Source organism: Triturus cristatus, chromosome 2_2 (assembly GCF_964204655.1).
Source record: "Triturus cristatus chromosome 2_2, aTriCri1.1, whole genome shotgun sequence".
Lineage (NCBI taxonomy): Eukaryota > Metazoa > Chordata > Amphibia > Caudata > Salamandridae > Triturus > Triturus cristatus.
This window is the reverse complement of record NC_140582.1, coordinates 582,271,831-582,343,919: the sequence shown is the minus strand read 5'-3', so window position 1 is coordinate 582,343,919 and position 72,089 is coordinate 582,271,831.

Sequence of the window (72,089 nt, the reverse complement as noted above, 5' to 3'; positions counted from 1 at the left end):
AATCTTTGCGAAATTTTCAAAACGAATGGGGCGCTCCGCTCCGCTCCTACCCTGAAAGTCTCGGGGTGATTCGTCAAGCGGGGGCCGAGAAAAAGGGGGGGTCCCAAAACACGTTTTCCCCATGGATTTTTCCATAGGGACTTTAGTCGCAGCTACAGCCCGAACGGCTGAACAGAATTACGTGAAATTTGGCAGAGAGGTAGACATAAGGTCCGTTTGGTGCCTTTTGCAGGTTTGGTGTAAATCTGTTCAGTATTTTCTGAGAAAATAGCATTTAAATCAATATATATATCTATACGCGCGCAGCGTGCGCGCAGGGTGCGCGCACTCGGCCGCCCGCGAGCGTACTTCTGATTGGTTGTTACATCTTAGTAAACATTCAAATCGGTCGAAACCAGGAAGTGTCTGCCGCCATTTTGTCTCTCGCACTGAGAGGGGGGTGAAACACAAAGGAGAAAAACATGTAAAGGGGGCACGCTGGACAGTTCCTGACCCCCTAGCAGGGGTAAGGGGTCCCAGGAGGTCCCCCAAGGGCAATTAAAAAAATTTAATTTTTTTCTGTAAATCGCCGAGTGCGCGAAGCGTGCGCGCACTATAGGAATGAAAAAAATTCCGGGAGGTTCGCGCAGCGTGCGCGCACGGTGTAAATGTTTTTAAAAATAATTCCAATGTCAGTCCCCTCGTGTGCGCACGCTGCGCGCAGCGCAGTGTGCGTGCATGTCTTATCAGCACTGAACAGTTTATGCCTAAACCCTTAACAACAAAGCGTATCATGTGTCCTCCTTGTGCGGACGGTGCGCGAAGCGCACCGTGCGTACATGGCCCATTAAGCGTAACGTGGGCGCGCGGTGCGCATAGCGCACTGCGTGCCCACCGTGCGTGCACGGTGCGCAAAGTGCACCGTGCGTGCACGGCACTAACTGCATAAAGTGGGCGCGCGGTAAGCACGGCACGAACAGTGTAAAGTAACTTAGCATTTAAAAAACCGTACAAATTCACTGAAAAAACCATAGGTTTCACACACGTTATAGTTAGGAATTAGCATTTAAAAAACCTTGCAAATTCACTTAAAAAACCATAGGTTTCACACATGTTATAGTTAGCTGGGCATTTTCCTCGTGAAAAACCAATGAAATTCCCCCGTTATAGTTAGTGCAGGCAACTATAACTCACACGACCGTAATCCGCTGCTGATGACGTCAGATATTACATCACTGATGACATATGTGTCTTTCTGAAAATAAATAAATAAATATATGTATAGCTAAAAAAAAAAGGAAGAAGACATGGGTATATAAATGTGTAAATACGGATTACGGTCGCGTGAGTTATAGTTGCCTGCACTAACTATAACGGGGGAATTTCATTGGTTTTTCACTAGGAAAATGCCCAGCTAACTATAACATGTGTGAAACCTATGGTTTTTTAAGTGAATATATATATATATATATATATTCACTGAAAAAACCATGGGTTTCACACACGTTATAGTTAGGAATTAGCATTTAAAAAACCTTAGAAATTCAATGAAAAAACCAAAGGTTTCACACATCTTATAGTTAGCTGTACATTTCACTCGTAAAAAACCATTGAAATTCCCCCGTTATAGTTAGTTCAGCTAACTATAACTCGCGCGCCCGCAATCCACTACTGATGACGTCACATATTACATCACTCATGACATGGTCAGTGACATCACTCATGACATCACTGATGACATCTCAAATGACATCACTGATGACATCATCCAGTGAATGTGTGTTTTTCTGAAAATTAAATATGTTTAATATATGTATATCTCAAGGTCGATGGAAGAATAAATGAGTATATAAGTGTCTAAATTGATGATTTGTTTTTGAAAAATTGATTGTATTACTGACTGATTAAGTGTATCTTTTTGAATACATGGCTAAGTGAGTAATGTTTAAATGTGTAAATACCTGTATCAGTCTCTCACTTTGTGTATAAGTGGCTGCATGGGTTGGTGAGTAGGTACATGAGTGTCTATATGGGTTATTAGTTGGTTTTTTGAGTATCAGTATGAGTGTCTGAGTGTCTTCATGGTGCGGTGGGGGGTATTACGTAGTGCATAGATGCATGAATGAGTGACTCACTGTTTGTATGTGTTGAAGACAGCATGTGTGCAGGACTGTATGGGTGGATGAGTGTGTGCATGGGTGTGTTAGTGAGTGAATGACTGTCTCAATAGTGTCTTCATAAGTATCTACATATGTTTTAAACTAGTATATGTGACTATTGGTGTTTATAAGTGAGTATATGTGAGAGTGAGAGATTGGTAGAGTTCCTGTATGAATAAGTATGTGTTTCTATAAGTGATTGTTTAAAAGACTAAGTATGTGTAAGTTTCTGTAAAAGTAAGTGTGGTGGTGTGTGTATAACCGTATATGCAAGTAAATGGATGTTTGATTCTTTATTAGAATGAGTGACTATGTGTGTGAGTAAGTCTATGGATGAGTGGCATTGTGTTACAGGATGTTTAGGTGTATGAGTACATATGATGTGTGAGTACATGTATGAGTGACTGTATAGGACTGTTGGTGGATGAGTGGATGTGTATGTGGATCTTACAATTACTGAATAGGTTGTTGTAACTGGTATTGGTATGTCCATTTTTTTGAAAATGTCAGTCTCTATTTTTGAATGTTTGTATCAAAGGTTATATTAGGGTGAGAGGAGGTCTACCACTCTGTCACAAGGATAATGTCATCAGTGATGTCATTTGAGATGTCATCAGTGATGTCATGAGTGTTGTCACTGACCATGTCATGAGTGATGTAATATGTGACGTCATCAATAGTGGATTGCGGGCGCGCGAGTTATAGTTAGCTGAACTAACTATAACGGGGGAATTTCAATGGTTTTTTACGAGTGAAATGTCCAGCTAACTATAACATGTGTGAAACCTTTGGTTTTTTCATTGAATTTCTAAGGATTTTTAAATGCTAATTCCTAACTATAACGTGTGTGAAACCCATGGTTTTTGCAGTGAATTTGCAAGGTTTTTTAAATGCTAATTCCTAACTAGAACGTGAGTGAAACCCATGGTTTTTTCAGTGAATTTGCAAGGTTTTTTAAATGCAATTTTTTTTTTTTTTCTTCTTTTTTTTTTTACATATTTTTATTTTAATTGTCTATCCTTTTTTAAAGACTATGGTTAAATTTTAAAAATTCTACAATGTTTTTATTTTACAATTTTTTTAAAATAAACAGGTAAAATTTATTAGCAATACAAATTTTTTTTTTTTTTTTTTTTTTTTTTTTTTAGTGCGCGTACGGTAAGCGTACGGTTTACGCAATGTCCGTAAGCTATCTACGCTGTTTGCGTATAGTTACGCAATTTGCGTAGCCACGCACGCGTGTACGCTACACGCACACGTTACGCGGAAGTGTTGGGGAGTGACTGTTATGCGCATGCGCGCGAGCGCGTGTCTTTTTTACGCGCATGCGTACTTTTGCCGTAAGCGCACCGTAAGCGCACCGTAAGCGTACGGTTGGTCATGTGATCATGAAACACAACTTTTGATTGGTTGAAACTACTTTCAGTTCTAGAACTCTCCTACACCACACCCATTCCCCTCATTTCTGCTTGTGATCCCTTAGGAGAAGGAGCTGGGTTGTCTTTGTGATACGATGGCAGAACAGCAGAGCCCTTCTGAGAGTGAGGCTAGCAGCACTACCTTGAGGCAGAGAGCGAGGAAACAAAAGACCTCTTACATATGGGAGTATTTTTCTTTTCCAGAGGGCCAGCAAAAGGTAAATGCACCCTTAGTGACTTGTAAGCTGTGTGGCCGTGTACTTTCAAGAGGGAATCCCGACAGGAAGTATTCCTTTGGGAATCACACCATGATGAGACACCTTAAGGATGTACACAGAAGGACACATGCTCGACTTACTGAAGGTAACCCTTCAGTAAATCAACCAAGCACATCCACAGCAGCTCAGCCTGGACCATCATCTGCAGTGCCGAGTCCTTCTTCTGCAGGTCAGGTGAGCCCTTCATCTGTGGGGGGAGCATCTCCTTTTTCTGGTCCTCTGGAAACTAACCCTCGGTTTCTGAGGGTTGAAATACGGTGCACCACTTGTCATGATCTAATTTGTTATAGGGAGACCAGTATTTCCCTAGTGAACAATTTAATAGATCAGCACACTTGTCGTACCGTCTAATATTCCCATTCTTTCTTTCCTCTGTCCCTGCATGAACACAACGGCTCTTTTAAGAGCCAACCTTACCTTTCATCTATTTTTTATATATGTTTTTAAAACTTTTTTTTTTTTTTTACCGTACGCGTACGGTACGCGTAATTTTTTTTTTTTTTTTTAAAAAAACACTAAAAATCATTTATCACATTACAAGGTCCTTGAGAGACTACAATGAAAAACTGAAAATGTGATTGTAGAGAAGTGGAAAAAATGGACCATGATATTTTTGACTTACCATACCCACTCAAAAAAATATTTATTCATGTAAATTTTTTTTAAATTGTTTTAAAAATGGTTCTAGTTTTCGAAAATGTTCTATCTCAATCTGAAAAAAAAGAAAAAAGTATTAGTATTTAATAAAACATTTTATAATACAGTACACATATTTACATATTTTTCCCCAAAAAATGTTTGCCTTTTTTTTGCTGTTTTCAGAATATATTGCATTTCACTATAAATTGTGAAAGCAATTGCATTCATCATTTAACAGCGGGCAAAAAAAAAATTAACAATCTCAAAGATTGTTTTAAAAAAGCCCACAATCTCTTTTTGCATAAACATAACTTTATAGAAATGCATAATATTCTTAAAAAATATCAACTAATATCAATACTTATTTCTTTAAAATACCGTCTGATATTTTTTTTTCAGAAGTATAATCACAATAATATACCTCACATAACTCCACAATACATCTGGTTCCATTTCCTTTAGGCCAAATAGTAATTTTAAAAATTCTTTTTTGATTAAATTTCCAATGGTAATCCAATAAAAATCTAAAGTTTAAATTGTACAGATCTCACCGATTCTCTGTAACATTTTGGTTTCCGAAAGATTTATTAATAATTAAATAAGTCCACAATAGAATTGTTTACCTTTCCGCATGGCCAAATAGTAATTTTAAAAATCTTTTTTGAATAAATTTCCAATGGCAATCCAATAACATTCCAAAATTTAAATTGTGCAGATGTTACCGATTTTTTCTAAATTTTAGGTTTTCCAAAGTTTCATTAAAAATTGAAAAAGTCCACATTACAATTGGTTACCTTTCCATTAGGCCAAATGATAATTTGTAAAATCATTTTTTTTTAAAATTCCAATGGTAATCCAATAAAATGGTAAAATTGTTTTGTACAGATCTTGCCAAATCTCTCTAAAATTTAGGTTTCAGGAAGATTAGATAGGAATTTGCTAAATCAAAAGGCAAATGTTGCTTAAAAATCAATTGGGAATCATTACACAGTGTCCAGCCTTTTTCACATTTAAGATAAACAGTGTAATGTCCAGAAGTTACAGTAGGTCCATCATGGAAAATTATTGCAACTGTTACAAAAGTTTTCCCTGAAATTGATAATTGCTGTCCTGTAAACTTCTTTATTAAAGTATCTAATTTTGAACCATCAGCTTTACAGCGTTGCATCATTAAAATTACATACTGTCCGTATTCCTTTAAAATTAACGTTGAAAACATGTCAGATTGACACTCACTGCATTCCATGCTATGATTAGCATCTTTAACTAATTTAGCAAAAGTGACTGTTTTACTTTCTGGCAATGTTAAATAAATAAACCTTTCAGAATCAACATTAGAGCCACAAATATTATAACAGTTTTCACAACTATGTTCCCATTTATAAGAGAGACCAAATACATTTTCAATGGGAACCCCTTCTTCTTCCAGTACCTGAAGAAAAAACATCAAGAATTCCTGTGCGTCTTGCTGTACATTTTGAGAAAACTGTGTTCGTCCTGAACATACATCTAAAAGTTGTGAACTAGTGAATCCAATTTATTTTTCAGTGTGCCTGTTAATGTGACAGTAATTCTTCCATCCTCAATTTTGTCCACTGCTTCCAATTTCCTGATATCTTCCTTTTCCAATTTCAAAAGCTCCTCATTGAATATTGAGCATTCACGTAGAGTTGGCATTAAGCAGATGACACTTTTCTTTTCTGCAATGTTCTTGTATATCTTCTCTGCAACTATTTCTTCCTTTGGAAATAAATTATGTAGCAGACGACTCTGTAATGCTTTTTTGCCAGCTTCAGTGAGTAGTCCAATTCTGATATCTTTCAGAATACTTCCATATTCTTCATCGTTTGCTTGCCTCATATTAGTAGTAAGTTCCTTGTACTCAAAGAAGGACCAAATATTTGTATTACCGATGCTTCCCAATGACTTCTTCGTGTCTTCATGTGTCACAGTATTAAACACTGGTTGTCCTTTAACTGGAGTAAGTTGCAAAAGATCTCCAAAAACTATGACGTGTTTTCCTCCAAATAACACGTCATAGTCTGTCTTCAGAATTTGCTGCATTCTTAAATGCACAAAGGCAAGCATTAAGTTTGATACCATGCTCACCTCATCAATAATGAGAACTTGCATCTTCTTCAATACTCTTGAAACTTCCAAGCATGCTTCTCCAGTTAGCTTGTTGTATTGTATTTTGTTCTCATGCTCCACTGGTAACATTAGCAAACGATGTAAAGTGATTCCTTTTATGTTATATGCTGCTAACCCAGTTGGAGCAGTAACCACACAAGACAAAGTAGAATCCGTTTTTTGCTGTAGATAGCTTCTGATGACTTTTATAAGGAAACTTTTTCCAGTTCCAGCTTGTCCGCTTACATACATCCTGATTGGATGAAATGATGTGCATGAGCACTCTTTTTCTTCATGTAGAAATCCGTGATCAATTTTGTTTCTGATCTCTTCATAAATTTGTTGCTGCTCTTCGTTCAGTTGTCTTTCCAAATTTTGTAAGTCTATAAATTCTTCTTGAGCTTGATTCATAGCCGTTTCCACTTCATTCATGGCTATTGATGCTTCATTTTCAACGATTGGTTGTCCTAGGGGATCTTGACTGAGTGTTCCTGAACTTTGGCTGTCCTGAGAACTGTCTCTAGCTATTTCTGCTGCAATTGTAGTTTCCTGTTCAATTTCTTCATTTAACATTTGCAGATAAGTTGAGAATGTACTGCATTGTATGCTGTCTTTGCAAGCATTAAAAGAATCTTCATAGCTTTGAAATTCTCCCAGTAGTTCATCCTCTGTACGCCATGGTTTAAACAGCTGTAAAAGAGCCAAGTAGTAAAATTCCTTTTTGTCAGTAGTGTCGCAACTCAGCTTCCTGTGATTTATCAAACTTCCTTTTGTTTGCTTCACCAAACATCCTTCCTCACCAATGACTTTATATTTTCCATTGTTGATGTCTTCTGCGGCTTTCCGTGAATAAATGTACTTCTGCAGCACTTCATAGAGACACATGTTCTCCAGATGATGACTTCTCTTGGGATAATATGTGTCCAACATGTTTGATTTAAAAATATCTGTACTTTCTGGGTCATTCTCGGCCAAATATTCAATTTCTCCAACAGATTTCAGTACCCGATTTCTCATTGCTGCAAGGCCTAAACTTGCCCAAATTATTCTTCTTGATTTCGAGTAGAGACTTGCAGAAGATAACCTATCTAAACATTCGTAGGATCCAATTTCTCGATGCGATAACATCTTCAAACTGAAACTGTACAGCTTCTTACTGACAGTTTTCTCGTGAGAAATCTCTTCCCACATTTCCTTCAATTCAGTTTTTTCTGATTTCGTAATGTAAGACGTTACATATCAGCAACAGCAATGGAATTGTCAGCTACATACTGTATATCCATGTTAGCGTTCCACATGGATAAAATGACTGGGTTGTAGTCATTTATATTTTTTGATTCTTCTTTTCTTTTAAGGTTGTAGGTATTCTTAGGTGATTTTCTTGTGATAGTATGTCTCACAGATGACATAAAACTGTTTACTCTTCCATTTGAAAGAACAGGTCTAGGAAATCCAAATCGAAATTTAGTGTAGTATTTATCTTTGCTCTTGTATTTCCGTCGACAGTATTTTCCACACCGATGACTTTGGAAATGTAAAACTTGCTCCTTTAACTTTTTCTCTTCTGTGCTTTTTGGTACAGCACATGTTGCATATTCTTCAATGTAAGATAACACTGCTTCATCAGCATCTGTTCCAAACTTTGGGGCATCCCTGATCCACAACAGCATATGAATATGAGGAGCACCTCTTGCCTGGTACTCTTTTCTCCAAAAGAAATCCACTACTTCTCCTAGAGGTGGATTTTTTTTATTGCAGATGAACGACATCATAGCCTCAAATCTATGATTGAAATATCTGCAAACATTAACCGGATCCAATGAGCACAGTTCTCCTGCTGTCTTGTATTCGATGTTTTTAATGTTTGAATTTGCCTCTCGTAGAAAATCCAGTAAATCATCCCAAGCGTACTCCGCACAGCTTAGGGTAACGAACCATGTTGGTGTTCCTAAATTCCGTAACATGCATTTTAATTCACCATGGCGTCGGTACCAATATTCATTTGTCCCACGCTGACAAGCCATCAGATTGATCAGTTGTGTTTCCAAATGATCATCTCGGTGCTGCACTTTCTCCATAAAATCCTTAGCAGACACATTTTGTAAATGTACTCCACTTTTTAAAATGTGATTTACTGCATAAGACAATGCAGACAAGTCGCTTTCAAATAAAAGATGGAACAAATAAGGAATACTTTGTCGAAATCTGGGATCTTCAGCATATAGTCTTGTAGTCCGATACTCAGAAGCTGGAATCTGTTCCGGACGTTCATCGTATCGTCCTCCTTTTCCTTTAGGAAACAGCTGGGGAAAACATCGAGCTTCCAAGCTCTCCTCCCATACACTCACGGGAGTTCCTTTTGCTTTCTTCATCTGAAATAGATCAATATTGTCTCCCATAACTTCTTTTGAATGAAGAGGATGTATGCTAAAATGTTCATAAGTTTCTTCTTCCTTTGACTTGTCCACTTTTTCAATTTGTCCAGTTGGTGTTTCTGTGTCTTCTTGTAAATCTTCTTCTTCTTCTATATAAATTGATTCATACCATTTGTTATTCCTTTTCAAATACAAATTTGCTCTTTGTACTTTCCGTACATCTACCAGCTCCTGCCAAATCTTCTTATTCTTTGTAGGTACACCATTAACCAGAATAATTAATGGTTCAGTTTCCAAAGTATCCGCATCAATAGTTTCCATATTTTTTTTCAAATCCAAGGGCAAATACACCACTCTACCTTTTAAACCTCTCAGTAAATCTGAAGGAGGTAATTTACCAGTTTTGGGCTCCATACGTACTATGGTCTGGAACGGATGAACACATTGAATGAGTATAGACTCATATGTATTTAATTCAGAAAGTTCAGCAGGAATAGCATCCAATTCTAAATTATTATGTACAGCTCTGGTCGGCATTCTATTTTCCTCTAACTTGTTGTAACAGTATTTACAAATACGCTGATCTTCACCCAATTCAAAACAATTTTCAAGAAATATATATGTGGCAAAATCCTTCCACTTATAATTATCTTCATTTTCACTTTTTCTGTAGAGATCAACATTCCTAGTTTGTTTTCTATAATGAGTTCTGCGGCAACAAATACAAGTAATATTTGGTCTTTCATTAGAGATTATTGCAAATTTTGTTATGTGATCATTAAATGTCTTACTTACAGAGGGTTCTACATTCTCTTCCACTTCTTCATTTACTGTGTCCTTTTCTGCACTGTTTTGTTCAGGACCAAAGTAACAAAACTGAATTTCATCAACAACCTTCTCTACATCTGATACTGACCCACGGAACAGAGCCCTATTCAATTCATCTAACTTTATTGCTGGACTTTTAGCAAAATACAACCGTCTCACAAACTTTCTCATTTCAGTATGATGAACAGCCAGCATCCTAAAATGATGGAAAACACTATTACACACTTTTCTAGATAGACAAGCCAGAGAATGACCCTGCAAACCAGTATTCGCTCTCACTCTGCATGGATCCAGACTTTGAAGCACCTTAATCTTCTGTTTTACACTTTTTTTACTATATTCTCTTAGAAACTCACGAAATTTATCAATAGATTCCTGACGCACAGTGCAAATACTACTACAATTCCAAGTGTACACTGGGGCTTTAGGACGTCTCCCCATAGCCTCATCCGCCATCACTTGTACCTCATCTCTTGGAACCATTATCTCCTTCTCCATTATGCAACCATTTTTCACTTCGTAAGCACGACCTCTGGTGTCAACTGCATGCAGCAAACTATTACTTTGAAAATAGCTCTCTTCATTAAAAAAAGGTTCACTACTTGAACTATGCATCCATTTTCCTAAAAACACTTTACAAAAGTTTGTTCTGTTCCCTACTCTTTTCCTTTTGCTTTGTGATTTCAGTACATTAACCATTTTATCTAATGTACGCATCCTATTCAAAATTAAAATGAATAGTTTCCTTTTTAATTCTAATGCCTTTGCTGCAATGGCTTCAATTTCTTTTTTTCTCTTATAAAACTTAGCCTTTTGCTTATATTTCTTCACATCCTTTATCAAATTTTTCTACGTATCTCTTTAAACGCTGTTTTTCTGTTTAAGTTTATCTTTTTAGTTGCAGAAGGTATATTTGCATTAACTAAATGCTCAATTTTTTCCTCTCCTTTTCTATTGAAAACATTTTTTCCAGTACAGACATTTTGTACATTTTTCCTTTTTTTGAATATGTTCTTTAAAAAATCTTTTGTTTGCTTACCAGAAGATTTTTTCTTTTTCCCAACATGAGCATCTCCAACTAACTTAGGTCCTCCAGTTGTCTTCAAATATAGGTTTTTTTTGTGGTCTTTCTTTACTCTGGATTTTGTAGGCATCTTAAATTTTGTTCACTGCTCTTCAGCAATACCTGAAAAAAACTAAAAAAAAATTCCTTTATTTTATTTAAATATATTACTACATTTTCGACTTACTGAAGGTAACCCTTCAGTAAATCAACCAAGCACATCCACAGCAGCTCAGCCTGGACCATCATCTGCAGTGCCGAGTCCTTCTTCTGCAGGTCAGGTGAGCCCTTCATCTGTGGGGGGAGCATCTCCTTTTTCTGGTCCTCTGGAAACTAACCCTCGGTTTCTGAGGGTTGAAATACGGTGCACCACTTGTCATGATCTAATTTGTTATAGGGAGACCAGTATTTCCCTAGTGAACAATTTAATAGATCAGCACACTTGTTGTACCGTCTAATATTCCCATTCTTTCTTTCCTCTGTCCCTGTTTGAACACAACGGCTCTTTTAAGAGCCAACCTTACCTTTCATCTATTTTTTATATATGTTTTTAAAACTTTTTTTTTTTTTTTTTTACCGTACGCGTACGGTACGCGTAATTTATTTTTTTTTTTTTTAAAAAACACTAAAAATCAATTATCACATTACAAGGTCCTTGAGAGACTACAATGAAAAACTGAAAATGTGATTGTAGAGAAGTGGAAAAAATGGACCATGATATTTTTGACTCACCATACCCACTCAAAAAAATATTTATTCATGTAAATTTTTTTAAAATTGTTTTAAAAATGGTTCTAGTTTTCGAAAATGTTCTATCTCAATCTGAAAAAAAAGAAAAAAGTATTAATATTTAATAAAACATTTTATAATACAGTACACATATTTACATATTTTTCCCCCAAAAATGTTTGCCTTTTTTTTGCTGTTTTCAGAATATATTGCATTTCACTATAAATTGTGAAAGCAATTGCATTCATCATTTAACAGCGGGCAAAAAAAAAATTAACAATCTCAAAGATTGTTTTAAAAAAGCCCACAATTTCTTTTTGCATAAACATAACTTTATAGAAATGCATAATATTCTTAAAAAATATCATCTAATATCAATACTTATTTCTTTAAAATACCGTCTGATATTTTTTTTTCAGAAGTATAATCACAATAATATATCTCACATAACTCCACAATACATCTGGTTCCATTTCCTTTAGGCCAAATAGTAATTTAAAAATTCTTTTTTGATTAAATTTCCAATGGTAATCCAATAAAAATCTAAAGTTTAAATTGTACAGATCTCACCGATTCTCTGTAACATTTTGGTTTCTGAAAGATTTATTAATAATTAAATAAGTCCACAATAGAATTGTTTACCTTTCCGCATGGCCAAATAGTAATTTTAAAAATCTTTTTTGAATAAATTTCCAATGGCAATCCAATAACATTCCAAAATTTAAATTGTGCAGATGTTACCGATTTTTTCTAAATTTTTGGTTTTCCAAAGTTTCATTAAAAATTGAAAAAGTCCACATTACAATTGGTTACCTTTCCATTAGGCCAAATGATAATTTGTAAAATCATTTTTTTTGAAATTCCAATGGTAATCCAATAAAATGGTAAAATTGTTTTGTACAGATCTTGCCAAATCTCTCTAAAATTTAGGTTTCAGGAAGATTAGATAGGAATTTGCTAAATCAAAAGGCAAATGTTGCTTAAAAATCAATTGGGAATCATTACACAGTGTCCAGCCTTTTTCACATTTAAGATAAACAGTGTAATGTCCAGAAGTTACAGTAGGTCCATCATGGAAAATTATTGCAACTGTTACAAAAGTTTTCCCTGAAATTGATAATTGCTGTCCTGTAAACTTCTTTATTAAAGTATCTAATTTTGAACCATCAGCTTTACAGCGTTGCATCATTAAAATTACATACTGTCAGTATTCCTTTAAAATTAACGTTGAAAACATGTCAGATTGACACTCACTGCATTCCATGCTATGATTAGCATCTTTAACTAATTTAGCAAAAGTGACTGTTTTACTTTCTGGCAATGTTAAATAAATAAACCTTTCAGAATCAACATTAGAGCCACAAATATTATAACAGTTTTCACAACTATGTTCCCATTTATAAGAGAGACCAAATACATTTTCAATAGGAACCCCTTCTTCTTCCAGTACCTGAAGAAAAAACATCAAGAATTCCTGTGCGTCTTGCTGTACATTTTGAGAAAACTGTGTTCGTCCTGAACATACATCTAAAAGTTGTGAACTAGTGAATCCAATTTATTTTTCAGTGTGCCTGTTAATGTGACAGTAATTCTTCCATCCTCAATTTTGTCCACTGCTTCCAATTTCCTGATATCTTCCTTTTCCAATTTCAAAAGCTCCTCATTGAATATTGAGCATTCACGTAGAGTTGGCATTAAGCAGATGACACTTTTCTTTTCTGCAATGTTCTTGTATATCTTCTCTGCAACTATTTCTTCCTTTGGAAATAAATTATGTAGCAGACGACTCTGTAATGCTTTTTTGCCAGCTTCAGTGAGTAGTCCAATTCTGATATCTTTCAGAATACTTCCATATTCTTCATCGTTTGCTTGCCTCATATTAGTAGTAAGTTCCTTGTACTCAAAGAAGGACCAAATATTTGTATTACCGATGCTTCCCAATGACTTCTTCGTGTCTTCATGTGTCACAGTATTAAACACTGGTTGTCCTTTAACTGGAGTAAGTTGCAAAAGATCTCCAAAAACTATGACGTGTTTTCCTCCAAATAACACGTCATAGTCTGTCTTCAGAATTTGCTGCATTCTTAAATGCACAAAGGCAAGCATTAAGTTTGATACCATGCTCACCTCATCAATAATGAGAACTTGCATCTTCTTCAATACTCTTGAAACTTCCAAGCATGCTTCTCCAGTTAGCTTGTTGTATTGTATTTTGTTCTCATGCTCCACTGGTAACATTAGCAAACGATGTAAAGTGATTCCTTTTATGTTATATGCTGCTAACCCAGTTGGAGCAGTAACCACACAAGACAAAGTAGAATCCGTTTTTTGCTGTAGATAGCTTCTGATGACTTTTATAAGGAAACTTTTTCCAGTTCCAGCTTGTCCGCTTACATACATCCTGATTGGATGAAATGATGTGCATGAGCACTCTTTTTCTTCATGTAGAAATCCGTGATCAATTTTGTTTCTGATCTCTTCATAAATTTGTTGCTGCTCTTCGTTCAGTTGTCTTTCCAAATTTTGTAAGTCTATAAATTCTTCTTGAGCTTGATTCATAGCCGTTTCCACTTCATTCATGGCTATTGATGCTTCATTTTCAACGATTGGTTGTCCTAGGGGATCTTGACTGAGTGTTCCTGAACTTTGGCTGTCCTGAGAACTGTCTCTAGCTATTTCTGCTGCAATTGTAGTTTCCTGTTCAATTTCTTCATTTAACATTTGCAGATAAGTTGAGAATGTACTGCATTGTATGCTGTCTTTGCAAGCATTAAAAGAATCTTCATAGCTTTGAAATTCTCCCAGTAGTTCATCCTCTGTACGCCATGGTTTAAACAGCTGTAAAAGAGCCAAGTAGTAAAATTCCTTTTTGTCAGTAGTGTCGCAACTCAGCTTCCTGTGATTTATCAAACTTCCTTTTGTTTGCTTCACCAAACATCCTTCCTCACCAATGACTTTATATTTTCCATTGTTGATGTCTTCTGCGGCTTTCCGTGAATAAATGTACTTCTGCAGCACTTCATAGAGACACATGTTCTCCAGATGATGACTTCTCTTGGGATAATATGTGTCCAACATGTTTGATTTAAAAATATCTGTACTTTCTGGGTCATTCTCGGCCAAATATTCAATTTCTCCAACAGATTTCAGTACCCGATTTCTCATTGCTGCAAGGCCTAAACTTGCCCAAATTATTCTTCTTGATTTCGAGTAGAGACTTGCAGAAGATAACCTATCTAAACATTCGTAGGATCCAATTTCTCGATGCGATAACATCTTCAAACTGAAACTGTACAGCTTCTTACTGACAGTTTTCTCGTGAGAAATCTCTTCCCACATTTCCTTCAATTCAGTTTTTTCTGATTTCGTAATGTAAGACGTTACATATCAGCAACAGCAATGGAATTGTCAGCTACATACTGTATATCCATGTTAGCGTTCCACATGGATAAAATGACTGGGTTGTAGTCATTTATATTTTTTGATTCTTCTTTTCTTTTAAGGTTGTAGGTATTCTTAGGTGATTTTCTTGTGATAGTATGTCTCACAGATGACATAAAACTGTTTACTCTTCCATTTGAAAGAACAGGTCTAGGAAATCCAAATCGAAATTTAGTGTAGTATTTATCTTTGCTCTTGTATTTCCGTCGACAGTATTTTCCACACCGATGACTTTGGAAATGTAAAACTTGCTCCTTTAACTTTTTCTCTTCTGTGCTTTTTGGTACAGCACATGTTGCATATTCTTCAATGTAAGATAACACTGCTTCATCAGCATCTGTTCCAAACTTTGGGGCATCCCTGATCCACAACAGCATATGAATATGAGGAGCACCTCTTGCCTGGTACTCTTTTCTCCAAAAGAAATCCACTACTTCTCCTAGAGGTGGATTTTTTTTATTGCAGATGAACGACATCATAGCCTCAAATCTATGATTGAAATATCTGCAAACATTAACCGGATCCAATGAGCACAGTTCTCCTGCTGTCTTGTATTCGATGTTTTTAATGTTTGAATTTGCCTCTCGTAGAAAATCCAGTAAATCATCCCAAGCGTACTCCGCACAGCTTAGGGTAACGAACCATGTTGGTGTTCCTAAATTCCGTAACATGCATTTTAATTCACCATGGCGTCGGTACCAATATTCATTTGTCCCACGCTGACAAGCCATCAGATTGATCAGTTGTGTTTCCAAATGATCATCTCGGTGCTGCACTTTCTCCATAAAATCCTTAGCAGACACATTTTGTAAATGTACTCCACTTTTTAAAATGTGATTTACTGCATAAGACAATGCAGACAAGTCGCTTTCAAATAAAAGATGGAACAAATAAGGAATACTTTGTCGAAATCTGGGATCTTCAGCATATAGTCTTGTAGTCCGATACTCAGAAGCTGGAATCTGTTCCGGACGTTCATCGTATCGTCCTCCTTTTCCTTTAGGAAACAGCTGGGGAAAACATCGAGCTTCCAAGCTCTCCTCCCATACACTCACGGGAGTTCCTTTTGCTTTCTTCATCTGAAATAGATCAATATTGTCTCCCATAACTTCTTTTGAATGAAGAGGATGTATGCTAAAATGTTCATAAGTTTCTTCTTCCTTTGACTTGTCCACTTTTTCAATTTGTCCAGTTGGTGTTTCTGTGTCTTCTTGTAAATCTTCTTCTTCTTCTATATAAATTGATTCATACCATTTGTTATTCCTTTTCAAATACAAATTTGCTCTTTGTACTTTCCGTACATCTACCAGCTCCTGCCAAATCTTCTTATTCTTTGTAGGTACACCATTAACCAGAATAATTAATGGTTCAGTTTCCAAAGTATCCGCATCAATAGTTTCCATATTTTTTTTCAAATCCAAGGGCAAATACACCACTCTACCTTTTAAACCTCTCAGTAAATCTGAAGGAGGTAATTTACCAGTTTTGGGCTCCATACGTACTATGGTCTGGAACGGATGAACACATTGAATGAGTATAGACTCATATGTATTTAATTCAGAAAGTTCAGCAGGAATAGCATCCAATTCTAAATTATTATGTACAGCTCTGGTCGGCATTCTATTTTCCTCTAACTTGTTGTAACAGTATTTACAAATACGCTGATCTTCACCCAATTCAAAACAATTTTCAAGAAATATATATGTGGCAAAATCCTTCCACTTATAATTATCTTCATTTTCACTTTTTCTGTAGAGATCAACATTCCTAGTTTGTTTTCTATAATGAGTTCTGCGGCAACAAATACAAGTAATATTTGGTCTTTCATTAGAGATTATTGCAAATTTTGTTATGTGATCATTAAATGTCTTACTTACAGAGGGTTCTACATTCTCTTCCACTTCTTCATTTACTGTGTCCTTTTCTGCACTGTTTTGTTCAGGACCAAAGTAACAAAACTGAATTTCATCAACAACCTTCTCTACATCTGATACTGACCCACGGAACAGAGCCCTATTCAATTCATCTAACTTTATTGCTGGACTTTTAGCAAAATACAACCGTCTCACAAACTTTCTCATTTCAGTATGATGAACAGCCAGCATCCTAAAATGATGGAAAACACTATTACACACTTTTCTAGATAGACAAGCCAGAGAATGACCCTGCAAACCAGTATTCGCTCTCACTCTGCATGGATCCAGACTTTGAAGCACCTTAATCTTCTGTTTTACACTTTTTTTACTATATTCTCTTAGAAACTCACGAAATTTATCAATAGATTCCTGACGCACAGTGCAAATACTACTACAATTCCAAGTGTACACTGGGGCTTTAGGACGTCTCCCCATAGCCTCATCCGCCATCACTTGTACCTCATCTCTTGGAACCATTATCTCCTTCTCCATTATGCAACCATTTTTCACTTCGTAAGCACGACCTCTGGTGTCAACTGCATGCAGCAAACTATTACTTTGAAAATAGCTCTCTTCATTAAAAAAAGGTTCACTACTTGAACTATGCATCCATTTTCCTAAAAACACTTTACAAAAGTTTGTTCTGTTCCCTACTCTTTTCCTTTTGCTTTGTGATTTCAGTACATTAACCATTTTATCTAATGTACGCATCCTATTCAAAATTAAAATGAATAGTTTCCTTTTTAATTCTAATGCCTTTGCTGCAATGGCTTCAATTTCTTTTTTTCTCTTATAAAACTTAGCCTTTTGCTTATATTTCTTCACATCCTTTATCAAATTTTTCTACGTATCTCTTTAAACGCTGTTTTTCTGTTTAAGTTTATCTTTTTAGTTGCAGAAGGTATATTTGCATTAACTAAATGCTCAATTTTTTCCTCTCCTTTTCTATTGAAAACATTTTTTCCAGTACAGACATTTTGTACATTTTTCCTTTTTTTGAATATGTTCTTTAAAAAATCTTTTGTTTGCTTACCAGAAGATTTTTTCTTTTTCCCAACATGAGCATCTCCAACTAACTTAGGTCCTCCAGTTGTCTTCAAATATAGGTTTTTTTTGTGGTCTTTCTTTACTCTGGATTTTGTAGGCATCTTAAATTTTGTTCACTGCTCTTCAGCAATACCTGAAAAAAACTAAAAAAAAATTCCTTTATTTTATTTAAATATATTACTACATTTTCGACTTACTGAAGGTAACCCTTCAGTAAATCAACCAAGCACATCCACAGCAGCTCAGCCTGGACCATCATCTGCAGTGCCGAGTCCTTCTTCTGCAGGTCAGGTGAGCCCTTCATCTGTGGGGGGAGCATCTCCTTTTTCTGGTCCTCTGGAAACTAACCCTCGGTTTCTGAGGGTTGAAATACGGTGCACCACTTGTCATGATCTAATTTGTTATAGGGAGACCAGTATTTCCCTAGTGAACAATTTAATAGATCAGCACACTTGTTGTACCGTCTAATATTCCCATTCTTTCTTTCCTCTGTCCCTGTTTGAACACAACGGCTCTTTTAAGAGCCAACCTTACCTTTCATCTATTTTTTATATATGTTTTTAAAACTTTTTTTTTTTTTTTTTTACCGTACGCGTACGGTACGCGTAATTTATTTTTTTTTTTTTTAAAAAACACTAAAAATCAATTATCACATTACAAGGTCCTTGAGAGACTACAATGAAAAACTGAAAATGTGATTGTAGAGAAGTGGAAAAAATGGACCATGATATTTTTGACTCACCATACCCACTCAAAAAAATATTTATTCATGTAAATTTTTTTAAAATTGTTTTAAAAATGGTTCTAGTTTTCGAAAATGTTCTATCTCAATCTGAAAAAAAAGAAAAAAGTATTAATATTTAATAAAACATTTTATAATACAGTACACATATTTACATATTTTTCCCCCAAAAATGTTTGCCTTTTTTTTGCTGTTTTCAGAATATATTGCATTTCACTATAAATTGTGAAAGCAATTGCATTCATCATTTAACAGCGGGCAAAAAAAAAATTAACAATCTCAAAGATTGTTTTAAAAAAGCCCACAATTTCTTTTTGCATAAACATAACTTTATAGAAATGCATAATATTCTTAAAAAATATCATCTAATATCAATACTTATTTCTTTAAAATACCGTCTGATATTTTTTTTTCAGAAGTATAATCACAATAATATATCTCACATAACTCCACAATACATCTGGTTCCATTTCCTTTAGGCCAAATAGTAATTTAAAAATTCTTTTTTGATTAAATTTCCAATGGTAATCCAATAAAAATCTAAAGTTTAAATTGTACAGATCTCACCGATTCTCTGTAACATTTTGGTTTCTGAAAGATTTATTAATAATTAAATAAGTCCACAATAGAATTGTTTACCTTTCCGCATGGCCAAATAGTAATTTTAAAAATCTTTTTTGAATAAATTTCCAATGGCAATCCAATAACATTCCAAAATTTAAATTGTGCAGATGTTACCGATTTTTTCTAAATTTTTGGTTTTCCAAAGTTTCATTAAAAATTGAAAAAGTCCACATTACAATTGGTTACCTTTCCATTAGGCCAAATGATAATTTGTAAAATCATTTTTTTTGAAATTCCAATGGTAATCCAATAAAATGGTAAAATTGTTTTGTACAGATCTTGCCAAATCTCTCTAAAATTTAGGTTTCAGGAAGATTAGATAGGAATTTGCTAAATCAAAAGGCAAATGTTGCTTAAAAATCAATTGGGAATCATTACACAGTGTCCAGCCTTTTTCACATTTAAGATAAACAGTGTAATGTCCAGAAGTTACAGTAGGTCCATCATGGAAAATTATTGCAACTGTTACAAAAGTTTTCCCTGAAATTGATAATTGCTGTCCTGTAAACTTCTTTATTAAAGTATCTAATTTTGAACCATCAGCTTTACAGCGTTGCATCATTAAAATTACATACTGTCAGTATTCCTTTAAAATTAACGTTGAAAACATGTCAGATTGACACTCACTGCATTCCATGCTATGATTAGCATCTTTAACTAATTTAGCAAAAGTGACTGTTTTACTTTCTGGCAATGTTAAATAAATAAACCTTTCAGAATCAACATTAGAGCCACAAATATTATAACAGTTTTCACAACTATGTTCCCATTTATAAGAGAGACCAAATACATTTTCAATAGGAACCCCTTCTTCTTCCAGTACCTGAAGAAAAAACATCAAGAATTCCTGTGCGTCTTGCTGTACATTTTGAGAAAACTGTGTTCGTCCTGAACATACATCTAAAAGTTGTGAACTAGTGAATCCAATTTATTTTTCAGTGTGCCTGTTAATGTGACAGTAATTCTTCCATCCTCAATTTTGTCCACTGCTTCCAATTTCCTGATATCTTCCTTTTCCAATTTCAAAAGCTCCTCATTGAATATTGAGCATTCACGTAGAGTTGGCATTAAGCAGATGACACTTTTCTTTTCTGCAATGTTCTTGTATATCTTCTCTGCAACTATTTCTTCCTTTGGAAATAAATTATGTAGCAGACGACTCTGTAATGCTTTTTTGCCAGCTTCAGTGAGTAGTCCAATTCTGATATCTTTCAGAATACTTCCATATTCTTCATCGTTTGCTTGCCTCATATTAGTAGTAAGTTCCTTGTACTCAAAGAAGGACCAAATATTTGTATTACCGATGCTTCCCAATGACTTCTTCGTGTCTTCATGTGTCACAGTATTAAACACTGGTTGTCCTTTAATTGGAGTAAGTTGCAAAAGATCTCCAAAAACTATGACGTGTTTTCCTCCAAATAACACGTCATAGTCTGTCTTCAGAATTTGCTGCATTCTTAAATGCACAAAGGCAAGCATTAAGTTTGATACCATGCTCACCTCATCAATAATGAGAACTTGCATCTTCTTCAATACTCTTGAAACTTCCAAGCATGCTTCTCCAGTTAGCTTGTTGTATTGTATTTTGTTCTCATGCTCCACTGGTAACATTAGCAAACAATGTAAAGTGATTCCTTTTATGTTATATGCTGCTAACCCAGTTGGAGCAGTAACCACACAAGACAAAGTAGAATCCGTTTTTTGCTGTAGATAGCTTCTGATGACTTTTATAAGGAAACTTTTTCCAGTTCCAGCTTGTCCGCTTACATACATCCTGATTGGATGAAATGATGTGCATGAGCACTCTTTTTCTTCATGTAGAAATCCGTGATCAATTTTGTTTCTGATCTCTTCATAAATTTGTTGCTGCTCTTTGTTCAGTTGTCTTTCCAAATTTTGTAAGTCTATAAATTCTTCTTGAGCTTGATTCATAGCCGTTTCCACTTCATTCATGGCTATTGATGCTTCATTTTCAACGATTGGTTGTCCTAGGGGATCTTGACTGAGTGTTCCTGAACTTTGGCTGTCCTGAGAACTGTCTCTAGCTATTTCTGCTGCAATTGTAGTTTCCTGTTCAATTTCTTCATTTAACATTTGCAGATAAGTTGAGAATGTACTGCATTGTATGCTGTCTTTGCAAGCATTAAAAGAATCTTCATAGCTTTGAAATTCTCCCAGTAGTTCATCCTCTGTACGCCATGGTTTAAACAGCTGTAAAAGAGCCAAGTAGTAAAATTCCTTTTTGTCAGTAGTGTCGCAACTCAGCTTCCTGTGATTTATCAAACTTCCTTTTGTTTGCTTCACCAAACATCCTTCCTCACCAATGACTTTATATTTTCCATTGTTGATGTCTTCTGCGGCTTTCCGTGAATAAATGTACTTCTGCAGCACTTCATAGAGACACATGTTCTCCAGATGATGACTTCTCTTGGGATAATATGTGTCCAACATGTTTGATTTAAAAATATCTGTACTTTCTGGGTCATTCTCGGCCAAATATTCAATTTCTCCAACAGATTTCAGTACCCGATTTCTCATTGCTGCAAGGCCTAAACTTGCCCAAATTATTCTTCTTGATTTCGAGTAGAGACTTGCAGAAGATAACCTATCTGAACATTCGTAGGATCCAATTTCTCGATGCGATAACATCTTCAAACTGAAACTGTACAGCTTCTTACTGACAGTTTTCTCGTGAGAAATCTCTTCCCACATTTCCTTCAATTCAGTTTTTTCTGATTTCGTAATGTAAGACGTTACATATCAGCAACAGCAATGGAATTGTCAGCTACATACTGTATATCCATGTTAGCGTTCCACATGGATAAAATGACTGGGTTGTAGTCATTTATATTTTTTGATTCTTCTTTTCTTTTAAGGTTGTAGGTATTCTTAGGTGATTTTCTTGTGATAGTATGTCTCACAGATGACATAAAACTGTTTACTCTTCCATTTGAAAGAACAGGTCTAGGAAATCCAAATCGAAATTTAGTGTAGTATTTATCTTTGCTCTTGTATTTCCGTCGACAGTATTTTCCACACCGATGACTTTGGAAACGTAAAACTTGCTCCTTTAACTTTTTCTCTTCTGTGCTTTTTGGTATAGCACATGTTGCATATTCTTCAATGTAAGATAACACTGCTTCATCAGCATCTGTTCCAAACTTTGGGGCATCCTTGATCCACAACAGCATATGAATATGAGGAGCACCTCTTGCCTGGTACTCTTTTCTCCAAAAGAAATCCACTACTTCTCCTAGAGGTGGATTTTTTTATTGCAGATGAACGACATCATAGCCTCAAATCTATGATTGAAATATCTGCAAACATTAACCGGATCCAATGAGCACAGTTCTCCTGCTGTCTTGTATTCGATGTTTTTAATGTTTGAATTTGCCTCTCGTAGAAAATCCAGTAAATCATCCCAAGCGTACTCCGCACAGCTTAGGGTAACGAACCATGTTGGTGTTCCTAAATTCCGTAACATGCATTTTAATTCACCATGGCGTCGGTACCAATATTCATTTGTCCCACGCTGACAAGCCATCAGATTGATCAGTTGTGTTTCCAAATGATCATCTCGGTGCTGCACTTTCTCCATAAAATCCTTAGCAGACACATTTTGTAAATGTACTCCACTTTTTAAAATGTGATTTACTGCATAAGACAATGCAGACAAGTCGCTTTCAAATAAAAGATGGAACAAATAAGGAATACTTTGTCGAAATCTGGGATCTTCAGCATTTGGGTGCCGATCACGATCCGGTAAAAAATTCCCCCGTGCGACTCGTATCGGGTCTTTTTACCGTACGAATCGTACAAGTGCCGTACGAACTGGCAATCACGATTCGCATGGTAAAAAGTCCATACGAACCGCACTGGGAATCATTCCCCACACGTCCCCAGGTCGGAAAATGTGTCCGACACGTCCTCGGACGATTTACCTTACAAACGTGAAAAACCAAGTCCGACCTAGGAATCACGATCCATCCCGTGCGTCCGAGGTTACAACCGTAGGGAAAAAACACCGTCCGCACCGAACTCCTACAGCAACCATGGAGACATGTGCCCGCATACGCGCCCAACACTCCCCCCAGCCCCCGTACGTCCGACACGTACACCCCGTATATGTATACCCCCACCCGTCTAGGTACACCCCAGTACGTTCCAGTCGAACCCCCACCCCAGGACGTGTCATAGCCCCGTCTACCCACACCCCAGTACGTTCCAGTCGTACCCCCACCCCAGTACGTGTCGTACCACCGTCAATGTACACCCCCCCACCCCAGTACGTGTCGTACCATTGTCCATGTACACCCCCCCACCCCTGTACGTGTCGTACCCCGTGTACCTACACCCCAGTACGTGCGAGCCACACCCCCACCCCAGGACGTGTCATAGCCCCGTCTACCCACACCCCAGTACGTTCCAGTCGTACCCCCACCCCAGTACGTGTCGTACCCCCGTGTACCTACACCCCAGTACGTGCGAGCCACACCCCCACCCCAGGACGTGTCATAGCCCCGTCTACCCACACCCCAGTACGTTCCAGTCGTACCCCCACCCCAGTACGTGTCGTACCCCCCGTGTACCTACACCCCAGTATGTGCGAGCCACACCCCCACCCCAGGACGTGTCATAGCCCCGTCTACCCACACCCCAGTACGTTCCAGTTGTACCCCCACCCCAGTACGTGTCGTACCCCCCGTGTACCTACACCCCAGTATGTGCGAGCCACACCCCCACCCCAGGACGTGTCATAGCCCCGTCTACCCACACCCCAGTACGTTCCAGTTGTACCCCCACCCCAGTACGTGTCGTACCACCGTCAATGTACACCCCCCCACCCCAGTACGTGTCGTACCATCGTCCATGGACACCCCCCCACCCCTGTACGTGTCGTACCCCCCGTGTACCTACACCCCAGTACGTGTCGTACCCCCCGTGTACCTACACCCCAGTACGTGCGAGCCACACCCCCACCCCAGGACGTGTCATAGCCCCGTCCACCCACACCCCAGTACGTTCCAGTCGTACCCCCACCCCAGTACGTGTCGTACCACCGTCAATGTACACCCCCCCACCCCAGTACGTGTCGTACCATCGTCCATGGACACCCCCTCACCCCTGTACATGTCGTATCCCCCGTGTACCTACACCCCAGTACGTGCGAGCCACACCCCCACCCCAGGACGTGTCATAGCCCCGTCTACCCACACCCCAGTACGTTCCAGTCGTACCCACACCCCAGTACGTGTCGTACCACCGTCAATGTACACCCCCCCACCCCTGTACGTGTCGTACCCCCGTGTACCTACACCCCAGTACGTGTCGTACCCCCCGTGTACCTACACCCCAGTATGTGCGAGCCACACCCCCACCCCAGGACGTGTCATAGCCCCGTCCACCCACACCCCAGTACGTTCCAGTCGTACCCCCACCCCAGTACGTGTCGTACCACCGTCAATGTACACCCCCCCACCCCAGTATGTGTCGTACCACCGTCAATGTACACCCCCCCACCCCAGTACGTGTCGTACCATCGTCCATGGACACCCCCCCCACCCCTGTACGTGTCGTACCCCCCGTGTACCTACACCCCAGTACGTGTCGTACCCCCGTGTACCTACACCCCAGTACGTGCGAGCCACACCCCCACCCCAGGACGTGTCATAGCCCCGTCCACCCACACCCCAGTACGTTCCAGTCGTACCCCCACCCCAGTACGTGTCGTACCACCGTCAATGTACACCCCCCACCCCAGTACGTGTCGTAACACCGTCCATGTACACCCCCCCACCCCTGTACGTGTCGTACCCCCCGTGTACCTACACCCCAGTACGTGCGAGCCACACCCCCACCCCAGGACTTGTCATAGCCCCGTCTACCCACACCCCAGTACGTTCCAGTCGTACCCCCACCCCAGTACGTGTCGTACCACCGTCAATGTACACCCCCCCACCCCAGTACGTGTCGTACCATCGTCCATGGACACCCCCCCACCCCTGTACGTGTCGTACCCCCCGTGTACCTACACCCCAGTACGTGCGAGCCACACCCCCACCCCAGGACGTGTCATAGCCCCGTCTACCCACACCCCAGTACGTTCCAGTCGTACCCACACCCCAGTACGTTCCAGTCGTACCCCCACCCCAGTACGTTCCTGGCGCACCCCCAACACAACCTCCTAAGTACGGAGCGCACCCCATGCCCCAACATCACAACCGCATGTACGAGTCGTACAAAGCCACACACAAGGACAAAATCGTACAACCAAATGGCCCATGTACACACCGTACACACGCTCAAAACGCACGTACACAACAAGGACAAAACAAAACAACTCAACAATACACCATTCGAAAGGCACACAGCCACTAAACATGGCCAACAACCACTAAAATAACACAATCACTGACCTGCAACTGTCAAAAACAAACAGAGGCCCAATACACCACCACTCCTTATAACACACCCACCCAAAATTCAAACACTGCCACACCCACCCATGGACCAATGAAAAGGGCCCACACACACAAACCATGAGCCTTTGCAACAGACCCACTGCTGCCAGACACCACAGAACCAGACTACAAGCGACACCACATCTTACACTTGCACACCTTCACACGACCACCCTCACAAACACCCTCTCATCACATTCACACACACACACAACCATCCACACCCCCCCCCAACATCCACACCCCCCCCACACCCACACCATCCCCACCCACACCCCTCACCATGCCCACTACCAAGAATCCAAAGTTCAGTCACCGAGAGTTGGAGGTCCTTGTTGATCAAATCCTCAGAGTCGAGCCACAGATCTTTGGAACATTGGTCAGAAGCACCAGCCAGGCAGCCAAAACAGCCATGTGGCAGACCATCGTCGATGCTGTGAATGCTGTTGCGGACACCAGGAGGACCAAGCAGGATTGCCAGAACAGGTGGTACGATCTGCGGAGGAGGGTCAGAGCCAAGAGACAGGAGGAACACGACCAGGCCAACGCCACCGGAGGAGGGCCCTCCCGCAGAGCCGTACAGTACCATCCCTGGGAGGAGAGGGTGATGGCCATACTGCCGGTGGAGGCAGTTGAAGGAGTAGAAGGACTCCGAGACCCGGGTGAGTACACAAACAACGCACCTCACATGGGGGGAACTGCAACCACAACCAAAATTAATAACAGGCACGCAACCACCACAAGCCATCGCATTACTCAACCACACTCCATGAGCAGGCACATGCCACTGCTGCCACCATGCCCCATGCACCCAGCTGGACAATGTCAAGTCACAGGCCACAGAAGACAACAACACATGACACGGTAACCCGGATGGCGGGAGGCTGGGCACCAAGAATCACATAGTGCGACTCCAAAGCAGACAACAATGCCCTCTGCCCATATGGCCTAGGTCACAGCCAGACAAACACTGTGTCCCAACACAGGAATGACTTGCCAGCAAATGGCGGACGCCTTGCATCAACACATGGGGGTGAAGGCACTGTTTTGCACATGCCAGCAGCTAATGAACAGCCAACAGTGTGAAAGAGTGGCAGCACACACCACCACAGCAGCAGCGCACAGACACACAGCAGACAAAATGGGTGCCTGGAGATCAGAAACAAACTCACATCAACAGGCCAAGGGCCACTCAAAGATCTGCTAACAGTGTGTGCCCAGGAAGCTGGGCCAAGGTGACAGAGGGTGACACACGGAGGGAGGGAGAGGGGGACACAGAGGGAGGGAGAGGGGGACTGAGAGGGAGGGAGACGGACAGAGGGAGGAGGCTGACACACAGAGGGAGGGAGAGGGGGACAGAGAGGGAGGGAGAGGGGGACAGAGAGGGAGGGAGACACAGGAAGATGGACAGAGGGAGGAGGCTGACACACAGAGGGAGGGAGAGGGGGACAGAGAGGGAGGGAGAGGGGGACAGAGAGGGAGGGAGACACAGGAAGATGGACACAGGGAGGAGGCTGACACACAGAGGGAGGGAGAGGGGGACAGAGAGGGAGGGAGAGGGGGACAGAGAGGGAGGGAGACACAGGAAGATGGACACAGGGAGGAGGCTGACACACAGAGGGAGGGAGAGGGGGACAGAGAGGGAGGGAGAGGGGGACAGAGAAGGAGGGAGACACAGGGAGAGCAAATCAGTCCTTTGGTGTGTGGGAATGTCTGCTCGTCAGCAGGTGGACTGCGTGCATGTAGACAAGGGTGGCCAGTGCCAGAACCCCCCCTCTTCATCATGGCAAAACGCAGGGCCATGTCACAACCTGTACACGAGCACAAGGACAGCCACCTGCATCATATAAGTGTGTGGATCCACTCCATGTGCACATGTACAGTGCTACAAGGAAGGCGCAAATGCATAGCTCGGCACACATGCACACTCCACTGCTGACTGCAGTCACACTTGACGCAGCAAGTAAGACTGTGCCACACATAGTTAAAGGGGCCAAATTGGTGCCCAAGGGACACACACATGCACAAGTGCACTGTGAGTGGAATGCAAGACAGATCCTAATTCCAAGAGGAAATGTGCCAACTTTGTAACGGATGAAACATGGATGTTGCATGGATCCAAATTAACATTTTCTCTCTCACACACAGGTCAACGTCGTGCTGCACCCCCCAACACTGGGGGGGAACACTCACAGGACCCGGATCTGCAGGAGACCGATCCCACCGGCAGCGACCACTCTCACCACTCTGCGGACGACCCCGACCGACCTGGCCCCTCTGGTGTCCAACCACCTGCAGCACCTGCGTCAGGTACAACCGTGCCAACCACCACCCCCACTCCTGCCACATCCCAGGAGACACCCAGGATCCCTGCCCCAACACCACAATGCAGCCAGGCTCGCCAGGAGGGACACGGTGTCCCGGGCACCCAGGAGGAGGCAGGCGACAACGCCAATGCCACCCCTCAGGGGTCCCGGAGACCCGATGTGCCCACAAGTGCAGGCCAGACGCAAGTGGGCAGGGGTGGTGGGAGTGGAGGACGGCGGAGGCGCGAGCCTGACCAGTTGGCTGGGGATCCGGTATTTTCCCATGTCCGTAACATCCTGGACTCATACCGGCAGGACACCACGGGCATGGCCCAGGTTGTGTCCGTCCTCGAGGGGATCAAGGTCCAGCAGGCCCAGCAACATGCGGAGCTAATAGCCTGTCTACAGGTACACCAACGGAGGATGGAGGACAGACAGGCTGAGCAAGTGACGGCGTCCCAGGGGATTCACGCTGAACTCCGTCGGATGGCCGACACCATGGCCGACCCTCCCTGTGCCAGAAGGCGGAGAACATCACCACCCACAGGGAGGGATCATGAGGAGGAGGAGGAAACATCCGACGGAGCATCCCAGACGTCGTCACGGCCTGCTGCTGAGGTTCCCCGCAGGAAGGCGGGTCGTCCACGGAAAGGACCGTGAGGGTGGCTGCTACATCACCATCTCCCAGGACACCTGGCCTGGCACCTGGCCCACTGGAGCAACAGCATCACAGCATCAAGAGACATTCTCTGCCACATGGCCCTGCTGGTCACTGGCTGACCAATGTTGACAAAGACTGTGGCATGGACTCTGAGGATTTCCAATGGCAAGGACACCAACTCCCCTACTGAACTTTGGATTCCCTAATCCCGGAAAGCCCCTCACTTTGTCCCCCCCCCCCCAATAATAAATCACACTATTAAGAGTAGATGCCTGCTGGTAGCATTATTACCTAACATGTGTCTTGTACAGTCTAAACATGCCTGAGTCATCTGTTCACTTCAACCATCCACACCCTGGGGCCTGAGTCTGGCACAGGACACATGGGTCACAGTTTTTTAGGCAAGACAGACATGGAGCAACATACACACCCGTGATGGTCAGAACCAGCTGAGGGGGTGGCTGAACAACCGTGCTGACAGACACATTGAGTACAGCAACAGTCATGCGCAGAGGTCAGGGATCCTGGCCCGTGTCCTGGGGGGCACCCAGGTACGTGTAGACAGGTGGCAGAACCATGTCCTGCAAGCTTGAGTCCGGTGGATGCAGAGAATGGGGTCATGGACAACGTTGGATGCATGGGGATGGCACATGTCACAATACCCACACAGTCATGGACATCATGCCCAATACACAGTCTCAGCACACACACACAGCTTGCATCTTGCCACTTGACACATTGACACATAGCCACAATCAGGGAATACCATGCCAGACATGCAGGATGCACCGTGCCAACACACCAGCATTGACTGAGAAGAGGCACCTTGGAGGCATAGGGACACCTTTAATAGTCATGTTTTTGGGATTGCAGAGGCAACTTGAAGTACACATGAACACATCATGTGGAGTAACATGTGGCTCCAACACTGGCACCCCCCTTCTGCAGCACAAATGCGTGATAGCCATGGAACTGGCACACAAGTGTCGGCTAACAGCTAAATACCCACAGCTGCTCACGGAGAGACTGCCATACACCATACATCCGCTGATGTGGAAGTCCCACGCCATGTCAAGACAATGTTAACCGTATGTGTCCGAGGGCAGTGTCACACACATTGATGCCTTCATCACAATCCACTATCCCATCACTGATGACTGACAACCAGGCAGCCCATCTATTCAGGTGTACCCAGCTGCATGTCGTGTCCCATGGGGATGCCACATGTCTGCAGAGGAACCAAACCCCGACCGGGGCAGTGTGCACACATCGTGAACAACTGCCACACCCAATACACCCCAGATGCATCCCTTACCCCATGGAGACTTCCAAACGTGTCCGTGCCTGTAATGCTGAGTCAGCCCACGATGCCATGTCCATGAGGAATAGCAGTGCCACAACAATGCAACCAGAAGACGGCATGCGCAGGTACCTGGGGAAGAGAGTCACACAAGAAGTCAGCCACAAAAAGCACAGCCACTTGCATGTGCATTGACTCGACACATGTATGGATGACAACATGCTAGGTCACAATTATGAGTGGGGAAATACTACCATCACTGCCACCATCACTCCAGTGACACACCCACACACACCTCTGACTCACGTGCCATACATGCAGGTGGAGACACGCATCACAACACATGCCACACGGGGACCAAGGCGTGCACACTCAGACACTGGTACTCACCACTAAGCAAAGAAGTCGCGTATGAGCCGAGTCCGGATGTCCTCTTGCGGCTCCACATCCTCCACATCACTAGCCCCATTGCCAAGCCCTTCGTCCTCCACGGGTGGATGGTCCTCGTCATGTTGATTCAGGATGAGTGGCACAGCTCTTTCAACTGCCATGTTGTGCAGCATGCAGCAGACCATGAAGATCTTGCAAACCTTTGCCGGGGCATATGGGAGTGCGCCGCCGGTCTTGTGGAGGCACCGGAATCGGCTCTTCAGCATGCCAAACGTCCTCTCTATCACTCGCCATGTCCGGCCATGGGCGGTGTTGTAGCGGAGCTGGGCCGGCGTGATGGGGTTGCGGAGAGGTGTCAGCAGCCAAGGCATGTTGGGATAGCCAGCGTCCCCTAAATGGAAAGCACATGGATATCGTTAGAACTGGTGAAGCGGTAGTGCTGCTCGGCCAAACAGAATACAGGACAGACAGACTGTACCCACCAACAACACATGCCCGTTCGTTGCGCAGCTGCATCATCATATCAGGCATCCCGCTACGCCTCATGATGTAGGCATCGTGTGCTGATCCTGGGAAACGAGCACAGACATGTGAAATCACCATGTTGGACAGACACACCACAAGGGCATTGATGGAGTGGTAGTGCTTCCGATTGCGGTACGCCACCTCCCGTGCGTGTGGTGGTACCAAACCTACATGTGTCCCATCTATGGACCCAATGACATGGGGCATCCCTCCCAGGGCATAGAAACCACGCTTGACCTCAGTCATCTGTTCAGGGGTTGGGAACTTGATGAAGTCATCCAGGTGAATCAACATGGCCTCCAAGAAATCATGCAGCACACCGCTGAACATGCTCTGGGACATGCCACCAACATGAGCTATGGTATTTTGGAAGGTACCCGTGGCAAGGAAATGTAGGGCAGCCATTACCTTCAGCTGGGGTGTCAGTGCCGTAGGATACCTGTGCTGCGGTTGCAGGTGTGGTGCCAGTCTTGCCGTCAGCTCCAGAATCAACGGTTGGGTGAAGCGGTAGAGCCGGATCCTGTCATTCTCCTGCATGGTGGCCAAGTCTGGAATTCTTCGGGCAACAGGAGGCGCTCTGCAGTAATTTGGAAGTGACAAGGAAGAGTGAGTGCACTGCGAGAACAACTCATGTCTACTGAGCACATGTAAATCTGGCAATACACACATGCCACATAGGGAGTCAGGCATGTGCTACATGCCCAGGACACGTATGGATGCAAGGTGACACTCCTTCCAAGACCCAGCTACACACGGTGATTGAGAACCTCCCCATGCCACGCCATGGAAATAGCTGTGTCCCAGTGCAAGTGCACTGCCCGACGCAAGACAGGAGTGACATACACCCACACATCAGCAGAAGTGTGATGCCGATTGCAGAGACTGGCAGCGGAACACTTGAGCCACAGGTCACATGACATTACACTAGTCCAGCCCACACACCTTGCCATGAAGGTGCACATGTCATGACTCACCACACATTCCTTGTGAGTTTGCTGACATGGCCTTGTCACGCTACTCCGTGTCCCTTGCATACATGTGCACCTCACATCCGATAACACATGTGGCATGGTGTTGGGAACAGTGTGCAATGACAATCTACACACAGCCACATGTTGGTTGCTGCAACGGCTGCAGCTTTTGAGGGTGCTACAACATCAACCTGATGTAAATCCCGGACACATATATGGCATAGTCACATTGTGCACTGTGGGTAGTGATAAGTCATGTGTCATGACCCCTGTACCGGGCATCATGGGACACTTCCGTGTGTTGGTGTCCGTGCCATGCCAGTGACGCTCACCCCAAGTGCGCAGTCCCACATGCACACATGTCAAAGGAGTCAAGGGCATGCCTGGCACACATTGCACCCTCACACAGTACACATGTACACATCTCATCATACATCTGGTGCCTTCTCCACTCAGGAGGCATGTTCCACATCACAGCCTGTGACACCTGTGCCCCACACATGTGGTAATGCACAGACGATGCCTTGATGTCCATTCCTGGACAAGTATGTCCATCCATGGACAAGTATGTCCGCCCTATTCCTACATGTGTGTCGCCTATCACCACAGTGATGTGTAAAATCCGCCGTACTGCTGCTGAGAGGGCCTGTGCATGTTCCCAAATCACTGTGGGAGTGCTGCCGTATGTGTACCCATCGTGATGGCGAGCGTAGATGCGAGTGTACGGTCCGTGCCACTACGGGTACGCATACGCGTGCAGACCCATAGTGATGGAGAGCGTAGATGTGAGTGTACGGTCCGTACCACTACGAGTACGCATACGCGTGCAGACCCATAGTGATGGAGAGCGTAGATGTGAGTGTACGGTCCGTACCACTACGAGTACGCATACGCGTGCAGACCCATAGTGATGGAGAGCGTAGATGTGAGTGTACGGTCCGTACCACTACGAGTACGCATACGCGTGCAGACCCATAGTGATAGAGAGCGTAGATGCGAGTGTACGGCCCTATCACTATGGGTCTGCACGCGTATGCGTACCCGTAGTGGTACGGACCGTACACTCGCATCTACGCTCACTATCACTATGGGTCTGCACGCGTATGCGTACCCGTAGTGGTACGGACCGTACACACGCATCTACGCTCACTATCACTATGGGTCTGCACGCGTATGCGTACTCGTAGTGGTACGGACCGTACACACGCATCTACGCTCACTATCACTATGGGTCTGCACGCGTATGCGTACCCGTAGTGGTACGGACCGTACACTCGCATCTACGCTCACTATCACTATGGGTCTGCACGCCTATGCGTACCCGTAGTGGTACGGACCGTACACTCGCATCTACGCTCACTATCACTATGGGTCTGCACGCGTATGCGTACCCGTAGTGGTACGGACCGTACACTCACATCTACGCTCTCTATCACTATGGGTCTGCACGCGTATGCGTACCCGTAGTGGTACGGACCATACACTCGCATCTACGCTCACTATCACTATGGGTCTGCACGCGTATGCGTACCCGTAGTGGTACGGACCGTACACTCACATCTACGCTCTCTATCACTATGGGTCTGCACGCGTATGCGTACCCGTAGTGGTACGGACCGTACACACGCATCTACGCTCACTATCACTACGAGTACGCATACGCGTGCAGACCCATAGTGATGGAGAGCGTAGATGAGAGTGTACGGTCCGTACCACTACGGGTACGCATACGCGTGCCGACCCATAGTGATGGAGAGCGTAGGCATGCATGTACGGGCCGTTGCCATGCATTTGGGGTGCCCTAGGGCCCCCACACGCACCGTACCTGTGTGTGATGCTCCAAATTACATAGGGGACAAGTATTAAGGCCTACATGCATGCTGGTTGTCATGGAGACCAAGTTCAAAATTCGAAATTGTTCTGGAAGGTGCACAGCAGAAGTCAGTTGGAATTTGTCTACTTTGTTGCAATGTGTTTGTGGGGCTGACATCATGCAGGAGAATGAAACCGATAGAGAACCCACAGACTGCTAGGTTTGAAGGGATTGGTGGAAACATAGGATGCAAATGTGAGTGACCAATCTCTCTGTACTCCTGTGCATGAGACTGGACAGAAGGGCACATATAAGGCAGCCAGGTCCCATGAGGGAGCACTTGCCTGCACATCTTTGCATTCGTCGACCCAGCTGCTGCTACTGATTCCCTGGAACCATGTCAAGGGCTGTGGAGAGGACACAGCCATTCACCCTGGAGGAGAACATGGCTCTGCTGGATGTGATCCTCCCACAGTACTCCATGCTGTATGGGCGACCAGGGTATCAGGTGAGTGCATAGGCCACTGCCACAGACTGTCCCTATGTGGTGACTGTGACTTCTGCCATTGCGTCCAGGTGTAACACACATGCCATGTACTGTCGGGGGGGCCCCAGGGGGGGGGGTGCCTGATGTCTCCCAGCAGTGCCCTGAGACAGGAGGGGTGGGGGACTATCACTCACAGCAGTGCCCTGAGACAGGAGGGGTGGGGGCCTATCACTCACAGCAGTGCCCTGAGACAGGAGGGGTGGGGGCCTATCACTCACAGCAGTGCCCTGAGACAGGAGGGGTGGGGGCCTATAACTCACAGCAGTGCCCTGAGCCAGGAGGGGTGTGTGCAGAGTCCTCCCAGCAGTGCCCTGAGACAGGAGGGGTGGGGGCCTATCACTCACAGCAGTGCCCTGAGACAGGAGGGGTGGGGGCCTATCACTCCCAGCAGTGCCCTGAGACAGGAGGGGTGGGGGCCTATCACTCACAGCAGTGCCCTGAGACAGGAGGGGTGGGTGTGATGCACAGTGTGAGCCTTGATCATTGATTGTGACATTGCCATCATTCCACCTGTGTACCCACTGTGGCACGTAGTGCTTTTTCCCTCACCAGGGGATGATGTCCCTATGACAAAGGTGCAATGCGTTGGCTGCATGACATGCCTTGTTGTAACCAGCTAATTTCTACCCATATGTCTCTCTGTGACATGTGGCTGGTGTATTGATGTGGTGTCACTTGTTCCTCCTCACAGGTAGGCGCCACTGCCAAGGAGCAGATCTGGCTGACCGCCGTCAGTGCCGTGAGGGGTGTGGATGGTCGGAGGCGGAGCCTGCCCCAGGTGAGGAAACGCTGGCAGGATATCCGGTGCTGGACGCGGAGGATTGCACGGCTCCTGCTGGGGGACTCACCTGAGAGCCACAAGAACCGCGGCCGCCGCCGTCTGAGCCACCTCCACAGGCGTGTGCTGCCGGTGGTCTTTCCAGACCTGGAGAGGCGCTTACAGGCGATGCAGCAGCCGGAAGGGGGTAGGTACATGTGTGTTTGTTGTGTGTCACCGGCATTTGTAAGGGCACAGTAGCATGAATTCACTGGCAGGGTTTAAAGGTGCTGTGCAGATCCTGTTTGCCCCAGTATAGCGCTGTGCCCCTGCCACCCTTCCCCTCCTTGCAATGTGTTCCCTGGTCTGTGTGTAGTCACTCCTTCACAGGGTAATGTAGGCTGGCGCTTTGTCCACGGGAACAATGACTGTAGCATCATGTGTGGGGGTGGTGTGTAACAGGTTGTGGGACCTTGCCTGTGCACTGTCAAGTTCACTGCATGTGGGTTCCATGTCAGTTGGCACTGATGCTGACTCCAGACATGGGAGTTGGTCTCTCATGTGTCATGCCTTACAGCGCGCATGTCCCATGTAGTGGCCTGTGACATGATGTGCATGAGTGTGCGATACACATAGTGCAGGGATGGTGACGTGTGTTGCAGTCATTACCATTCAGTAGCATGTAGTTGCGTGCCCACTACTGTCCCCTGGGGCACCTTTTCCTCAGTGGTGTATGTGTCATCATAAACGTGGCCACTGTCAGTGTCTACAGCGTAAGTTGTGCTCTGTGCCATTGTCCCCTGTCACCATGTATATAGACGTGCTATTTTGTACAGGTGTCCACTGTGCAGCCTGACCTGATTGTCCTTCTTCATACTCACAGTTGCCAGTGCCTGTGTTTGGCGTCCAATCTTGCTTTTTGCCTGCCCCTGTGTGTATCACCCAGACTATGAGATGTTGGTGCCACCTGTGTCTCAACAATTTGCCTCGTGTAGGGTCTTGTTGGGGCGGGCAATGCCTATGTGTTAAATCCTGATTACCACTTGCTGGGTCTGGGCAGTGTGTGATGTGTCTGGACACACACGCAATGTGCAGTGACCGAGTCATGTTGTGCATGTTTTCAGCATTACCTATGCAGCATGTGTCTCAAGTTCATGGATATGATCCCTGGTCATCGGTATTTTCGCCAACGCTGTGTGGTGCAGATGCAGTGCTGGATTGTCCCCAGGGCCTGGGTGCTATGTCAGACTCCTTTTCCTGTGTTTAGCTATTGTCTCATGCTCTCCATGGTATTTCAGTGGCATGGTGGCTCAACCAACTGTGTGTTTCATGCCCTACATCGGTACCCTGTTCAGTAGATGTTAGGGATCTTCCTTTTCAGGCCATGCAATGTTACCTATGTAGATTGGACTCATGTGACAGATGTGTACAGGTGTCTGATTAATTTCTGTCTCTCCACCCTGCCCACAGCATCGTCGGGGGACACAGAGGGAGACATGGACACAGACCAGGCGGAGGGACCGAGCACCAGTGCCAGCCGTGACATCGGGTCTGGCACATCGAGTGGGACAGAGGCGGAGGAGAGTGTGGCCGAGGACCTGTCGACTGGCACATCAGACTACGAAGCTGACAGGTCCGGGGACGATGTCTCCGAGTGGGCGGAGGCTGCACCAGCAGCTGACAGCGGAACAACACCTCGCACCGCCCCCTCAGTTTCCACCAGCCGCCTCCCACTTGCTCGTGTCCCTTCCCAGCGTGCCCGGTCACAGCATGTCTCCTTCCTGCCAGGCACCGCACCCCCTGCCCCTGTCTCCACTGCTGCCGCCAATGCAGAGTCTGTGGACATCCAGCGGCAACTGCAGGTTGGTCAGGCTGCGATCCTTAATGTCCTCCATGCCCACGGCAAAACCCTCACCAACATCGAGGCTTTCTTGGAGGGCATTCATTCATCGCAGGCTGACCAACGCAACTTGCTGAGGTCCATCGACTCCACACTGACTGCAGCAGTGGGTCTCCTGCAGCGCGACCTCCCCCCACCTACCCCTGCCCCATCCACACTTCCCACTCCCATGCCTGTCACACGTACACCCAGACGTCGGCATGCACCCACATCAACGGACACGGGCACCACACCAGCAGGGAAGGTCCACCGCACTCCTCCTGACACGCACACACAGGGTGAGGTAGGCACACCCACTGGGTCGGGGGGCAAACGTGTGACACGCAGCCATAGTGGGAGTCCGCATTCCACCCAGTCCACTCCCTCCAAATCCCCTCCCCTCAGCTCTCCTGGCCACATCTCCCCCAAGGACTCCTTCATGGCCGCTCTGTCCCTGAGCCCCACAGTTACACCACCACGCAAGCGGTCAAGGAGGTCCCCGGTCAGGGTGGTTGAGTCTCCCCCCTGTCTCCACCCTCCCCCGGTGGCGCTGCGACCCATCCCTCTGACCCCCCCCCCCTCCTTGGGGCCTGAGGTCCCTTCGGGTGCAGGGGACTCCCTGGAGGACCTTGCAAAGGTGTGTAGTGCCATCCTGGCCTCCGCCTTTGGCACTGACCCACCCCCTGTGGTGGAGTCCTCCATCCCTGCACCCACAACGCCGCCCCTTTGCCCTGATGTCCCTGCGGTGCCTGTTGCTTCCCCCCCCCTGATGCCCTCACCAGTGTGGAAGACGATGCCATTTGACTGTGCAGGCAAGGTAGGGGACACACATCCCACTGTGTCCCCCATCCAGCTGAGAATCATTGACTGCCCTATGGGCTTTGTGAAGATTGAACGGCCTGCGATCCACGGACATTGTGCTCATGCTGAATAAAGCTTAATTTTGTTTTCATTATCACACTACTGCTATGCTGGTATTGGTGTTGGTGGGGCTGCTACATGGTTTTGGGTGGTGTGTAAGGGTTTGGGTGTGTGGGATATGTAGTAGTGTACTGCTCATTGGTGGGACCCTGTGATCTGTGTGCCATCACAAGGTGTTGGCTAACTTTCTTTGTTCATGTAAGCAGTTACTGCATGGTGCACTTGTCCCAGGGTGTATTCCTTCCTCTGTGTACCCAGCTTTCTTCCCTGCAGGGTGTTCCCAATGTTTAGCGCAGAGCTGTGGCTACATGAGCTGTGTGTGTGACGGAGCCCTTCTACTTTGGCCATGCATGCAGGGCCATGTCTCCACCTGCGACAATCGTGGCATCCTTGGTGATCACTGTACTTGTGTGTGGAGTCTGTTGACATGAGTTCATGGGGACATGTTCCCTTGTAGCCAGTATGCATGTGGATAATTCTGGCCTCACACACATGTGTTACACCCCTCCTGTCTCAGGGCACTGCTGGGAGTGATGGGCACCCACCCCTCCTGTCTCAGGGCACTGCTGGGAGGACTCTGCACCCACCCCTCCTGTCTCAGGGCACTGCTGGGAGGACTCCACACCCACCCCTCCTGTGTCAGGGCACTGCTGGGAGGACTCCACACCCACCCCTCCTGTCTCAGGGCACTGCTGGGAGGACTCTGCACCCACCCCTCCTGTGTCAGGGCACTGCTGGGAGGACTCCACACCCACCCCTCCTGTCTCAGGGCACTGCTGGGAGTGATAGGCACCCACCCCTCCTGTCTCAGGGCACTGCTGGGAGGACTCCACACCCACCCCTCCTGTCTCAGGGCACTGCTGGGTGGACTCTGCACACACACCTCCGATTTCAGGATATGTGCGCTTGGCACATACACGGTGGGGGTACGCACAATGCATTCGAGGTGAGGGTACGAGTCTACTGACACTGGTGTGGTGGGGGTACGCTCCGTACGTCCGCGGGTGTGGGTACGGGTCGTACTTACACTGTTGGCATGGGGGGTACGCTCCTTGCATTCGCGGGTGAGGGTACGGGTCGAACTTACACTGTTGGGGTGGGGGTACGCTCCGTACGTCCGCGGGTGGGGGTACGGGTCGTACTGACACTGTTGGCATGGGGGGTACGCTCCTTGCATACGCGGGTGGGGGTACGGGTCGTACTTACACTGTTGGGCTGGGGGGTATGCTCCTTGCATTCGTGGGTGGGGGTTCGAGTCGTTCTTACACTGTTGGCATGGGGGGTACGCTCCTTGCATACGCGGGTGGGGGTACGGGTCGTACTTGCACTGTTGGGCTGGGGGGTACGCTCCTTGCATTCGCGGGTGGGGGTACGGGTCGTACTTACACTGTTGGGCTGGGGGGTACGCTCCTTGCATTCACGGGTGGGGGTACGGGTCGTTCTTACACTGTTGGCATGGGGGGTACGCTCCTTGCATACGCGGGTGGGGGTACGGGTCGTACTTGCACTGTTGGGCTGGGGGGTACGCTCCTTGCATTCGCGGGTGGGGGTACGGGTCGTACTTACACTGTTGGGGTGGGGGTACGCTCCGTACGTCCGCGGGTGGGGGTACGGGTCGTACTGACACTGTTGGCATGGGGGGTACGCTCCTTGCATACGCGGGTGGGGGTACGGGTCGTACTTACACTGTTGGCATGGGGGTACGCTCCTTGCATTCGCGGGTGGGGGTACGGGTCGTACTTACACTGTTGGGCTGGGGGGTACGCTCCTTGCATTCGCGGGTGGGGGTACGGGTCGTACTTACACTGTTGGGCTGGGGGGTACGCTCCTTGCATTTGCGGGTAGGGGTACGGGTCGTACTTACACTGTTGGGCTGGGGGGTACGCTCCTTGCATTCGCGGGTGGGGGTACGGGTCGTACTTACACTGTTGGGCTGGGGGGTATGCTCCTTGCATTCGCGGGTGGGGGTATGGGTCGTACTTGCACTGTTGGGCTGGGGGGTACGCTCCTTGCATACGGGGTGGGGGTAGGGTCCGTACATATCCGTCCCCACGCTATGTGATGATTGTGCGGCCCGTACCCAGGCCTTTGCCACGTGGGTGCGATCCGTCCCGCCATTGTTGGGGTGACGTGTGTGGGCGTGGTCCGACTCGTACCCACGCTCTTCAGGCGTGGGTACGGGACGTACCTGTCTGGTTGTGTTGCCGGTTCGCGTGGTGACGGACTTCCGTTGTGGCGGTCGCTGGCTTATCAGGACACACCCCCACCCCCTCGTGGTGACCAGGGCATGGGAGTCAGGTATGTCCAGGCCATGTGTGGTGTGTGACTTATGTGGTTGTTTTGTGGCCTGCCCTGGTCGTGCCACCCCCACCCCACCCCACTTTCCCCCCTCCCTTAGTTATTCTGACCTTCTGCGGCGTCTGCGTCGTAACCTGTAGAGGAGGTGTACTGCTATGAGGGCAGGGATGACTCGTACGTTCGGGTCCATGTCTGTCCGTCGCGTACTGGTCCTCCTTGTTCGCGGCGTCGTCTGTCCGTCGCGTACTGGTGGTCCTTGTTCGCGTCGTCCTGATTTCCCGGCAGCTTTTGGCTGCCGCAAAATATTCACCGTGCGGGGTGACGTCGGTGCGAATCGTGATTCCTGGGTCGTGAATGGCTGGCTGCGAGCGTCCCGACGTCAGGTCGGCGCTTTCCCGGATCGCATTGGTAGGTGTTTTTTGTTCGGTCGGGCTTTTTTACGAATCGTACGGTAATCGTGTACCCGTGCGAATCGTAATTCCTTGTTTGTAAAAATTGACGACCGGGTACGCGTCGGGCGGAGATTATGCTCCGTCCGACGGTTCGTACCCGGTTTTTGCCGGATCGTGATAGGCACCATAGTCTTGTAGTCCGATACTCAGAAGCTGGGATCTGTTCCGGACGTTCATCGTATCGTCCTCCTTTTCCTTTAGGAAACAGCTGGGGAAAACATCGAGCTTCCAAGCTCTCCTCCCATACACTCACGGGAGTTCCTTTTGCTTTCTTCATCTGAAATAGATCAATATTGTCTCCCATAACTTCTTTTGAATGAAGAGGATGTATGCTAAAATGTTCATAAATTTCTTCTTCCTTTGACTTGTCCACTTTTTCAATTTGTCCAGTTGGTGTTTCTGTGTCTTCTTGTAAATCTTCTTCTTCTTCTTCTTCTATATAAATTGATTCATACCATTTGTTATTCCTTTTCAAATACAAATTTGCTCTTTGTACTTTCCGTACATCTACCAGCTCCTGCCAAATCTTCTTATTCTTTGTAGGTACACCATTAACCAGAATAATTAATGGTTCAGTTTCCAAAGTATCCGCATCAATAGTTTCCATATTTTTTTTCAAATCCAAGGGCAAATACACCACTCTACCTTTTAAACCTCTCAGTAAATCTGAAGGAGGTAATTTACCAGTTTTGGGCTCCATACGTACTATGGTCTGGAACGGATGAACACATTGAATGAGTATAGACTCATATGTATTTAATTCAGAAAGTTCAGCAGGAATAGCATCCAATTCTAAATTATTATGTACAGCTCTGGTCGGCATTCTATTTTCCTCTAACTTGTTGTAACAGTATTTACAAATACGCTGATCTTCACCCAATTCAAAACAATTTTCAAGAAATATATATGTGGCAAAATCCTTCCACTTATAATTATCTTCATTTTCACTTTTTCTGTAGAGATCAACATTCCTAGTTTGTTTTCTATAATGAGTTCTGCGGCAACAAATACAAGTAATATTTGGTCTTTCATTAGAGATTATTGCAAATTTTGTTATGTGATCATTAAATGTCTTACTTACAGAGGGTTCTACATTCTCTTCCACTTCTTCATTTACTGTGTCCTTTTCTGCACTGTTTTGTTCAGGACCAAAGTAACAAAACTGAATTTCATCAACAACCTTCTCTACATCTGATACTGACCCACGGAACAGAGCCCTATTCAATTCATCTAACTTTATTGCTGGACTTTTAGCAAAATACAACCGTCTCACAAACTTTCTCATTTCAGTATGATGAACAGCCAGCATCCTAAAATGATGGAAAACACTATTACACACTTTTCTAGATAGACAAGCCAGAGAATGACCCTGCAAACCAGTATTCTCTCTCACTCTGCATGGATCCAGACTTTGAAGCACCTTAATCTTCTGTTTTACACTTTTTTTACTATATTCTCTTAGAAACTCACGAAATTTATCAATAGATTCCTGACGCACAGTGCAAATACTACTACAATTCCAAGTGTACACTGGGGCTTTAGGACGTCTCCCCATAGCCTCATCCGCCATCACTTGTACCTCATCTCTTGGAACCATTATCTCCTTCTCCATTATGCAACCATTTTTCACTTCGTAAGCACGACCTCTGGTGTCAACTGCATGCAGCAAACTATTACTTTGAAAATAGCTCTCTTCATTAAAAAAAGGTTCACTACTTGAACTATGCATCCATTTTCCTAAAAACACTTTACAAAAGTTTGTTCTGTTCACTACTCTTTTCCTTTTGCTTTGTGATTTCAGTACATTAACCATTTTATCTAATGTACGCATCCTATTCAAAATTAAAATGAATAGTTTCCTTTTTAATTCTAATGCCTTTGCTGCAATGGCTTCAATTTCTTTTTTTCTCTTATAAAACTTAGCCTTTTGCTTATATTTCTTCACATCCTTTATCAAATTGGACATAACTCTTCTCTGAAACATTTTTCTACGTATCTCTTTAAACGCTGTTTTTCTGTTTAAGTTTATCTTTTTAGTTGCAGAAGGTATATTTGCATTAACTAAATGCTCAATTTTTTCCTCTCCTTTTCTATTGAAAACATTTTTTCCAGTACAGACATTTTGTACATTTTTCCTTTTTTTGAATATGTTCTTTAAAAAATCTTTTGTTTGCTTACCAGAAGATTTTTTCTTTTTCCCAACATGAGCATCTCCAACTAACTTAGGTCCTCCAGTTGTCTTCAAATATAGGTTTTTTTTGTGGTCTTTCTTTACTCTGGATTTTGTAGGCATCTTAAATTTTGTTCACTGCTCTTCAGCAATACCTGAAAAAAACTAAAAAAAATTCCTTTATTTTATTTAAATATATTACTACATTTTCGACTTACTGAAGGTAACCCTTCAGTAAATCAACCAAGCACATCCACAGCAGCTCAGCCTGGACCATCATCTGCAGTGCCGAGTCCTTCTTCTGCAGGTCAGGTGAGCCCTTCATCTGTGGGGGGAGCATCTCCTTTTTCTGGTCCTCTGGAAACTAACCCTCGGTTTCTGAGGGTTGAAATACGGTGCACCACTTGTCATGATCTAATTTGTTATAGGGAGACCAGTATTTCCCTAGTGAACAGTTTAATAGATCAGCACACTTGTTGTACCGTCTAATATTCCCATTCTTTCTTTCCTCTGTCCCTGCATGAACACAACGGCTCTTTTAAGAGCCAACCTTACCTTTCATCTATTTTTTATATATGTTTTTAAAACTTTTTTTTTTTTTTTTACCGTACGCGTACGGTACGCGTAATTTTTTTTTTTTTTTTAAAAAACACTAAAAATCAATTATCACATTACAAGGTCCTTGAGAGACTACAATGAAAAACTGAAAATGTGATTGTAGAGAAGTGGAAAAAATGGACCATGATATTTTTGACTTACCATACCCACTCAAAAAATATTTATTCATGTAAATTTTTTTTAAATTGTTTTAAAAATGGTTCTAGTTTTCGAAAATGTTCTATCTCAATCTGAAAAAAAAGAAAAAAGTATTAGTATTTAATAAAACATTTTATAATACAGTACACATATTTACATATTTTTCCCCAAAAAATGTTTGCCTTTTTTTTGCTGTTTTCAGAATATATTGCATTTCACTATAAATTGTGAAAGCAATTGCATTCATCATTTAACAGCGGGCAAAAAAAAAATTAACAATCTCAAAGATTGTTTTAAAAAAGCCCACAATCTCTTTTTGCATAAACATAACTTTATAGAAATGCATAATATTCTTAAAAAATATCATCTAATATCAATACTTATTTCTTTAAAATACCGTCTGATATTTTTTTTTCAGAAGTATAATCACAATAATATACCTCACATAACTCCACAATACATCTGGTTCCATTTCCTTTAGGCCAAATAGTAATTTTAAAATTCTTTTTTGATTAAATTTCCAATGGTAATCCAATAAAAATCTAAAGTTTAAATTGTACAGATCTCACCGATTCTCTGTAACATTTTGGTTTCCGAAAGATTTATTAATAATTAAATAAGTCCACAATAGAATTGTTTACCTTTCCGCATGGCCAAATAGTAATTTTAAAAATCTTTTTTGAATAAATTTCCAATGGCAATCCAATAACATTCCAAAATTTAAATTGTGCAGATGTTACCGATTTTTTCTAAATTTTTGGTTTTCCAAAGTTTCATTAAAAATTGAAAAAGTCCACATTACAATTGGTTACCTTTCCATTAGGCCAAATGATAATTTGTAAAATCATTTTTTTTTTAAATTCCAATGGTAATCCAATAAAATGGTAAAATTGTTTTGTACAGATCTTGCCAAATCTCTCTAAAATTTAGGTTTCAGGAAGATTAGATAGGAATTTGCTAAATCAAAAGGCAAATGTTGCTTAAAAATCAATTGGGAATCATTACACAGTGTCCAGCCTTTTTCACATTTAAGATAAACAGTGTAATGTCCAGAAGTTACAGTAGGTCCATCATGGAAAATTATTGCAACTGTTACAAAAGTTTTCCCTGAAATTGATAATTGCTGTCCTGTAAACTTCTTTATTAAAGTATCTAATTTTGAACCATCAGCTTTACAGCGTTGCATCATTAAAATTACATACTGTCCGTATTCCTTTAAAATTAACGTTGAAAACATGTCAGATTGACACTCACTGCATTCCATGCTATGATTAGCATCTTTAACTAATTTAGCAAAAGTGACTGTTTTACTTTCTGGCAATGTTAAATAAATAAACCTTTCAGAATCAACATTAGAGCCACAAATATTATAACAGTTTTCACAACTATGTTCCCATTTATAAGAGAGACCAAATACATTTTCAATGGGAACCCCTTCTTCTTCCAGTACCTGAAGAAAAAACATCAAGAATTCCTGTGCGTCTTGCTGTACATTTTGAGAAAACTGTGTTCGTCCTGAACATACATCTAAAAGTTGTGAACTAGTGAATCCAATTTATTTTTCAGTGTGCCTGTTAATGTGACAGTAATTCTTCCATCCTCAATTTTGTCCACTGCTTCCAATTTCCTGATATCTTCCTTTTCCAATTTCAAAAGCTCCTCATTGAATATTGAGCATTCACGTAGAGTTGGCATTAAGCAGATTACACTTTTCTTTTCTGCAATGTTCTTGTATATCTTCTCTGCAACTATTTCTTCCTTTGGAAATAAATTATGTAGCAGACGACTCTGTAATGCTTTTTTGCCAGCTTCAGTGAGTAGTCCAATTCTGATATCTTTCAGAATACTTCCATATTCTTCATCGTTTGCTTGCCTCATATTAGTAGTAAGTTCCTTGTACTCAAAGAAGGACCAAATATTTGTATTACCGATGCTTCCCAATGACTTCTTCGTGTCTTCATGTGTCACAGTATTAAACACTGTTTGTCCTTTAACTGGAGTAAGTTGCAAAAGATCTCCAAAAACTATGACGTGTTTTCCTCCAAATAACACGTCATAGTCTGTCTTCAGAATTTGCTGCATTCTTAAATGCACAAAGGCAAGCATTAAGTTTGATACCATGCTCACCTCATCAATAATGAGAACTTGCATCTTCTTCAATACTCTTGAAACTTCCAAGCATGCTTCTCCAGTTAGCTTGTTGTATTGTATTTTGTTCTCATGCTCCACTGGTAACATTAGCAAACGATGTAAAGTGATTCCTTTTATGTTATATGCTGCTAACCCAGTAGGAGCAGTAACCACACAAGACAAAGTAGAATCCGTTTTTTGCTGTAGATAGCTTCTGATGACTTTTATAAGGAAACTTTTTCCAGTTCCAGCTTGTCCGCTTACATACATCCTGATTGGATGAAATGATGTGCATGAGCACTCTTTTTCTTCATGTAGAAATCCGTGATCAATTTTGTTTCTGATCTCTTCATAAATTTGTTGCTGCTCTTCGTTCAGTTGTCTTTCCAAATTTTGTAAGTCTATAAATTCTTCTTGAGCTTGATTCATAGCCGTTTCCACTTCATTCATGGCTATTGATGCTTCATTTTCAACGATTGGTTGTCCTAGGGGATCTTGACTGAGTGTTCCTGAACTTTGGCTGTCCTGAGAACTGTCTCTAGCTATTTCTGCTGCAATTGTAGTTTCCTGTTTAATTTCTTCATTTAACATTTGCAGATAAGTTGAGAATGTACTGCATTGTATGCTGTCTTTGCAAGCATTAAAAGAATCTTCATAGCTTTGAAATTCTCCCAGTAGTTCATCCTCTGTACGCCATGGTTTAAACAGCTGTAAAAGAGCCAAGTAGTAAAATTCCTTTTTGTCAGTAGTGTCGCAACTCAGCTTCCTGTGATTTATCAAACTTCCTTTTGTTTGCTTCACCAAACATCCTTCCTCACCAATGACTTTATATTTTCCATTGTTGATGTCTTCTGCGGCTTTCCGTGAATAAATGTACTTCTGCAGCACTTCATAGAGACACATGTTCTCCAGATGATGACTTCTCTTGGGATAATATGTGTCCAACATGTTTGATTTAAAAATATCTGTACTTTCTGGGTCATTCTCGGCCAAATATTCAATTTCTCCAACAGATTTCAGTACCCGATTTCTCATTGCTGCAAGGCCTAAACTTGCCCAAATTATTCTTCTTGATTTCGAGTAGAGACTTGCAGAAGATAACCTATCTGAACATTCGTAGGATCCAATTTCTCGATGCGATAACATCTTCAAACTGAAACTGTACAGCTTCTTACTGACAGTTTTCTCGTGAGAAATCTCTTCCCACATTTCCTTCAATTCAGTTTTTTCTGATTTCGTAATGTAAGACGTTACATATCAGCAACAGCAATGGAATTGTCAGCTACATACTGTATATCCATGTTAGCGTTCCACATGGATAAAATGACTGGGTTGTAGTCATTTATATTTTTTGATTCTTCTTTTCTTTTAAGGTTGTAGGTATTCTTAGGTGATTTTCTTGTGATAGTATGTCTCACAGATGACATAAAACTGTTTACTCTTCCATTTGAAAGAACAGGTCTAGGAAATCCAAATCGAAATTTAGTGTAGTATTTATCTTTGCTCTTGTATTTCTGTCGACAGTATTTTCCACACCGATGACTTTGGAAACGTAAAACTTGCTCCTTTAACTTTTTCTCTTCTGTGCTTTTTGGTATAGCACATGTTGCATATTCTTCAATGTAAGATAACACTGCTTCATCAGCATCTGTTCCAAACTTTGGGGCATCCTTGATCCACAACAGCATATGAATATGAGGAGCACCTCTTGCCTGGTACTCTTTTCTCCAAAAGAAATCCACTACTTCTCCTAGAGGTGGATTTTTTTATTGCAGATGAACGACATCATAGCCTCAAATCTATGATTGAAATATCTGCAAACATTAACCGGATCCAATGAGCACAGTTCTCCTGCTGTCTTGTATTCGATGTTTTTAATGTTTGAATTTGCCTCTCGTAGAAAATCCAGTAAATCATCCCAAGCGTACTCCGCACAGCTTAGGGTAACGAACCATGTTGGTGTTCCTAAATTCCGTAACATGCATTTTAATTCACCATGGCGTCGGTACCAATATTCATTTGTCCCACGCTGACAAGCCATCAGATTGATCAGTTGTGTTTCCAAATGATCATCTCGGTGCTGCACTTTCTCCATAAAATCCTTAGCAGACACATTTTGTAAATGTACTCCACTTTTTAAAATGTGATTTACTGCATAAGACAATGCAGACAAGTCGCTTTTAAATAAAAGATGGAACAAATAAGGAATACTTTGTCGAAATCTGGGATCTTCAGCATATAGTCTTGTAGTCCGATACTCCGAAGCTGGAATCTGTTCCGGACGTTCATCGTATCGTCCTCCTTTTCCTTTAGGAAACAGCTGGGGAAAACATCGAGCTTCCAAGCTCTCCTCCCATACACTCACGGGAGTTCCTTTTGCTTTCTTCATCTGAAATAGATCAATATTGTCTCCCATAACTTCTTTTGAATGAAGAGGATGTATGCTAAAATGTTCATAAATTTCTTCTTCCTTTGACTTGTCCACTTTTTCAATTTGTCCAGTTGGTGTTTCTGTGTCTTCTTGTAAATCTTCTTCTTCTTCTTCTTCTATATAAATTGATTCATACCATTTGTTATTCCTTTTCAAATACAAATTTGCTCTTTGTACTTTCCGTACATCTACCAGCTCCTGCCAAATCTTCTTATTCTTTGTAGGTACACCATTAACCAGAATAATTAATGGTTCAGTTTCCAAAGTATCCGCATCAATAGTTTCCATATTTTTTTTCAAATCCAAGGGCAAATACACCACTCTACCTTTTAAACCTCTCAGTAAATCTGAAGGAGGTAATTTACCAGTTTTGGGCTCCATACGTACTATGGTCTGGAACGGATGAACACATTGAATGAGTATAGACTCATATGTATTTAATTCAGAAAGTTCAGCAGGAATAGCATCCAATTCTAAATTATTATGTACAGCTCTGGTCGGCATTCTATTTTCCTCTAACTTGTTGTAACAGTATTTATAAATACGCTGATCTTCACCCAATTCAAAACAATTTTCAAGAAATATATATGTGGCAAAATCCTTCCACTTATAATTATCTTCATTTTCACTTTTTCTGTAGAGATCAACATTCCTAGTTTGTTTTCTATAATGAGTTCTGCGGCAACAAATACAAGTAATATTTGGTCTTTCATTAGAGATTATTGCAAATTTTGTTATGTGATCATTAAATGTCTTACTTACAGAGGGTTCTACATTCTCTTCCACTTCTTCATTTACTGTGTCCTTTTCTGCACTGTTTTGTTCAGGACCAAAGTAACAAAACTGAATTTCATCAACAACCTTCTCTACATCTGATACCGTTCCACGGAACAGAGCCCTATTCAATTCATCTAACTTTATTGCTGGACTTTTAGCAAAATACAACCGTCTCACAAACTTTCTCATTTCAGTATGATGAACAGCCAGCATCCTAAAATGATGGAAAACACTATTACACACTTTTCTAGATAGACAAGCCAGAGAATGACCCTGCAAACCAGTATTCTCTCTCACTCTGCATGCATCCAGACTTTGAAGCACCTTAATCTTCTGTTTTACACTTTTTTTACTATATTCTCTTAGAAACTCACGAAATTTATCAATAGATTCCTGACGCACAGTGCAAATACTACTACAATTCCAAGTGTACACTGGGGCTTTAGGACGTCTCCCCATAGCCTCATCCGCCATCACTTGTACCTCATCTCTTGGAACCATTATCTCCTTCTCCATTATGCAACCATTTTTCACTTCGTAAGCACGACCTCTGGTGTCAACTGCATGCAGCAAACTATTACTTTGAAAATAGCTCTCTTCATTAAAAAAAGGTTCACTACTTGAACTATGCATCCATTTTCCTAAAAACACTTTACAAAAGTTTGTTCTGTTCACTACTCTTTTCCTTTTGCTTTGTGATTTCAGTACATTAACCATTTTATCTAATGTACGCATCCTATTCAAAATTAAAATGAATAGTTTCCTTTTTAATTCTAATGCCTTTGCTGCAATGGCTTCAATTTCTTTTTTTCTCTTATAAAACTTAGCCTTTTGCTTATATTTCTTCACATCCTTTATCAAATTGGACATAACTCTTCTCTGAAACATTTTTCTACGTATCTCTTTAAACGCTGTTTTTCTGTTTAAGTTTATCTTTTTAGTTGCAGAAGGTATATTTGCATTAACTAAATGCTCAATTTTTTCCTCTCCTTTTCTATTGAAAACATTTTTTCCAGCACAGACATTTTGTACATTTTTCCTTTTTTTGAATATGTTCTTTAAAAAATCTTTTGTTTGCTTACCAGAAGATTTTTTCTTTTTCCCAACATGAGCATCTCCAACTAACTTAGGTCCTCCAGTTGTCTTCAAATATAGGTTTTTTTTGTGGTCTTTCTTTACTCTGGATTTTGTAGGCATCTTAAATTTTGTTCACTGCTCTTCAGCAATACCTGAAAAAAACGTAAAAAAATTCCTTTATTTTATTTAAATATATCACTACATTTTCGACTTACTGAAGGTAACCCTTCAGTAAATCAACCAAGCACATCCACAGCAGCTCAGCCTGGACCATCATCTGCAGTGCCGAGTCCTTCTTCTGCAGGTCAGGTGAGCCCTTCATCTGTGGGGGGAGCATCTCCTTTTTCTGGTCCTCTGGAAACTAACCCTCGGTTTCTGAGGGTTGAAATACGGTGCACCACTTGTCATGATCTAATTTGTTATAGGGAGACCAGTATTTCCCTAGTGAACAATTTAATAGATCAGCACACTTGTTGTACCGTCTAATATTCCCATTCTTTCTTTCCTCTGTCCCTGCATGAACACAACGGCTCTTTTAAGAGCCAACCTTACCTTTCATCTATTTTTTATATATGTTTTTAAAACTTTTTTTTTTTTTTTTACCGTACGCGTACGGTACGCGTAATTTTTTTTTTTTTTTTAAAAAACACTAAAAATCAATTATCACATTACAAGGTCCTTGAGAGACTACAATGAAAAACTGAAAATGTGATTGTAGAGAAGTGGAAAAAATGGACCATGATATTTTTGACTTACCATACCCACTCAAAAAAATATTTATTCATGTAAATTTTTTTTAAATTTTTTTAAAAATGGTTCTAGTTTTCGAAAATGTTCTATCTCAATCTGAAAAAAAAGAAAAAAGTATTAGTATTTAATAAAACATTTTATAATACAGTACACATATTTACATATTTTTCCCCAAAAAATGTTTGCTTTTTTTTTGCTGTTTTCAGAATATATTGCATTTCACTATAAATTGTGAAAGCAATTGCATTCATCATTTAACAGCGGGCAAAAAAAAAATTAACAATCTCAAAGATTGTTTTAAAAAAGCCCACAATCTCTTTTTGCATAAACATAACTTTATAGAAATGCATAATATTCTTAAAAAATATCATCTAATATCAATACTTATTTCTTTAAAATACCGTCTGATATTTTTTTTTCAGAAGTATAATCACAATAATATATCTCACATAACTCCACAATACATCTGGTTCCATTTCCTTTAGGCCAAATAGTAATTTTAAAATTCTTTTTTGATTAAATTTCCAATGGTAATCCAATAAAAATCTAAAGTTTAAATTGTACAGATCTCACCGATTCTCTGTAACATTTTGGTTTCCGAAAGATTTATTAATAATTAAATAAGTCCACAATAGAATTGTTTACCTTTCTGCATGGCCAAATAGTAATTTTAAAAATCTTTTTTGAATAAATTTCCAATGGCAATCCAATAACATTCCAAAATTTAAATTGTGCAGATGTTACCGATTTTTTCTAAATTTTTGGTTTTCCAAAGTTTCATTAAAAATTGAAAAAGTCCACATTACAATTGGTTACCTTTCCATTAGGCCAAATGATAATTTGTAAAATCATTTTTTTTTTAAATTCCAATGGTAATCCAATAAAATGGTAAAATTGTTTTGTACAGATCTTGCCAAATCTCTCTAAAATTTAGGTTTCAGGAAGATTAGATAGGAATTTGCTAAATCAAAAGGCAAATGTTGCTTAAAAATCAATTGGGAATCATTACACAGTGTCCAGCCTTTTTCACATTTAAGATAAACAGTGTAATGTCCAGAAGTTACAGTAGGTCCATCATGGAAAATTATTGCAACTGTTAGAAAAGTTTTCCCTGAAATTGATAATTGCTGTCCTGTAAACTTCTTTATTAAAGTATCTAATTTTGAACCATCAGCTTTACAGCGTTGCATCATTAAAATTACATACTGTCCGTATTCCTTTAAAATTAACGTTGAAAACATGTCAGATTGACACTCACTGCATTCCATGCTATGATTAGCATCTTTAACTAATTTAGCAAAAGTGACTGTTTTACTTTCTGGCAATGTTAAATAAATAAACCTTTCAGAATCAACATTAGAGCCACAAATATTATAACAGTTTTCACAACTATGTTCCCATTTATAAGAGAGACCAAATACATTTTCAATGGGAACCCCTTCTTCTTCCAGTACCTGAAGAAAAAACATCAAGAATTCCTGTGCGTCTTGCTGTACATTTTGAGAAAACTGTGTTCGTCCTGAACATACATCTAAAAGTTGTGAACTAGTGAATCCAATTTATTTTTCAGTGTGCCTGTTAATGTGACAGTAATTCTTCCATCCTCAATTTTGTCCACTGCTTCCAATTTCCTGATATCTTCCTTTTCCAATTTCAAAAGCTCCTCATTGAATATTGAGCATTCACGTAGAGTTGGCATTAAGCAGATGACACTTTTCTTTTCTGCAATGTTCTTGTATATCTTCTCTGCAACTATTTCTTCCTTTGGAAATAAATTATGTAGCAGACGACTCTGTAATGCTTTTTTGCCAGCTTCAGTGAGTAGTCCAATTCTGATATCTTTCAGAATACTTCCATATTCTTCATCGTTTGCTTGCCTCATATTAGTAGTAAGTTCCTTGTACTCAAAGAAGGACCAAATATTTGTATTACCGATGCTTCCCAATGACTTCTTCGTGTCTTCATGTGTCACAGTATTAAACACTGTTTGTCCTTTAACTGGAGTAAGTTGCAAAAGATCTCCAAAAACTATGACGTGTTTTCCTCCAAATAACACGTCATAGTCTGTCTTCAGAATTTGCTGCATTCTTAAATGCACAAAGGCAAGCATTAAGTTTGATACCATGCTCACCTCATCAATAATGAGAACTTGCATCTTCTTCAATACTCTTGAAACTTCCAAGCATGCTTCTCCAGTTAGCTTGTTGTATTGTATTTTGTTCTCATGCTCCACTGGTAACATTAGCAAACGATGTAAAGTGATTCCTTTTATGTTATATGCTGCTAACCCAGTTGGAGCAGTAACCACACAAGACAAAGTAGAATCCGTTTTTTGCTGTAGATAGCTTCTGATGACTTTTATAAGGAAACTTTTTCCAGTTCCAGCTTGTCCGCTTACATACATCCTGATTGGATGAAATGATGTGCATGAGCACTCTTTTTCTTCATGTAGAAATCCGTGATCAATTTTGTTTCTGATCTCTTCATAAATTTGTTGCTGCTCTTCGTTCAGTTGTCTTTCCAAATTTTGTAAGTCTATAAATTCTTCTTGAGCTTGATTCATAGCCGTTTCCACTTCATTCATGGCTATTGATGCTTCATTTTCAACGATTGGTTGTCCTAGGGGATCTTGACTGAGTGTTCCTGAACTTTGGCTGTCCTGAGAACTGTCTCTAGCTATTTCTGCTGCAATTGTAGTTTCCTGTTCAATTTCTTCATTTAACATTTGCAGATAAGTTGAGAATGTACTGCATTGTATGCTGTCTTTGCAAGCATTAAAAGAATCTTCATAGCTTTGAAATTCTCCCAGTAGTTCATCCTCTGTACGCCATGGTTTAAACAGCTGTAAAAGAGCCAAGTAGTAAAATTCCTTTTTGTCAGTAGTGTCGCAACTCAGCTTCCTGTGATTTATCAAACTTCCTTTTGTTTGCTTCACCAAACATCCTTCCTCACCAATGACTTTATATTTTCCATTGTTGATGTCTTCTGCGGCTTTCCGTGAATAAATGTACTTCTGCAGCACTTCATAGAGACACATGTTCTCCAGATGATGACTTCTCTTGGGATAATATGTGTCCAACATGTTTGATTTAAAAATATCTGTACTTTCTGGGTCATTCTCGGCCAAATATTCAATTTCTCCAACAGATTTCAGTACCCGATTTCTCATTGCTGCAAGGCCTAAACTTGCCCAAATTATTCTTCTTGATTTCGAGTAGAGACTTGCAGAAGATAACCTATCTGAACATTCGTAGGATCCAATTTCTCGATGCGATAACATCTTCAAACTGAAACTGTACAGCTTCTTACTGACAGTTTTCTCGTGAGAAATCTCTTCCCACATTTCCTTCAATTCAGTTTTTTCTGATTTCGTAATGTAAGACGTTACATATCAGCAACAGCAATGGAATTGTCAGCTACATACTGTATATCCATGTTAGCGTTCCACATGGATAAAATGACTGGGTTGTAGTCATTTATATTTTTTGATTCTTCTTTTCTTTTAAGGTTGTAGGTATTCTTAGGTGATTTTCTTGTGATAGTATGTCTCACAGATGACATAAAACTGTTTACTCTTCCATTTGAAAGAACAGGTCTAGGAAATCCAAATCGAAATTTAGTGTAGTATTTATCTTTGCTCTTGTATTTCCGTCGACAGTATTTTCCACACCGATGACTTTGGAAACGTAAAACTTGCTCCTTTAACTTTTTCTCTTCTGTGCTTTTTGGTATAGCACATGTTGCATATTCTTCAATGTAAGATAACACTGCTTCATCAGCATCTGTTCCAAACTTTGGGGCATCCTTGATCCACAACAGCATATGAATATGAGGAGCACCTCTTGCCTGGTACTCTTTTCTCCAAAAGAAATCCACTACTTCTCCTAGAGGTGGATTTTTTTATTGCAGATGAACGACATCATAGCCTCAAATCTATGATTGAAATATCTGCAAACATTAACCGGATCCAATGAGCACAGTTCTCCTGCTGTCTTGTATTCGATGTTTTTAATGTTTGAATTTGCCTCTCGTAGAAAATCCAGTAAATCATCCCAAGCGTACTCCGCACAGCTTAGGGTAACGAACCATGTTGGTGTTCCTAAATTCCGTAACATGCATTTTAATTCACCATGGCGTCGGTACCAATATTCATTTGTCCCACGCTGACAAGCCATCAGATTGATCAGTTGTGTTTCCAAATGATCACCTCGGTGCTGCACTTTCTCCATAAAATCCTTAGCAGACACATTTTGTAAATGTACTCCACTTTTTAAAATGTGATTTACTGCATAAGACAATGCAGACAAGTCGCTTTTAAATAAAAGATGGAACAAATAAGGAATACTTTGTCGAAATCTGGGATCTTCAGCATATAGTCTTGTAGTCCGATACTCCGAAGCTGGAATCTGTTCCGGACGTTCATCGTATCGTCCTCCTTTTCCTTTAGGAAACAGCTGGGGAAAACATCGAGCTTCCAAGCTCTCCTCCCATACACTCACGGGAGTTCCTTTTGCTTTCTTCATCTGAAATAGATCAATATTGTCTCCCATAACTTCTTTTGAATGAAGAGGATGTATGCTAAAATGTTCATAAATTTCTTCTTCCTTTGACTTGTCCACTTTTTCAATTTGTCCAGTTGGTGTTTCTGTGTCTTCTTGTAAATCTTCTTCTTCTTCTTCTTCTATATAAATTGATTCATACCATTTGTTATTCCTTTTCAAATACAAATTTGCTCTTTGTACTTTCCGTACATCTACCAGCTCCTGCCAAATCTTCTTATTCTTTGTAGGTACACCATTAACCAGAATAATTAATGGTTCAGTTTCCAAAGTATCCGCATCAATAGTTTCCATATTTTTTTTCAAATCCAAGGGCAAATACACCACTCTACCTTTTAAACCTCTCAGTAAATCTGAAGGAGGTAATTTACCAGTTTTGGGCTCCATACGTACTATGGTCTGGAACGGATGAACACATTGAATGAGTATAGACTCATATGTATTTAATTCAGAAAGTTCAGCAGGAATAGCATCCAATTCTAAATTATTATGTACAGCTCTGGTCGGCATTCTATTTTCCTCTAACTTGTTGTAACAGTATTTACAAATACGCTGATCTTCACCCAATTCAAAACAATTTTCAAGAAATATATATGTGGCAAAATCCTTCCACTTATAATTATCTTCATTTTCACTTTTTCTGTAGAGATCAACATTCCTAGTTTGTTTTCTATAATGAGTTCTGCGGCAACAAATACAAGTAATATTTGGTCTTTCATTAGAGATTATTGCAAATTTTGTTATGTGATCATTAAATGTCTTACTTACAGAGGGTTCTACATTCTCTTCCACTTCTTCATTTACTGTGTCCTTTTCTGCACTGTTTTGTTCAGGACCAAAGTAACAAAACTGAATTTCATCAACAACCTTCTCTACATCTGATACCGTTCCACGGAACAGAGCCCTATTCAATTCATCTAACTTTATTGCTGGACTTTTAGCAAAATACAACCGTCTCACAAACTTTCTCATTTCAGTATGATGAACAGCCAGCATCCTAAAATGATGGAAAACACTATTACACACTTTTCTAGATAGACAAGCCAGAGAATGACCCTGCAAACCAGTATTCTCTCTCACTCTGCATGCATCCAGACTTTGAAGCACCTTAATCTTCTGTTTTACACTTTTTTTACTATATTCTCTTAGAAACTCACGAAATTTATCAATAGATTCCTGACGCACAGTGCAAATACTACTACAATTCCAAGTGTACACTGGGGCTTTAGGACGTCTCCCCATAGCCTCATCCGCCATCACTTGTACCTCATCTCTTGGAACCATTATCTCCTTCTCCATTATGCAACCATTTTTCACTTCGTAAGCACGACCTCTGGTGTCAACTGCATGCAGCAAACTATTACTTTGAAAATAGCTCTCTTCATTAAAAAAAGGTTCACTACTTGAACTATGCATCCATTTTCCTAAAAACACTTTACAAAAGTTTGTTCTGTTCACTACTCTTTTCCTTTTGCTTTGTGATTTCAGTACATTAACCATTTTATCTAATGTACGCATCCTATTCAAAATTAAAATGAATAGTTTCCTTTTTAATTCTAATGCCTTTGCTGCAATGGCTTCAATTTCTTTTTTTCTCTTATAAAACTTAGCCTTTTGCTTATATTTCTTCACATCCTTTATCAAAAAGGACATAACTCTTCTCTGAAACATTTTTCTACGTATCTCTTTAAACGCTGTTTTTCTGTTTAAGTTTATCTTTTTAGTTGCAGAAGGTATATTTGCATTAACTAAATGCTCAATTTTTTCCTCTCCTTTTCTATTGAAAACATTTTTTCCAGTACAGACATTTTGTACATTTTTCCTTTTTTTGAATATGTTCTTTAAAAAATCTTTTGTTTGCTTACCAGAAGATTTTTTCTTTTTCCCAACATGAGCATCTCCAACTAACTTAGGTCCTCCAGTTGTCTTCAAATATAGGTTTTTTTTTGTGGTCTTTCTTTACTCTGGATTTTGTAGGCATCTTAAATTTTGTTCACTGCTCTTCAGCAATACCTGAAAAAAACTAAAAAAAATTCCTTTATTTTATTTAAATATATTACTACATTTTCGACTTACTGAAGGTAACCCTTCAGTAAATCAACCAAGCACATCCACAGCAGCTCAGCCTGGACCATCATCTGCAGTGCCGAGTCCTTCTTCTGCAGGTCAGGTGAGCCCTTCATCTGTGGGGGGAGCATCTCCTTTTTCTGGTCCTCTGGAAACTAACCCTCGGTTTCTGAGGGTTGAAATACGGTGCACCACTTGTCATGATCTAATTTGTTATAGGGAGACCAGTATTTCCCTAGTGAACAATTTAATAGATCAGCACACTTGTTGTACCGTCTAATATTCCCATTCTTTCTTTCCTCTGTCCCTGCATGAACACAACGGCTCTTTTAAGAGCCAACCTTACCTTTCATCTATTTTTTATATATGTTTTTAAAACTTTTTTTTTTTTTTTTTACCGTACGCGTACGGTACGCGTAATTTTTTTTTTTTTTTTTAAAAACACTAAAAATCAATTATCACATTACAAGGTCCTTGAGAGACTACAATGAAAAACTGAAAATGTGATTGTAGAGAAGTGGAAAAAATGGACCATGATATTTTTGACTTACCATACCCACTCAAAAAAATATTTATTCATGTAAAATTTTTTTAAATTGTTTTAAAAATGGTTCTAGTTTTCGAAAATGTTCTATCTCAATCTGAAAAAAAAGAAAAAAGTATTAGTATTTAATAAAACATTTTATAATACAGTACACATATTTACATATTTTTCCCCAAAAAATGTTTGCCTTTTTTTTGCTGTTTTCAGAATATATTGCATTTCACTATAAATTGTGAAAGCAATTGCATTCATCATTTAACAGCGGGCAAAAAAAAAATTAACAATCTCAAAGATTGTTTTAAAAAAGCCCACAATCTCTTTTTGCATAAACATAACTTTATAGAAATGCATAATATTCTTAAAAAATATCATCTAATATCAATACTTATTTCTTTAAAATACCGTCTGATATTTTTTTTTCAGAAGTATAATCACAATAATATATCTCACATAACTCCACAATACATCTTGTTCCATTTCCTTTAGGCCAAATAGTAATTTTAAAATTCTTTTTTGATTAAATTTCCAATGGTAATCCAATAAAAATCTAAAGTTTAAATTGTACAGATCTCACCGATTCTCTGTAACATTTTGGTTTCCGAAAGATTTATTAATAATTAAATAAGTCCACAATAGAATTGTTTACCTTTCCGCATGGCCAAATAGTAATTTTAAAAATCTTTTTTGAATAAATTTCCAATGGCAATCCAATAACATTCCAAAATTTAAATTGTGCAGATGTTACCGATTTTTTCTAAATTTTTGGTTTTCCAAAGTTTCATTAAAAATTGAAAAAGTCCACATTACAATTGGTTACCTTTCCATTAGGCCAAATGATAATTTGTAAAATCATTTTTTTTTTAAATTCCAATGGTAATCCAATAAAATGGTAACATAGTTTTGTACAGATCTTGCCAAATCTCTCTAAAATTTAGGTTTCAGGAAGATTAGATAGGAATTTGCTAAATCAAAAGGCAAATGTTGCTTAAAAATCAATTGGGAATCATTACACAGTGTCCAGCCTTTTTCACATTTAAGATAAACAGTGTAATGTCCAGAAGTTACAGTAGGTCCATCATGGAAAATTATTGCAACTGTTACAAAAGTTTTCCCTGAAATTGATAATTGCTGTCCTGTAAACTTCTTTATTAAAGTATCTAATTTTGAACCATCAGCTTTACAGCGTTGCATCATTAAAATTACATACTGTCCGTATTCCTTTAAAATTAACGTTGAAAACATGTCAGATTGACACTCACTGCATTCCATGCTATGATTAGCATCTTTAACTAATTTAGCAAAAGTGACTGTTTTACTTTCTGGCAATGTTAAATAAATAAACCTTTCAGAATCAACATTAGAGCCACAAATATTATAACAGTTTTCACAACTATGTTCCCATTTATAAGAGAGACCAAATACATTTTCAATGGGAACCCCTTCTTCTTCCAGTACCTGAAGAAAAAACATCAAGAATTCCTGTGCGTCTTGCTGTACATTTTGAGAAAACTGTGTTCGTCCTGAACATACATCTAAAAGTTGTGAACTAGTGAATCCAATTTATTTTTCAGTGTGCCTGTTAATGTGACAGTAATTCTTCCATCCTCAATTTTGTCCACTGCTTCCAATTTCCTGATATCTTCCTTTTCCAATTTCAAAAGCTCCTCATTGAATATTGAGCATTCACGTAGAGTTGGCATTAAGCAGATGACACTTTTCTTTTCTGCAATGTTCTTGTATATCTTCTCTGCAACTATTTCTTCCTTTGGAAATAAATTATGTAGCAGACGACTCTGTAATGCTTTTTTGCCAGCTTCAGTGAGTAGTCCAATTCTGACATCTTTCAGAATACTTCCATATTCTTCATCGTTTGCTTGCCTCATATTAGTAGTAAGTTCCTTGTACTCAAAGAAGGACCAAATATTTGTATTACCGATGCTTCCCAATGACTTCTTCGTGTCTTCATGTGTCACAGTATTAAACACTGGTTGTCCTTTAACTGGAGTAAGTTGCAAAAGATCTCCAAAAACTATGACGTGTTTTCCTCCAAATAACACGTCATAGTCTGTCTTCAGAATTTGCTGCATTCTTAAATGCACAAAGGCAAGCATTAAGTTTGATACCATGCTCACCTCATCAATAATGAGAACTTGCATCTTCTTCAATACTCTTGAAACTTCCAAGCATGCTTCTCCAGTTAACTTGTTGTATTGTATTTTGTTCTCATGCTCCACTGGTAACATTAGCAAACGATGTAAAGTGATTCCTTTTATGTTATATGCTGCTAACCCAGTTGGAGCAGTAACCACACAAGACAAAGTAGAATCCGTTTTTTGCTGTAGATAGCTTCTGATGACTTTTATAAGGAAACTTTTTCCAGTTCCAGCTTGTCCGCTTACATACATCCTGATTGGATGAAATTATGTGCATGAGCACTCTTTTTCTTCATGTAGAAATCCGTGATCAATTTTGTTTCTGATCTCTTCATAAATTTGTTGCTGCTCTTCGTTCAGTTGTCTTTCCAAATTTTGTAAGTCTATAAATTCTTCTTGAGCTTGATTCATAGCCGTTTCCACTTCATTCATGGCTATTGATGCTTCATTTTCAACGATTGGTTGTCCTAGGGGATCTTGACTGAGTGTTCCTGAACTTTGGCTGTCCTGAGAACTGTCTCTAGCTATTTCTGCTGCAATTGTAGTTTCCTGTTCAATTTCTTCATTTAACATTTGCAGATAAGTTGAGAATGTACTGCATTGTATGCTGTCTTTGCAAGCATTAAAAGAATCTTCATAGCTTTGAAATTCTCCCAGTAGTTCATCCTCTGTACGCCATGGTTTAAACAGCTGTAAAAGAGCCAAGTAGTAAAATTAATTTTTGTCAGTAGTGTCGCAACTCAGCTTCCTGTGATTTATCAAACTTCCTTTTGTTTGCTTCACCAAACATCCTTCCTCACCAATGACTTTATATTTTCCATTGTTGATGTCTTCTGCGGCTTTCCGTGAATAAATGTACTTCTGCAGCACTTCATAGAGACACATGTTCTCCAGATGATGACTTCTCTTGGGATAATATGTGTCCAACATGTTTGATTTAAAAATATCTGTACTTTCTGGGTCATTCTCGGCCAAATATTCAATTTCTCCAACAGATTTCAGTACCCGATTTCTCATTGCTGCAAGGCCTAAACTTGCCCAAATTATTCTTCTTGATTTCGAGTAGAGACTTGCAGAAGATAACCTATCTGAACATTCGTAGGATCCAATTTCTCGATGCGATAACATCTTCAAACTGAAACTGTACAGCTTCTTACTGACAGTTTTCTCGTGAGAAATCTCTTCCCACATTTCCTTCAATTCAGTTTTTTCTGATTTCGTAATGTAAGACGTTACATATCAGCAACAGCAATGGAATTGTCAGCTACATACTGTATATCCATGTTAGCGTTCCACATGGATAAAATGACTGGGTTGTAGTCATTTATATTTTTTGATTCTTCTTTTCTTTTAAGGTTGTAGGTATTCTTAGGTGATTTTCTTGTGATAGTATGTCTCACAGATGACATAAAACTGTTTACTCTTCCATTTGAAAGAACAGGTCTAGGAAATCCAAATCGAAATTTAGTGTAGTATTTATCTTTGCTCTTGTATTTCCGTCGACAGTATTTTCCACACCGATGACTTTGGAAACGTAAAACTTGCTCCTTTAACTTTTTCTCTTCTGTGCTTTTTGGTATAGCACATGTTGCATATTCTTCAATGTAAGATAACACTGCTTCATCAGCATCTGTTCCAAACTTTGGGGCATCCTTGATCCACAACAGCATATGAATATGAGGAGCACCTCTTGCCTGGTACTCTTTTCTCCAAAAGAAATCCACTACTTCTCCTAGAGGTGGATTTTTTTATTGCAGATGAACGACATCATAGCCTCAAATCTATGACTGAAATATCTGCAAACATTAACCGGATCCAATGAGCACAGTTCTCCTGCTGTCTTGTATTCGATGTTTTTAATGTTTGAATTTGCCTCTCGTAGAAAATCCAGTAAATCATCCCAAGCGTACTCCGCACAGCTTAGGGTAACGAACCATGTTGGTGTTCCTAAATTCCGTAACATGCATTTTAATTCACCATGGTGTCGGTACCAATATTCATTTGTCCCACGCTGACAAGCCATCAGATTGATCAGTTGTGTTTCCAAATGATCATCTCGGTGCTGCACTTTCTCCATAAAATCCTTAGCAGACACATTTTGTAAATGTACTCCACTTTTTAAAATGTGATTTACTGCATAAGACAATGCAGACAAGTCGCTTTTAAATAAAAGATGGAACAAATAAGGAATACTTTGTCGAAATCTGGGATCTTCAGCATATAGTCTTGTAGTCCGATACTCAGAAGCTGGAATCTGTTCCGGACGTTCATCGTATCGTCCTCCTTTTCCTTTAGGAAACAGCTGGGGAAAACATCGAGCTTCCAAGCTCTCCTCCCATACACTCACGGGAGTTCCTTTTGCTTTCTTCATCTGAAATAGATCAATATTGTCTCCCATAACTTCTTTTGAATGAAGAGGATGTATGCTAAAATGTTCATAAATTTCTTCTTCCTTTGACTTGTCCACTTTTTCAATTTGTCCAGTTGGTGTTTCTGTGTCTTCTTGTAAATCTTCTTCTTCTTCTTCTTCTATATAAATTGATTCATACCATTTGTTATTCCTTTTCAAATACAAATTTGCTCTTTGTACTTTCCGTACATCTACCAGCTCCTGCCAAATCTTCTTATTCTTTGTAGGTACACCATTAACCAGAATAATTAATGGTTCAGTTTCCAAAGTATCCGCATCAATAGTTTCCATATTTTTTTTCAAATCCAAGGGCAAATACACCACTCTACCTTTTAAACCTCTCAGTAAATCTGAAGGAGGTAATTTACCAGTTTTGGGCTCCATACGTACTATGGTCTGGAACGGATGAACACATTGAATGAGTATAGACTCATATGTATTTAATTCAGAAAGTTCAGCAGGAATAGCATCCAATTCTAAATTATTATGTACAGCTCTGGTCGGCATTCTATTTTCCTCTAACTTGTTGTAACAGTATTTACAAATACGCTGATCTTCACCCAATTCAAAACAATTTTCAAGAAATATATATGTGGCAAAATCCTTCCACTTATAATTATCTTCATTTTCACTTTTTCTGTAGAGATCAACATTCCTAGTTTGTTTTCTATAATGAGTTCTGCGGCAACAAATACAAGTAATATTTGGTCTTTCATTAGAGATTATTGCAAATTTTGTTATGTGATCATTAAATGTCTTACTTACAGAGGGTTCTACATTCTCTTCCACTTCTTCATTTACTGTGTCCTTTTCTGCACTGTTTTGTTCAGGACCAAAGTAACAAAACTGAATTTCATCAACAACCTTCTCTACATCTGATACCGTTCCACGGAACAGAGCCCTATTCAATTCATCTAACTTTATTGCTGGACTTTTAGCAAAATACAACCGTCTCACAAACTTTCTCATTTCAGTATGATGAACAGCCAGCATCCTAAAATGATGGAAAACACTATTACACACTTTTCTAGATAGACAAGCCAGAGAATGACCCTGCAAACCAGTATTCTCTCTCACTCTGCATGGATCCAGACTTTGAAGCACCTTAATCTTCTGTTTTACACTTTTTTTACTATATTCTCTTAGAAACTCACGAAATTTATCAATAGATTCCTGACGCACAGTGCAAATACTACTACAATTCCAAGTGTACACTGGGGCTTTAGGACGTCTCCCCATAGCCTCATCCGCCATCACTTGTACCTCATCTCTTGGAACCATTATCTCCTTCTCCATTATGCAACCATTTTTCACTTCGTAAGCACGACCTCTGGTGTCAACTGCATGCAGCAAACTATTACTTTGAAAATAGCTCTCTTCATTAAAAAAAGGTTCACTACTTGAACTATGCATCCATTTTCCTAAAAACACTTTACAAAAGTTTGTTCTGTTCACTACTCTTTTCCTTTTGCTTTGTGATTTCAGTACATTAACCATTTTATCTAATGTACGCATCCTATTCAAAATTAAAGTGAATAGTTTCCTTTTTAATTCTAATGCCTTTGCTGCAATGGCTTCAATTTCTTTTTTTCTCTTATAAAACTTAGCCTTTTGCTTATATTTCTTCACATCCTTTATCAAATTGGACATAACTCTTCTCTGAAACATTTTTCTACGTATCTCTTTAAACGCTGTTTTTCTGTTTAAGTTTATCTTTTTAGTTGCAGAAGGTATATTTGCATTAACTAAATGCTCAATTTTTTCCTCTCCTTTTCTATTGAAAACATTTTTTCCAGTACAGACATTTTGTACATTTTTCCTTTTTTTGAATATGTTCTTTAAAAAATCTTTTGTTTGCTTACCAGAAGAGTTTTTCTTTTTCCCAACATGAGCATCTCCAACTAACTTAGGTCCTCCAGTTGTCTTCAAAAATCGGTTTTTTTTGTGGTCTTTCTTTACTCTGGATTTTGTAGGCATCTTAAATTTTGTTCACTGCTCTTCAGCAATACCTGAAAAAAACTAAAAAAAAATTCCTTTATTTTATTTAAATATATTACTACATTTTTTATGTTCTTTAGAAATCTTAAAATACTATAAACCCCTTTCCTATAAATGAAAATCACAATAACACCTTCACAAATTAAATTTCTAAAAATAATTCCTGTGTGCACACAAAGTCATGCTTTGAAATTAGGCAGAAAACTGCTTTTTCAGACCAGCACCATGTGTAACCTGGGTGACTGCCTACACTCCAGCAAGGGCAACCAGCCTTAGTGATGCTGTATGTATTTGCATTACTGACTGAAACCTCAAACCCCACTCGCTTGTGAATACTGTGCATGATTCCACAGGGTAAGCAGCTGGGTGTGTGCTAAGAGTCTGCTTCTGCACCAAAAAATGGCTCCCCCTTTCCATCTAATGCAACTGTGAAATCACCAGAGCAATACGCAATAAATCTCTGCCTGTAATTCCTATATGCACACAGAGTCATGTTTTCACATTAGTCACAAAACGAAATTTCTTTGCCATTTTGAAAGCACTTACTACTCTTTTTTTTGGCATGTGATAAACACTTTTACAGACTGACACATTATGAATCCACTTTTCAGATTCTTAAAGCACATGTCCAAACTGCTTTTTCAGACCAGCACCATTTGTAACCTGGGTGACTGCCTACACTCCAGCAAGGGCAACCAGCCTTAGTGATGCTGAATGTATTTGCATTACTGACTGAAACCTCAAACCCCACTTGCTTCTGAATACTGTGCATGATTCCACATGGTAAGCAGCTGGGTGTGTGCTAAGAGTCTGCTTCTGCACCAAAAAATGGCTCCCCCTTTCCATCTAATGCAACTGTGAAATCACCAGAGCAATACGCAATAAATCTCTGCCTGTAATTCCTATTTGCACACAGTCATGTTTTCACGTTAGTCACAAAACGAAATTTCTTTGCCAATTTGAAAGCACACTTACTACTCTTTTTTTTGGCAAGTGATAAACACTTTTACAGACTGACACATTATGAATCCACTTTTCAAATTCTTAAAAAAGCACATGTCCAACTGCTTTTTCAGACCAGCACCATTTGTAACCTGGGTGACTGCCTACACTCCAGCAAGGGCAACCAGCCTTAGTGATGCTGAATGTATTTGCATTACTGACTCAAACCTCAAACCCCACTCGCTTGTGAATACTGTGCATGATTCCACATGGTAAGCAGATGGGTGTGTGCTAAGAGTCTGCTTCTGCACCAAAAAATGGCTCCCCCTTTCCATCTAATGCAACTGTGAAATCACCAGAGCAATACGCAATAAATCTCTGCCTGTAATTCCTATTTGCACACAGAGTCATGTTTTCACATTAGTCACAAAACGAAATTTCTTTGCCAATTTGAAAGCACACTTACTACTCTTTTTTTTGGCAAGTGATAATCACTTTTACAGACTGACACATTATGAATCCACTTTTCAGATTCTTAAAAAAGCACATGTCCAAACTGCTTTTTCAGACCAGCACCATTTGTAACCTGGGTGACTGCCTACACTCCAGCAAGGGCAACCAGCCTTAGTGATGCTGAATGTATTTGCATTACTGACTGAAACCTCAAACCCCACTCGCTTGTGAATACTGTACATGATTCCACATGGTAAGCAGCTGGGTGTGTGCTAAGAGTCTGCTTCTGCACCAAAAAATGGCTCCCCCTTTCCATCTAATGCAACTGTGAAATCACCAGAGCAATACGCAATAAATCTCTGCCTGTAATTCCTATTTGCACACAGTCATGTTTTCACATTAGTCACAAAACGAAATTTCTTTGCCAATTTGAAAGCACACTTACTACTCTTTTTTTTGGCAAGTGATAATCACTTTTACAGACTGACACATTATGAATCCACTTTTCAGATTCTTAAAAAAGCACATGTCCAAACTGCTTTTTCAGACCCGCACCATTTGTAACCTGGGTGACTGCCTACACTCCAGCAAGGGCAACCAGCCTTAGTGATGCTGTATGTATTTGCATTACTGACTGAAACCTCAAACCCCACTCGCTTGTGAATACTGTGCATGATTCCACATGGTAAGCAGCTGGGTGTGTGCTAAGAGTCTGCTTCTGCACCAAAAAATGGCTCCCCCTTTCCATCTAATGCAACTGTGAAATCACCAGAGCAATACGCAATAAATCTCTGCCTGTAATTCCTATTTGCACACAGAGTCATGTTTTCACATTAGTCACAAAACGAAATTTCTTTGCCAATTTGAAAGCACACTTACTACTCTTTTTTTTGGCAAATGATAATCACTTTTACAGACTGACACATTATGAATCCACTTTTCAGATTCTTAAAAAAGCACATGTCCAAACTGCTTTTTCAGACCAGCACCATTTGTAACCTGGGTGACTGCCTACCCTCCAGCAAGGGCAACCAGCCTTAGTGATGCTGTATGTATTTGCATTACTGAGTCCAACCTCAAACCCTTAAACTATTCTTTTTTTATACCAGTACACCTTAATTTATCGTGAAAACATAGTCCATATTATTTTACATGTTCCTCACATTTAAATTTCTCCCAAAACAGAAAATAATAAACACAACTTCAACAAAAGGAATCCCATTTCTATTATTCATTTCTTAATTTACCATATACATCCCCTCTCAAACTCTAAACTCACCTTTAAAATTAGTTAGTTGTGAAAGAAATGTGGCACTCAAACAGCAGATTATCAGAGCCAGGATCTCTGTTCTTTACACCTCTCTCCTCTCAGCAGAACCAGATAATGGCAAACTTTCCCTCTCTTTTTCCACACATATACATGTTAGTTTCAAATCTCAGTGCTTCCCCCTTTTTTTCAAATGTAATCACACATTTCTATTGGTTGAAAACCAACCCTTTTCCAAAAGTACCCTTCCCCCAACTTGACTTCTGCCTAGTACCCTTCCCCCACCTTGACTTCTGCCTGCTACCATAGCAACAGCTCATGGAACACTGCTGTGTGGAGTTAGGTCAGAAGTTCACCAAACAATGTTTCAATTCCACAGAGCAAGAGTGCTTGACTTTTCAAACCTAACAGCAAATCCATAGTACTGTTCTTTGGTAATACATTTTTCTGTACCAATACAAAACATGCTTCTATTAATTTACACATACAGCCTAGTTTTTATTCTAGAATGGTATGAAACAGCCAATCAGTTCTTTTTTTTAATGAAAAAAATATGTATGCCTCCATTTCCAAACTGTCTTTCTTTTCATATTGCCATTCTACTGAAAGACACCTCCTGAGTGCATCCAGTTCTCCTTTGAAGATGTTCACAGTGTGGATTGTAGGGCACAGCTATGTCTTCTGGAGTGAAAAGTATGCAGAGAAAACAGATATGGTGAGAGACCTTGCTTTGCCAAATGTAGACATTAAATGGATTGGTCAGAGAGGGTTAAAGTGGCACCAATTGATGCCATTGGTGAAATCCTTCATGCACATCCAACACCCTGACCTCATAATAGTGCACTGTGGTGGCAATGACCTAGGCACTTTGACTGGGGTAGGTCTGGAAATGCTTATGAAGGACACCTTTGCACAACTGTTTTCACTTTTCCCTAAAACTGCCTTTGTGTTTTCTAACATATGCCAAAGGCAAAAATGGAACTGGTCCAATCATTTCTGTCCGCAGATTGACAAAGCAAGAAAGCACGTCAACAAATCTGTTTCTGCTTTCCTCCGTGACTATGGTATGGGTTCCATTTACCACAACAACTTGCGTTACGACATGCAAGACATTTATAGAGGAGATGGTGTGCACTTCAATGATGAAGGGAACAGAGTCTTCCTCTTGAACCTTAGACTCTGCATCGGTACTTACTTGTAGGTACCACTAAAAAATCACTTCATAAACACAACGGCTCTTTTTAGAGCCCCCTAATATCTAAACACTTAAATCTGCATTTCATTTCTTTTTTTTTTTTTTTTTTTTTACCGTACGCTTACGGTGAGCTTACCGTACGCGTACCCCGCGATTTTTTTTTAAATCAATAAGGGCCTCATGTAGGTAGCCAAATACCGGTCGGTAACGGCCGATTTTCGGTAAATATGCCGTTACCGACCGGTATTCAGACAAGTGAGATGTAGGAGTCCCAAAACCAATTTTCGGTAAATATGAGGCGGTAAATACCGATTCATATTTACCGAATTCCAAAATACCGATTCAGAGTTACCGAATACATAATTAACGAATCGGTAAATATGAAGTGGTAAATATGAAGTGGTAAAAATGAACATGACATGTAGGAGCACTCGGTAATTAAGAAATCCAAGAAAATCGGTAAATTAGAGTCGGTAATTAACACGGATTGAAAGCAGGTGGTAACCATCAACAATGCATATGAGCAATCCCAAAATGCTACAGCGTGGACAACATGGCCGCTATGTACGTCATTGCAAGGCGCCTACGTCTACAGGCAGCAGGACTGAGGGTGTGGCGACGGGAGGAACAAATCTACAGACAGCGCATCACACTATTCCAGCTGACTGATGCAGAGATACATGAGAGGTACAGGCTAGACCCCGAAACCATCATGGACTTAATCAGGGACCTACAGCCACTCCTGGACCATCCAATAAGAAGGGCGCACGCCATACCCCCACATGTGCAGGTGCTCTGCAGCCTACATCTGCTGGCATCCGGCAGTTATCAGGTGGTGATAGCTGCGGTGGGTGGGGTATCCCAGAGTTGCCTGTCACGTTTCTTCAGGAAGTTCCTGGATGCCATGATGCAGAGAATGCACCACTACATAAGCTTCCCAAACACACAGGCTGCACTGCAGAAAACAAAAACAGACTTTTATCACATGGCACAGTTCCCCCATGTCATCGGCTGTATTGATGGTACACACATCCCAATCTGTCCACCAGCTGATACAGAGCACATCTACAGGAACAGGAAGTCCACCCACTCCATCAATGTGCAGGTGATCTGTGATGCAGGGAACATCATCACAGATATTGTTGCAAAGTTTCCTGGGAGCACCCACGACTCTTACATCTTCCAGAATAGTGGGATCTACACACGACTGAGTGCCGGAGAATTCGGAGAGGGATACCTGCTAGGTAAGTAACAGTGACGCCCCTTGAAACCTGCAAATCATAGTGCATAGAGGCATGTAACTGATGGTTCCCTTTTACTCATCCAGGCGACAGTGCATATGCATGCCGGTCATTCATCCTCACTCCCTACCTACACCCAGCAACCCAGAGTGAGAGACGATACAACGTGGCACACAAAACAACACGCAATGTGGTGGAGCGCACGTTTGGACTACTGAAGAGCAGGTTCCGCTGCCTGCACAAGAGCGGAGGCGCACGCCAGTACAAACCCATCACCTGCTGCAAGATTATTGCCACTTGTGCAATGCTGCACAACCTTGCCACGAAAAAAGGTACAGATGTGGAACTGACATATTTTGAGGACAACGAGGATGAGTCAGGCCAGCCAGAGGGCAACGCAGCTAGAGTGCCAACTGCAATCGATGGGAGAGAGAGACGGGCAGATATCACATGCAACTATTTCTGAGTAAGTAAGGGGACACAGCGAGTTGTGAGAAGTCCTGACGTAGTTTTAATGTGGCACCACGCCATGAACACATGAACAGGCCAATCTGGCAATATACCATCTATACAAGGAGTATGTCCAGGGTTACGTCACCCAATGGGAAGTGGCTAAGCAGGGCTACATCAATGTTTGCGCATACGCGCTGCAGTGGTGGATTGCACGGCCTGTGCATCCTCACTGGAGCCAACCCCAAGCCGCCTGCTGCTCCTGCGTGCTTCTGGGACGGGGGGTGTGATGCTGCTGCTGGTGTCGATGCTCTCCGCAGCATCCCCTGCAGCAGTTGTCGACGCCTGACTAGTCAATAGCACCCCTAGTGCACTTGTCACCTGCACCATCCCCCGAGACAGGTCGCTGCAGCACTGTGTTAGGTCCTCCTGCATCGTCACAGAGCGCCGGCACAGTAGAGAAGTCGCAGTTGCCAGACGGTTGAGTGCCCTGCTGGTAGTGTCCCTTCTCTGGCGTTCCCGGCGCCGTGCTTCGATGTCAGCATCTAATTTGCTGCACAACTGCTGGATTGACTGGGACATGTCCCGAATGCCCGCAGCCATGCCGCTAATGTTGGTGTCCATGTTGACTAATGTTGTCTTCATCACCCGCATGTGCCTCTGGACTGACATGACTGCCTTTGATTGCAGGCGCTGTTGCTTCAACATTTGGCCCTCGAGCCCCAAGAAGACACCATGGCCGTCAGTGGGTGCTGGTGGACTCTGGACACGCGACCTGCGGCACCCTCTTGCTTCCGTCTGTGCTGCCTGTGAGGTGTGGGGCACAGTGGCATGGCTCCCTTCCTGGGGCCCGGTGCGGTCTTCTGGGCCCATGCTGTCATCTGACGAGGTGTCTAAGGCTCGTAGCCTGGCTGCTGGACGCCTCCTCATTCTCACACCTGCAAGCGGAGATGTGGCCGGTGATTCGAACATGAGTGGCGATGCTGGCTCTGGTGGTGGTGATGCTGGCTCTCGGTGAGGTGATGCTGGCTCTGTGTGCGGCGAGGCTGGCTGTGTTGGTGGTGCGGCTGCCAGTGGGCCTGCTCCCTGGTCTGAACTGGTGCTGGCTAGAGGTGATTTATGTGGCCGGTGTGCCGTCTCTCCTGCAGCATGCCCTGTCCTGCATGATGTCACATCTGTGGACAGAAATACAACATTGGCTCAGTGTCCCCGAAGGGCTGCATTGCAAGCGTCACAATAAATCATTTCACATTCCAATATGTCCCCTGTCTCCTTGTGCCTCGAGTGCGTGACATGCCTTGTTGCCCTGTAACATTTACGTCATGGTTAGTGTTGCCCTGACTACATCTCCCGGAATGCATTGCCTGTCTGCACTGACACGTGTGGACTGCAGTGTGATTCTCGTTTCACAATGGGGGATGTGGGATAGGGGTAGGGGGGGCTACATTGCTGTGCTTTCGTCTTACCTTGGTGTGTTGCGGCTCTGGCAGAGCTGTCGGCGTCCCCAAGACCCACGACGCTCTCTTGCTCGATTGTGGCCGCCACCAGCTCCTCCAGTTCGGTGAGGGCAGGTGCCCTGTTGGTTCCACCTCCGGTCTGGCTGGCCTCCTTCTGGATGTCGCCCATCTTCCTCTTGGTTACAATCCGGAGGTCATACCAGCGCTTTTTGAGGACCTCAATGTCCCTGTGGGTCACTCCCACAGCATTGACCTGCGCCTGGATGGCCAGCCATATGTTGCGCTTTTCAGCCTCAGGCACTTGCAGGGATTGCCTTCCAAACAGCTTCTGGTGCTGCTTCACCACCTCCTCCACCAGCACCTGGAGTTCCTTGGGGCTAAATTTCAGCTTCCTCCTCCTTTCCCCTCCGTCTTTCTGTGTTCTCTGGCTGGACATGCTGTTCGTTTACCCGCTCGCACATGCAACGGCTCCCTGCCTCTCCTCTGCACTCCAAGCTTCTCCAGGGTCGGCTAATTATGTACACCTGCCTGGGTGTGGCCACTTCGGCTAATTATGTACACCTGCCTGGGTGTGGGCACTTCCTGGTTGGGTGGGCTGTCGTTGCACTGGATT